The 57,992-nt window shown below is 40.6% G+C and overlaps 3 protein-coding genes across 3 annotated transcripts; 2 read left to right on the top strand and 1 right to left on the bottom strand.

Moving 5' to 3' along the window:
* LOC109234579 (probable indole-3-acetic acid-amido synthetase GH3.1) lies at positions 19,175–21,695 on the top strand. The gene is made up of 3 exons (XM_019400627.1): positions 19,175–19,606; positions 19,857–19,958; positions 20,079–21,695. Exons 1-3 carry the CDS (start codon positions 19,287–19,289, stop codon positions 21,442–21,444), a joined length of 1,788 nt encoding a protein of 595 aa, XP_019256172.1. The 5' UTR covers positions 19,175–19,286; the 3' UTR covers positions 21,445–21,695.
* On the top strand, positions 28,651–33,275 carry LOC109234578. Its single transcript, XM_019400626.1, has 6 exons — positions 28,651–28,923; positions 29,780–29,985; positions 30,753–31,026; positions 31,587–31,694; positions 32,409–32,653; positions 32,794–33,275. Exons 1-6 carry the CDS (start codon positions 28,732–28,734, stop codon positions 32,888–32,890), a joined length of 1,122 nt encoding a protein of 373 aa, XP_019256171.1. The 5' UTR covers positions 28,651–28,731; the 3' UTR covers positions 32,891–33,275.
* LOC109235078 (peamaclein-like) lies at positions 34,481–35,607 on the bottom strand. Its single transcript, XM_019401075.1, has 2 exons — positions 35,414–35,607; positions 34,481–34,862 (listed from the first exon to the last, which is right to left on the bottom strand). The coding sequence occupies exons 1-2, from the start codon at positions 35,496–35,498 to the stop codon at positions 34,678–34,680; spliced, it is 270 nt and encodes an 89-aa protein (XP_019256620.1). The 5' UTR covers positions 35,499–35,607; the 3' UTR covers positions 34,481–34,677.

Raw genomic sequence — 57,992 nt, 5'->3', positions numbered from 1 at the left:
TATATATATATCTTCTTCCTATACAGTCAGACCTATCTATAACAACATCTTTATATAATAGCCATTCGCTATAAAAGCCGAGTTATTTTCGAATTCGAATATTATATTGTGTTATAATATATGTCCTCTATAACAACACTTCACTATAGCAGCCAAAAAATTTCGAAACAAACGAGGCTGTTATAGAGAGGTTTAACACTTCATTATAAGTTATGCATTAGAAACAAAAACATGTTGATAAAGTTAAAACAAAACATGTATCTAACTATTGGAGGGTAGGCCACCATACGAGATTCAACGGTCTTTTGCCGAAGATTTAGCACTCTTTGGCGTACACTACACCGTTTCTACATGATTTAGAAAGTTCAAAGAGCGTTGGCATAAATTAAGTTAAAAAACATGCTAATTAAAACCACCAATGACAATTAGTGACAAAGCATACACCTAACCAAGTGGTTAGGATATCCTAATTAGGGGACAGAGAAAGAGCTAGTGACACAATTTGCTAAACAACTCAAAATATTATAGTCACTTGGTCTAGCTAGACAAAGCTCATAACACGATAGGGACGTTTTAGTGGGAACAAAGTGCATGTAAATCAACTTCAAGTTTGGTTAGGGACTAAACCAAAGTTTCTTTTACCAATTATACTTGAACATTCACAATGCTAAAGTGCCCTTGACATGTTCCATTATTGCTTTTGGAAAATTGGTACACATGACTACATGAGTCATGGTCTTCACAACCATTTTTCCATAAATACCTAACCAAGAAAACAAGCCTAAAAGGTCTAAAAATAGTTTCCTATTTTACTTTTTCATCCTTTTTGAGTTTTTGACTGCTGAAAATTAAACTAAGGCTTTTCAAGGTATTGGTACAAATGTCTTTTTAAAAGACTAGTTTTTAGTGTACGTGCGTTGCACGTGTCTATCGTGTTAATCAATAAAAATATATACAAAAAGATTATTCTGCATGTACCCCATACATTTCTATAATCTAGGTAAACTAATCTTCGTAGGCCGTCAGCCAAACACTCCTAATTTAATCCCTTTTTTTAGTCTTATGTTTCTCATCTCGAAAATTTTCATTTAACTCTAACTTATGCATCACATGAGAAAGTAGGAACACTCTAAAAGAACTCATTCCACCTAATCTCTTTCTAAATAATTATATTTATGGATTACATAATTATATATATAGATCAAAGTAGAATATAACATTTCAAAATCATGTAAATAGAAAAGTTAAAAAAAAAAAAGGAAAAAAGGATTCTACGTTTTTGTTTGACAAAGATGCCGAAAAATACCATAACAAAAGTAGAAGAGTTTCCTTTTGATGTATTGTCCTTTTTTATTTATGTATAGGAAAAATTAGAATTTAAAATAATTTGATTCCTTCTTGAAATATATATTTTTTAATTAACTTAAGATTTTAGGAATTGAAGACATTTTAGTTCCTTCTCTAAAACGTACTTTTCTCATTTATTTATGGTAGAAATTTTAGAAATGTATTTTTCACTTTTATAAATCAAGGTGCTAAATAGAAAAGTAATTAAATGAGTATTTCTAAATATTAGGAAAGTAAATTAAATGATTAATACTATATATATATATGAAGATAATTAAATGACTATTTTGTCCAGTGCGAACTCTATTTTAAAGGGGTAAAAAAGACGAACGACATTTCGCTAAGGGCCTTCGTACTTTTAATATAATATAGATAGATATAGATAATATGGATGTACTTCAAATGAAGAAGTATTCTTACGTGCATGTCGGGGAACGTTATTATTTTCTATATTTACTTTCTTTTCTAAGACGAGAAAGACCCCCAAATTCTACAACTCTCTCTTTTATTTACCAAAGAAAAAATACAGTTTACTTTGAAAAATAAGATGGAGCTAAGTCTAACGAACCCATTTCCCAAATTTTATTCACTTTCAATGCCTTCGGACGTTATTATTTTCCATTTACTTTCTTTTCTAAGACGAGAAAGACCACCAAATTCTACAACTACCCCTTTATTTTCCATAGGGAAAAATATCGTTTACTTTGAAAAATAAGATGGAGTTATAGTCTAACGAACCCATTAACTAAATTTTATTCACTTTAGATGTCTTCTGTTGAGACAAGAGGGGACATGGCACGTTGGTAAATTTAAAGTATAAAAGCTCCTATTAATAAAACTTAAATGACGAACTAAGATAATATAACCAAGGACTTCCTTGCGAGACTGGTAGAGGGATTAAAAATTATGGGTGATGTATTCATGGGTGATGTTTTTTTTTTTTGTTATCTTTACTTTTATCCTATTGATTTAAGGAAGTGTTTTTCGTGATGTGCAAAAACTAGTACTAATTTTGCTTATCTTCAATAGCAAGTGTCAGCTACTGTCCTCACATACACTAATAAATAGTTGTCTAGACATTTCTTTAACTTATCTTTGTTCCAACAAAAAAAAATAAAAAATAGAGCTAGCACTTCCTCTAAAGAAAAATATAGCTCCATTGATATAATAGATGCTTGTCAATACAAAACTAGGGTTAGGTACATGCCTAGGCTCTTCCTTTTATCGTTAAGCTAATCAATCGAAACAATAACCTAATGTGTAATTTCTATAGTCTGCATCACTATCATAATGACAACGTAACACTCTGTTTTTGTTTTCTTTGTGTAATCACATGAAACTGAAGTCTATAGCGACTTTAATTAAACGTCGTTCGTCAAGGTATGTGGTGGGATAAATGAGATTTTTTCGAACTAAACTAGAGATCTTGAGTTCGAATCCTGGGAGCATGGGCGAAGCCACCTTTAGCACAGGGTGATCAACTGACCACCCTTTCGCCGGAAAATTACACTGTGTATGTAAGTAAAATATTGATTTTGGATATATAAAACCTATATTGAACACCTTTTGTTGGATTTTTTTTTTTTACTTCTCTCAAGTTTATCACCCTTGGAAACATTTCTGGGTTCACCACTGCTTGGGAGTCGAGAAATTCTTGATAAGGAGCGCCCCTTAGATGGCAAAACTGTATTGGTCAGTGGGGTTAGTGAATTTGGGGAACCAGATGGTTATACCAAAGACTAGGTCGATTGGCATTATATTGTAGTAATAATATATTTTTAGTTGTAAGCCGGCTGCATTATTTGTGGCGGTTATTTTATTAATCTTGTTTTTGTTATATTATAGTAACTAGTTAATCAAGGAGCGTTAGCTAGTCAACAGTCAACACATTGGGGAGAATATTTAATTTTTTAATATAAGCAATAGCTAATTACTACAGGTCACAGGAATCTGTGCAGTTGCCATTTATTAATTGTTAGTAATACTAGTAATGAGGCAGTTTACACGCGGGATTAAAATATTAAAAACTATAGGCTTAGCTTCTACTATTTGTTATACACCAACAGGACCAAGTACTCTAATTAAGCATTATGTCTACCTTTCCGGGGATTGAGGCGAAGTACGAAATGTCCTAACGACTGGCTCTAGAATTAGCTTATGGATTAATTATAAAATATTAAGATAATCAGAATCTAAGTAAGTTGGCTAAGCGTGGCGTTGTACGAAATGTCCTTAGTGTTTAACCAACTTCATGTTATTTGAGTTGGTAGCTGATAAATAGTACAAGAAAACATTAATATAGAACATGCACACAGAGTTCGTTTTAGATCCTAATTTACAGATTTCTGCTACTTATACTTTGGAAAGAAAAACATTATTTCAGAATAATTGGCCAGCCTGAATATTTGGCCGGCGTGTTTTATTTATGCGTAAGTACTTATTTATAGTAGAATATTGTACAAAGATGAAATATGATATTCCCTTAGTCCCATTTTATGTGAGGGTATTTACTGGATACGAGTTTAAGAAAAAAAATACTTTTAAAATTAATGGTCTAAGATAAGCTACAGACATTTGATCGGCTATAAAATATAAATCATCTCACTAAAAGTAAAATGAGAGTTCAAACTGTAATTATTTCACATATAAAAATACCTGTATTATTTTTTAATTTGATAGATAAAAAGAAATGTATGTCTTATAGGACGAAGTAATACATAAATATGCCTTTGAACTTCTGTCCCCCCTCAATCAAAAGGTGGAGATGGTACTACATGAAATTCGACTTGGAAGGACAAAATTAATTATGAGAACATAGAGCTATCGTTAAAGACATCGACAAGCTGATCATAGGAGCTAGCACAGGCGTCGCCTTCATATTATTACCAGTAAATACCTTGTTGCATAAAGTGGTACACAATATCAATTTTTTGGTTTTTGCACGAAAGCAGGGATAATAACAAGTTAATAGTAAGAATACAAGTTAAGGTTTTAAGTATTGACCATGTAAAAAATATCTATATAGTAAAGTCATTTATAAAGTAATTACAAATAATATTTATAATAAGTATTAATAATAATTATTTTTAGAATATTGGAGAAGTAAAAGTGAACTGAGAAATTACTACTAACTTTATGAAAATGATAGCTTACTCTTACATAATATCACCATGAAAGTCAGCGTAACAAACAAGGTCAAAGAAATACAAAAGTTTGGGAGGGAAAAACGGAGCCAATAACTCCTTTTGTTAGTAAAAGTCTACGCCCAACTTGGCGCTAAATTTGAGAGACTGCGGGCTTGTTCTTAATTAGATAATCTAATTAATTAATTATACTTATCTGCAATACGATGGTTTACAAATTATTATTGTGATATGAAAATACAGGGAATATATGTCCACAAGAATATTTTGAGAATTTTCACGAGACTTACTATTTGCGAAAAGAAAACTATAAAGCTAGCTTTGCTCTAATAACACATGCTTAACTTAGGAGGATAAGGCAGAATAAATTCTCTTTTTTTTTTTTTTTTGAGATGGATGCCTCAGTTCGGAATTAAAATTCAAATACGTTGTATTTAACAAGTTTCAAGCTGAAGTCTAAAATCTAATAACCGCAATCAATTTATATCAGTTGTTTGGCTCAAAAGTTAACAATATACTTTGTAAGCTAGAAAATAATCAAAAGTAAGAAAAGGGTAAATCGTAATCAAATATAATAAACCTAGAGATGCAAAGATGATATTATTGTGGTAGATCTAGTATTGCAAAGTGATAATATGAACTCAGTAAGATATGTTCGTTTGAGGTAGAGATAGAGAGAGAAAGCCAGAAAATGAGAGAGTTGTATTAGATCCGAATCCCCCCCTTTACAATGTGAAGGTCTCCTTTATATAGTAAGAGACCTTCCTCGAAAGAATCAAAAATTTACAAAGACAGGTAACGTCTCCCTAGTGAAGACACTGAGTCCTAAACGATGTCGCTTTTGTCCCCACGTCCGAGTCGTACCCGCTACGTTAGTCGTCGTACACTCACTGGGCGCACCCACTGGCGTAGAGATGCTGAGGGTCAAATTTGACCCTATACAGTTATTCCCTCCGCTCGTTGGAGACGCATTCGGTGGGCGTCTTCGATGGGCGGAAATGCGAACCTCGGCTTAGGAGAATTTGACCTCGACCAGGGGCGGCAATATGAATGAGGTGAAATATATGATGTTGTTGAGACACTGACGAGTGGCTTCCTTTTTGGAATGACGTCATCGCCTGTATGCATCATTATTATATTTGCCCCCGAGGCGGTTCAGAGGATGATGTGACATTTTGGTTTTCCGCGCACGTTTTGAATCATGACTCTTCGATTTCTGCGCAACTTATCCATATAAGTAGGAGAGAGGTTCGATTCGGTTCAACTTTCAAGCCTTCGGAAAGCATTTTCTGATTTTACTCCTTTGTCTTTCTTTCCTGTAACCGTTATTTCGTGAGGGACTTTCCCACTTCTGTTGAAACCACACTTCCTATCGTCAGTGCTTCATTTCTTACGTAGTATAATCATGACAAAACGGGGACAGAGTAGTAAAAAGGCCAAAGATAATGCCCCGTCTAGGGTTTCGCCATCTTCCGGTGGTGAAGGGGAAAAGGCGGAGAAGGCCCTTGTTCCTCTCAGCGTAGACAACGTCCTTCCGAAGGAGATGCATGTTCGCAGGGAATTTCCAACTAAAAGCCCAGACCTTCCCTGGGAGCACAGCGTTTTATTACAATCCCATTTAGATGATCTTCGAGAGACGCACCATATTCCGGACCACGTGGAAATGGTCCCGGCCGGGACGGACTATACCAATGTGCACCGGCCTGGATATTGCACATTCTATGAGTACCCGTTCTTGATCGGTTACAATCTTCCAATCTACCCTCTGACGGAGGAGCTTTGCCGTTTTTACAATGTGTGTCCGGCTCAGCTCACTCCTTACACCTTGAAGGTGTGCCGTATTATGACCACTTATGTGGCCAGGGCTGAGTGCAGCGTCTCGGTCCCCCCACCTCTACAAGTTATTCACACCTGGTTACCTGAGGGGTACATGCTATGGCAAGTTAAAAAGATTGCTGGCACAAGGGGCTTGGTTTGTTAAAGCCGATGATTAAGCCCAAACCGCACCGCTTTTGGCGTAAATATTTTTCTCACATCAAGTGACGGAGCACCTGGTGTCGAATCCCGCAGAGGTTCCCGGAAAGATAGGAATCCAGAACGTAAGGTATTTTCTACCTCGTAGTAATTCAAGACTGCTTGCGCTTTTGACCATACAGGACGCAATGTGATTTCTTTGCTTTTCTCCCTTTTTTATTCGCAGCGAGGGCTTCCTCCACCCAGTTTCATTATGACACTCAAACATGGGAGTGGAAAAGAATAATACCTTATGCGGAGGATATATCGTACAGGCTGTCATTTCTTCAACTCAGTAACGGGCCCTCCAGGGTAATGTCTTTGCTACGATTTGGAGAGTACCCTACGTATCTGCTTACCTGACTTATTCGCGTTGGTCAGCTCCGGCGACAGCGCCTCCTAAGAAGCAAAGGAAAAAGAACGTCGTCCACTCAGACTTGGGGCGGGACTGATTCTGAAGACGGATACGATAGGGCGAAACTGTGGTTCGCCCAGATGATGGCGTTGGCGGAGCGTCCTCAACGCTGCCCATGGCGGCGTCCACACGAGGGGAGCGACTCCTTCAATGCCATCTCCCAACGCTGTGGAGAGACTTCTAAGAGCAGAAGGACCCGCGGAAGCAGGCAAAAGCACGTTACGAGGCATTATTTGATAAACCGGCAAGGGGATACCACAGAAGACGAGGGGGAGAGCGAGCCCCATCGGCGAGTCAAGGCCAAGATTTTTTACTGGCAGAATGCCATCCTAGTGTTCTCGCGGAGGTCGGCGTGAGCAGAAGGGGGGGAGGCCTCAGTCGGGCCGAAGACAAGCCCAACAACGCATTCGAAGAGTCGGCTGCGTCGGACTTCCGTTGGAGAAGCGGGCCGATGATACGCGAGAGGAGTGGGAACCCTTAAGCGCAGCCACAGGAGCGGAAGTGCAGATCCGTTAAATGCGCAAGGAGTCCTGGCCCGGTGTGGGGATGACGGTAGGTTAGATCAACCGCCATTCTTGATCCAGGAGGGTATAACCTGTTGGCAACACCAGCGAGCAGAGCCGCAACGGATATGACCCTGCTATGTGCGGCTGCTGAGACGTCTGAACATGTTAAAAGGGGTTAAGCGACGGAGAACTATCGCGGAGGGTTGCCGGCGCGGCCTTTGGCAGTATTTTTTCGATTTTCTTCATTGTACCACTAACAGTAAATTTATGATGCATACTGACTTGCCCCTTTTCACTCTTTTCCTCTTTTTAGACTCTCATACTTTGGAGGTACGAAGGGGGCGGCGAGCGAAAGGAGGAGCCACCCTTTAAAACAAGATGGTAAAAGAAACTATCAGGCGGTGCACCCACGGTCAAGTATCAAGGCGCTTGGCGGACTCTCAAGCAGGACCCGAAATTTCGGGTTTTCCTGAAAGTTGGACGCAGTCGGAGGCTGCCAGCCTGAACGGAGGTGTGGCCTGAAGGTTGGAGCACGATCGTACGAGCAAGAGGCTGATGACCGCCCTGGGCTCGTGAACAATATGAGCTGGAGACATCTTCTGATCTCCACAGTCTCAAGGAAGGAATGGAGTTGGGAGGTCTGGCCGTATCGGGGTAGGGCGGAATCCTGCTGGATGTTGCAGGAATCAAGGTTGCGACTATGACCACCGAACGTGTCCAAGCGCGGCTGAGATTTGAACGTCCTCAAGTCGGACTGCTGCAGACCCAAGGCCTGATGAGGCGATGCGCATCGTGAGGCATAATGACAGTGATGGGTGTACGCCGAGGCCAGGATTGGCTCGTATTCGAGGAGTTTCTTTGAGCTGCGGGTCGAGCTACTGAGGCGGAGGTTCAAGAGGCAACGGCGCATAGCCCGTGTCGCCCCGTGAAAACTTGGTGGGTATAGTTCTGATTCCCAGCATCGGGCGGGCTATAACATTCCGAAGCCACGTCCATAGTCTACGATGCCGGCTCTTGGATCTCTGCGGCCTAGTCGCGGCCGACGTTGATCGCGGTGGAGGCGAGAATGCGGCGGTTCCGCGGCGGGTTGAGCGACTAAGGTACTGATGGCAGCGGTGAAACAGAATGGGCAGAAGCCCCCTTAGGGACTTGTATTCATTTTTGTTATTGCTGTATTTGGAGACGTAAAGATCGGGTCTCCTTTTTGGTACAATGTATCTTTGGATGTACAAATGGAAGTTATACTTTTGCTGTTATTCCTTTCTTTATTGTAACGCTTTTATTTTCGGCCCTTAATATTGTTGATTGGCCTTGAGCCGTTGTGCGCAGACTTCGAACTATCGTTCGAGATTAGCTCGCTGTCATAGTCGAGCTGGGTCGACTTAATCGGCCGCTCGATGGCCTTAGCCATTATACCGTTGATCAGGCCTTAGCATGTGCGTAACTTCGACTGTCATCCGAGTAACTTGCGTTCGTAGCGTCGACGCTTGGTCGACTTATCGCCATCGATGGCGTTAGCATTAATATAATCGACTGGGCCTTGAGCCATGTAGGCCAACTTCCGACTGTTCGTTCGAGTCGTTTCTCACCGTAAGTCGATATCTAGGTCGACCGTATGCTGGCGATGGCCTAGCCATAATATATATTGGTGTCCTTAGCCATGTTGGCGATTTCGACTGTGCGTCGAGTCGTTTACGTCCCGTAGTCGAGATCTAGGTCGACCGTCTGGTGGCGATGGCCTTAGCCGTAAATATAAATCGATGGCCTTAGCCATGTAGGCGACTTCGCTGTCGTCCGAGTTCGTTTACGTCAACCGTAGTCGAATCTAGTCGACTGTTAGCGCGATGGCCCTTAGCCATAATATAGATTGGTGGCCTTTAGCCATACGTGGGCGACGTTCGACCTGTCGTCGAGCATCGTTTCTCAACCGTACGTTTCGAATCTTAGGTCGACGTCTTGGGCAATGGACTTAGCCATAATATAAATTGGGTGGCCTTAGCCATTGGGCGACTTCCGACTTGTCGTTCGAGTTCATTTCACTCACCGTAGCTCGAATTTTTCTAGGCTTCGCGTAATGGCGAGGCGATGGGCCCTTAGCACATTTCAGCACATTGGGACGATGGTGACGCGTAGCTTTCCTGACATTGGAGATGTGCCATGACGCCTTTTCATACATGGAGATAGGCACGGTGAGCACTTCATAACATTGGAGATGGCCGTCAGATATATACATTAGGAAGAATGGTCGTAGCTGTTCCTAGATTGGTTAGATGGCCGTATGGGCCTTTCCTCGTTGGCAGATGGCCGAAAGCCTTTCATACATTGGAAGATGGTCGTCAAGTCTGTATCCTGACATTGGAGAGTATGGCCGTCGCAGCCTTTCTACATTGGGAGATGCCGTAGCGCTTTTCGCTACGATTGGATGACTCGGGCCGTAGCCTTTCCCTACATTGGGAGATGGCCGTAAGCCTTTAATAGCATTGGAGATGACCGTGCCTTTCCTACATATGGAGATGGCCGTTAGCCTTGGTCATTGGACATCTGGGAGAATCAAGCTAGTCCAGGTCCTTGTTATCATGTCCCGGGCCTGGAGGTCGTAAGGAGACCGGTTGGATATGATAGAACCTATTGTTTCACGGCAATATCGTCACAAGTGTCCCGCTCCGCCTCGCCGTAACGTTAAAAACCCTCCCGAGAGAAACGCGAATTGGGAGGGACAGCGACTCGGGTAAGGGAGGAAAAAGAGTACGACCGTCACGCGGGAAGACGCCTTTTCCAGAAGTGGAAATCTATCATTGGAGGTGAGGTACCTCCACATGTTCGACGAAGTTGTTTTGGATGCGTTTGTTCGCTTACCATTGTTTCCAACTGGAATGCCGGCCTTTCGCTGGGCGTAGCTGCTGTGATTTTGTATGGGGTCTTGCTTCCCCAGTTGGTTAGCCCAGATTTCCACCGTGTTACACCTGTGGGCCTTTTTGATGATGCGCAACCGCGGTAAGAAGTGTCCTCGTGGTAGCTATCTATAGGCACGAAAGCATAATTGGTGCCCAGCATTCAACGAGACTCGTGGACTCTTATTGTTGCGCTCTATCCAATACGTGCCTTGTACAAGGTCGACTTCTGTTCGACCTTGGAGCAGGTACCAAATGATCCCTTTGAGGCCTACCATTCGGTGNTCTCTTTGTAGTATCTTTCGACTTGTTGCTTTTGGGGCCACCATTCTGATACTGGGCCATTTCTCTCCTTTCCTCGGCTTCGTCGAGGTCTTTGAGCCTGTTTTGTTGCCGCGTTTTTCTGTTCCACATGGTGTGTAAATCTTAGGCTTGGTTCGGCGAAACTCGACGGGTATGACCGCGTCGGTTCCGTAGACCAGCGAGATACGGGTGTTTCCCCCTGCTGGATTTGAGGTGTGGATCTGTGTGCCACCAACACTTCGGATAGCAGCTCGGGCCATGCCCCTTTGGCTCCTTGAGTTTTCTTCTTTTTGCTATGTTTAATATTGTTTGCTTTGGGGGATTCTGCTTGACCCTGTTAGGCGGCAGGGTGATTGGCGGTGCGAGAGCTACCCTCTTGAGGCGCCATTTCTTGAAGAATTCGGTCGTTTTTGACCGATGAAATGTCGTCCGTTGTCATCAACTGATTTCTTTGGGAGATGCCGAAGCGGCATATAATATTTTTCCATATGAAGGCGATCACTTCTTGTTCGCGTATTTGGGCGTACGGCTCCTGCTTCCACACACTTGGAAAAATAGTTCAGTTACACTAATTAGTAAATCGTACCTGTTGCTCGTCCCGCTGTAGGGGACCGACTATGTCCATTCCCCATTTGCATGAAGGGCCATGGGGAAGTGACCGAGTGGAGTGGTTTTCCTGGTTGGTGTATCATGGGGGCATACTTTTGCATTGTTGCGCATCGGCGAACATATTTCGCTGCGTCTTTCTTCATAGTTGGCGCCAATAATATCCGGCCCGTATATATGCAGCGCACGAGGCGCGGCGTTGCCCGTATGGGCACCGCAATGACCTTCATGTATCTCTTTGAGCACTGGCCGCATTTGTTGCTGCCTAGACACTTGGCCAGGGGTCCGCCAAACGTCCTTTTGTGAGAGCTCGTGGTTATCAGGCAATACCGGGGGCCTGTAAGCGGAGCTTCTTGGGCTTCTTTTTTGTCGAGGGGGAGTGTCCCATCCTGCAGATTAGGATACAAACTGGTTGCGCCAGTCCCAGTCAAAATTTAAAGAGAGTACCTCAGTGTGATCAATGGCTGAATGGAGGAGGGGGACCACGGTTCTTTGTTGAAGTTTTTTAGTGGGCTGCGGCCATTTTGGCTAGGCCGTCTGGCTCAACTTCCGTGCTCTTGAAGACTTGTCGAAGCGGTACTCGTCGAACTCGGTCATTAACATGTGGATTTCTGACTGTATTTTTTGCAACCTCTGCTCCTTGGATTTTGGTTTAAGCCCGGTGACTGGTTCACACCGAGTTGAGAGTCGCAATGGAGAAGCGAGTCGTCGAGCTCCATACTTGATTGGCTAGTTTTAAACTTGCAATAACAGCCTCGTACTCGGCTTCGTTGTTGAGTCATTCGGGGCATCGTAATGGACTGGCGAATTGTCGTTCCCATGGGGGACCTCAAGAACGAGTCCCAGTCCCGACCCCGAGACGTTAGCGGTGCCATCAGTGAAAAGAGTGCATAAGGTCGGCGTTGGAGGGGGCACGAACGTGCTTCTAGTTCCGCCTCTTGGCAGTACCTCTGCTCTGAAGTCGGCCTTATGAAAATCAGCAAGTACTTGCGACTTGATGGCGTTTCTTGGGATGATATGAGATACGTGTCACTGAGCTTCATGGCCCATCTGGCGAGTTGCCTGATAACTCAGGCTTGTTGTAGGATACTTCGCAAGAGGAAGGTCGTTACTACTTTTATTGAGGGTGGCATTGGAAATTAGGGTTCGGAGCTTCCGTGAAGCTACGACCATGCCAAGCTAAGTTTTCAAGGTGCGGATTACCGTGTTTCGGCGTCCGCTAAGGGTTTGCTAATATAGTTAAATAGAATTGTGTACCTCGTTTTTCACGAATAGGACTGCGCTTGACGGCGACCTCGGATACGCCAATATACAGTAGGGGCTCGCCTGGGATTTGCTGGGATGCCAGCAGTGGCGGCAAATAGGTACGCTTTCAATTTTCTTAAGGCCTCGACGCATTCTTCAATTCCACTGTAACCCATTGTCCTTTCTCAGCACATTTTGAAAAAACTTATGCATCTGTCGGAGGAACCGTGAGATTGGAACTAGACAAGGCGGGATTGCCCCTCGTAGCTTTTGCACCTGGCTTTTTGCTGTTCAGTATCTGCGGGTATCTGCGTCTAGCCTTTGATGCTGATTTGGATTGACTTTCGATACCTCGTTTGTGATACGAGGAAACCTAAGATTTTCTTGATTGCCACGGCCGAAGGCGGCATTTCTCGGGGTTCAGTTTCATCCCGTACCTTTCTCAATATACTCGAAGGTTCTTTCAGCATGGTCGATGTGGTCCCCTTTTCTTGTCGACTGTTTACCAGGCATGTGTCGATTATAGGGACACTTTTTTCCCCAAATAGGTCTTACGGAGCTGCTCTTTGAACATTATTCGTGACCAGTCTCTGGTACGTAGCCCTGCATTTTTGAGCCGAAGGCATTACTGTGTAGCAGGTAAGTCCCTTGAGTGGTGATTGAAAAGTTGTCTTCTCTTGGGTCCTCCTCGGCCATCATGATTTGTTGTAGCCGGAGTAGGCGTGTAGGGAGCCTCAGTTAGTTCATGTCATGCTGTGCGTTCGATATTTTTATAAATTAGTGGTCGATGTGGGGTGTAGTGGGATATGAATCCATTAGGGCATTGCTTTGTTTCAGAATCAGTGAAATCCAACAACATTCTTCTCCATTCCCGTTTTTCTACTTTTGGACCATGACGACAAATTGGGACCCATGGGGGGGGCTGCTAGGGTACGTTACTTTTGATTCTTACTCTGATGGAGCGTTGGCCAAGTAACGTTGTTCTACTTCCTCAAACTAACCGCTTCCATTGATAGCGGCGTTTGGAATTTTTCTCATCGTTATCTTCCGTCGCTTTGGGGCGGACTGGTTGTGTCATTCGACATTTCAGCTGTGCAGTGGATGGCGATTTTCTCGGAACGGAGTTTTCCCCGGCAAATATCTAGAATGTGAAAAGTGCGAGAATACTAGTGCTGCATGGTTAGTTAAGAAATTCACGCATACCTTACTTGGGGTTGGCATGTGACCGTGCCCGATATAGGCTTTCTTCATAAGATTGGTTTCGTCCAATTGGACTGAAGTCGAGATCTTCGCGTTGTTTAACAGGGCTCCACGACGTTCGGGGTCTTTGATGTGGTCCGGTTGCGGCTGATTGACCTTAAATCCCGACACGGTCTAATTGCTTATGCACTCCGCGCTCGCCCCGTTTAGCTGTTGGGTGTGGTCGGTGCGAGTTATGGGACTATTGTTGCCATTCTTGTGCGGTGCGTGGCTCGCCGTCGAATACATTGAATACTCGCCATGGGGTAGGGAAATTTGATCACTTAGGTAGAGGCTTGAAGGGACGGCTCGCATGCGTGTATCCACGGACTCCTATGATGACGTTGTTACGTCGGTTTCTTGGTTCATCGCGTGGAAAGTTGTTCCAGCGTGAACTCCTCCGCTAAGACGGGCGTGCTATTTTCTTCGGTACGTCCGTTCCACTGCATTGTTTAAAACCAGGTTGTGTAATTCAGCGCTGTGGTATTACCACAATTACTCCTTCTCGAAGTTCCCATTTTGTACGAGGACCCTTGGGTGGATAATAAACAGTGCGCCACCTTCCGTCCATTGATCATTACTCTTTTTAAGGATCTCGTATCAGCGATACGTAAAGTGATAACTTAAAGGCATCATAATGAGGGATAAGACAAACCGTCGGCATCCCCCAGAACTATATCGAGTGAGTTGATACCTTCGAAGTCGTCATACCGTTCTATGAGCCGATGTTCCGTTTTTGTCTGTGTGGTTTCCCGTCTAGGCGAAAGCCTCTGACGTGAATTGATCACTGGACTCGTCCGGCCTCCGACGATCAATGTTTATCGTTGCGCGCTGGGGAGGTGGCTTCTCAGCGGCCCGTGGGGGTTGTTCTCTGTCCGTCGTGCAAAGTTGATTTTCCTTTGTCACTAAGTACACTCTCCTCGGGTATCCCTGAGTTCTCAGCATCCTGACCACCTCTTGCCGTAGGCCTATGCAGTCTTTGGTTTTGTGTCCCCGTTCCTGATGGAACTCATATAGGGCGTTTGATTTCCTTGTGGAAGGGTCTGATTTCATCTTCTGCGGCCACTGCACCTTGGTGCCCAGCTTCTCTAGTGCATACACTATTTCTGAAGGAGATACACAAAAGTTATGGGCGGTTAATAAAGGGGCGTACCTCTTTCGTTTCGGAGTGGGGCGACGTGTCGCTGTAGCGCGTCTGTATGCCTTGGTGGCGGATGGGAGGATCTGGTGTATGGCTGATGTCGATCCCTGTTGGAGCGGGGGAGTTGTTCTCGTCGTCCTTCGTTCCGTCGATCTCTCCTCGTTTCTGAGTGTATCGCTGTTAGTCGTTGGGTCGGCCCATTAAGATCGTCCTCGTCCGCTCGTACCTCGGCGCAATAGGCGTTGTGGATTTCCTCCCATGTGGTAGGGGGATATTTCATGAGGCGGCTCAGCAGCTTCTTGGTTGCCTTCGAACCATCCCTGCTCAGCCCGTTCTGGAAAGCGGCGACTGCCATACCTTCCGATACGTTTGGTAGACTCATCCTTACCCTGTTAAACCTTGCCAGGAAGTCCCTGAGTCCCTCTCCTGTGGTTTGCCTGACGGCGAAGATGTCGTTGACCCTGGCCTCCGCTTTCTTCGCGCCTGCATGGGCTGTGACGAACTTATCCGCCATTTCCTCGAACGTTGATATTGCCTTAGCCGGTAGCTGAGAGTACCATGTTAGGGCCCCTCCTGTCAACGTCTCGCCAAACTTCTTCAGCAGTACCGATGGTACCTGTTCTTTCGATAGGTCGTTGCCCTTCACAGCGGTGACGTAGTGGATCAGATGATCCTCGGGATCTGTGGTTCCGCCATATACCCTCAAGTATGGTGGCATCTTGAAGGTTTTTGGGGTGGAGTGAGGGGCAGCTTCTTCAGCGTATGGTTGTTCAACGAACCTTCCCACGTCGTGCTTCGGTAGCAACTTGGGAGCACCGGGGATCTTGTCGACCCTCTCCTGATGTTCCTTCATCTGACTGCAGAGCGCCTTGTTTTCATTTTCCATTTCTTCCATCTTCTTTAGGATAGCTGTTAGCGTGCTATCGTTGGTCTGTGTCTCGATGAGTTTGTCATTAGCTAGTGCAACTTCCGGTTCACCCATGGCAGCAGTGATACCTACCGTTGGTGTACACCCGATGTTACTTTGCGGTGACCTCTCAACCAAGCCGCTTAGAGTGCTTGTTAGCCATCTTTCCAGTAGCTCCTTGACCGCTGAGGGTGCTTCTGTAGCCGCAGATGTGGAAGCTCCTTTTTCGTGCAAGATCGTCAGACCTTCGGATGGGGAAGGTGAGATCTCTGCACCCGGTGTGATGCTAGGGGTTGCATTCGGGATGCCATCGTCACTGGCCTCGTTGAGAGGGCCAAGGAGATTAGTAGTGACACCCAATATCGCTTTCGATCTTGTGTTATTTTCGGCCATTTTCTGTTTCTGTGTGGTGTAGAGAGTGGTAGTTGGTTGATCTCTAGGTGGATACTATGGTTTTGATTCTCGAAATTCCCACAGACGGCGCCAAATTGTTTGGCTCAAAAGTTAACAATATACTAGCTAGAAAACAATCAAAAGTAAGAAAAGGGTAAATCGTAATCAAATATAATAAACCTAGAGATGCAAAGATGATGTTATTGTGGTAGATCTAGTATTGCAAAGTGATAATATGAACTCAGTAAGATATGTTCGTTTGAGGTAGAGATAGAGAGAGAAAGCTAGAAAATGAGAGAGTTGTATTAGATCTGAATCCCCCCCTTTACAATGTGAAGGTCTCCTTTATATAGTAAGAGACCTTCCTCGAAAGAATCAAAAAGTTACAAAGACAGGTAACGTCTCCGTAGTGAAGACACTGAGTCCTAAACGATGTCGCTTTTGTCCCCACGTTCGAGTCGTACCCGCTACGTTAGTCGTCGTACACTCACTGGGCGCACCCACTGGCATAGAGATGCTGAGGGTCAAATTTGACCCTATACATCAGTAATACGTATATATTTGGAATATCATTTTGACAAATGAAATCAAGATGTCATATTCTAATAAAAGTTTTTTATGAACTTATCTCAAGATAACAAATACAATGTTATTAGTCAAAACAGCTCAGACCCACCAAAACCAAAAAGAGAATTGGAAAAGCGAACCACCTTTAAAATGAAGTTGACAGTTAGTATTCTCTAACCCTAATTATTACATAGTTGAATTGTACCAAGCTTTTAATAAGAAGGAATTAATTAACGCACTAAAACGCCATCAGAATTTAATATAAGCCACTGCTACCTCAATAGTTTAAAAAAGAAAATAAATGTAACAGTGGAATTGCTGTAATCGCCGCCTGAATGTTCCTAGGAGCTTCTTGTCTATGCAACAATATAATCCTGATCGATCAGATTCCAAAAGAAAGCTCAACATAAGTTCCAGGAACTGCAAACGAAATGAGCTAACCCACGTGATTCCTCCTTTATATTACTACTACTCCACCACTTTGCTTGGATCTATAGCTAGCCCACACTACTCCAAAGTCCCAAATCCATACATAATTATATATTTAAAAAAGAAAAAGAATTAACAGGTATGAATATTACTTCTTGTTAATTATGCTCATTAATGCATGAGCATATAGGGAGCTACTACACTCGTTACGTACTTTGTATTACTCCCCGTGCACTTTAATTGATCTTTTGGTTATTTTGACACATATTAAGAGCCCGTTTGGACATAGAATTTTTTTTCACTATTTTTTTCAAAAAAATTTCATAAAATTTCCAATTTTCACTTGAAGATGAATTTTAAAATTTTTCGAAAATTTGAATAACTCCAAAAAGTTATTTTTTAATAATTTCACTCAGATCATTCACAAAATTTCAAAAACAACCCAAAGTTATATTCATGTCCAAATACAACTCTAATTTTCAAATACAATTTTCACTTGATTTTTTTTTTTTTTTGCTTTTTTATTGTTGAAATTTTACAATTCTTGTGTCCAAACGCCCATTAAGTAATCCATCCTTTAGCATTAATTAACAATGAAATTGACCATATTAACTTTAATATGGTCATTGAAAATATAACAAATACTCCTAGGCTCTTTACTCCAAGGACAACATTGGTAAAAAGAAGTTAATTCCTTCTTGAATATCTGAAAAAATCAAATATTACTGACCAAAAAGAAAACCAAAAAATCAATTAAAGTGAGACGGAGGGAGTAACAAGTAGTAACCCAAAGCAACCATATAAATTATCTCTCCGCTTCATTTATGTACGTACGTTATTAGTTCAAGTACAATTCCTGTCTCAATTTATGTGATATTTTTTGTTTATCGAGAGTCAGTTTAACTAATCTTTAAAATTAAATTGGATTAGATCAATTCTATATTTTAAAATTAAAATTAAATATTCAAAAACTATACTAAAAGTACTATAATTTGTAATTCTTCACATTTCAATATAATGAAAAGAATATCTTTTAAAATATTGATCGAAGTTTATATAGTTTGAAATTCTTGAGAAGCTAGAAATGCCACGTAAATTGTGAAAGATGGAATAATATTTATCAATTAGCAAGGACATATGGTTGAGCATATAAAAAAATAAACTTACCAAGGAAAAAAAATAAAACCGATCGTTCATGATTAATGAAGCCACGAGAAAGGAATTAGACTTTTTCTTTGAGTTTTGATTAATTGAGATGCTTGTTTTTATGAGTTTTTAATTAAATAAAATGCTACTATTTACTCATTATTTGCTCAATAAGTTTCAATACAGAGTATTCTTTTTTTATTAGCTTATATATCCTCTTTCTAATTAATGGGCTAATTCAAACATGGTAATCTTTTGATCTATTATTTATGATTTTTCTGAAGAAACGTAAAGTATTTTTATTATATATCCTTATATATATAGTAATATGAATCATTTTGTTTGGATGATGCATGCATGTATTCAACAAGAGCAATACTTTTTGTTTCTCCTGCCTTGTATTATACTTGCATAATACATGCAGAAAAACACAGCATTTAAGTGTCTGTTTTCCTGTAAGATATTGATTTATATTTTATATAAATAAAATTATAACGAAAACTATATAGTGGGCTATCGTAATCGGGGTCCAACAATTTTACCAGAAATGAGCAGCGTGGTTGGGCAATTCACACCACAGTCCAAAACCAAACCCCCACCCCCCTATAGCTGTACCCCAGCTGAGGTGGCTATTGCTAGGGCCCACTTGCACCCCTAAATGAGGGGTTATGTAGACGTGCTTGGGCCCCACATTGTCCCCTCTTTCACCAAACACGTAGATATTACAAAATTGTCCACGGCCCCTCCGTCGACTTCCTTCCAACCTTCCAACCTTCTTTTTGTCTTTGCCGCCCTTTTGGGTCCCACTATGACATGGCACGTGACGTGTCAGCCCCACTCTTCCTCTCCTCCTATTTAAGCACCCTCTTACTCCATATTTCGCACCACCATTTCCCTTCCGCCTTCTAATTCCATACAAACTCAAGTAATTTACAAACTCTTTCTCTTTTCTCTCAACAGTCAATATTTTATAAGCTTTGATAAATTACCTAAATATGGCTGTTGATTCGGTACTATCATCACCATTGGGTCCTCCTGCATGTGAGAAAGACGCAAAGGCACTTCAATTCATCGAAGAGATGACTAGAAATGCTGATGCCGTCCAAGAAAGAGTCTTGAATGAGATTTTGACTCGAAACTCACAAACTGAGTACCTTAAGCGCTTTAAACTTGATGGCGTCAGTGACCGTGAAACCTTTAAAACCAAAATTCCGGTTGTAACTTACGAAGATCTTCAGCCCGAGATCCAACGGATTGCTAACGGCGACCGTTCTCCTATCCTATCAGCTCATCCCATCTCTGAATTCCTCACTAGGTAAGCCGTTAGCATAACATATTATTATATCTATTCAATTGTACGTGACACTATTATTATTTGAAGAGTAAAAAAAAATTCTTTAATATTTTTTTGAGTATTGTAATTTATTACTTATTGTGTAGTTTATACTTAATTGTATAAAATGGAACGGAGGAGTACCTAGTTTGCTAGCTCTTTTTAATTACTAGATGCAAGCCTTTAATTGTTATACCTAAGTTATTGATATATTTTTTTTTTATGTTAACAGCTCTGGAACGTCAGCTGGCGAAAGGAAACTTATGCCAACAATTAAAGAAGAGTTGGATCGTCGCCAGCTACTTTACAGTCTTCTTATGCCTGTTATGAACCTGTAAGTATACACAAATTAAATATGCAAAACCAACTATAGTTACGTTACCTATTTTGGTATTCGAATTATTTGGCGAATTAAAAAAAGCATCTTTCTTACGAAGCTTCATTAATGTGACAGGTACGTACCTGGGTTAGACAAAGGCAAAGGACTATACTTTTTATTTATCAAGTCCGAGACGAAAACGCCGGGTGGGCTATTAGCAAGACCAGTACTCACAAGCTATTACAAAAGTGAACATTTCAAAAGAAGACCTCATGATCCGTACAATGTTTACACCAGCCCAAATGAGGCCATCCTTTGTGCAGACTCCTTTCAGAGTATGTACACTCAAATGCTCTGCGGTCTCTACGAGCGCGAGCAAGTTCTTCGCCTTGGTGCGGTCTTTGCCTCGGGCCTCGTCCGAGCCATTCGGTTCTTGCAACTCCATTGGCCACAACTCGCTCATGACATTCGAACCGGGACTCTGAACCACGAAATTACCGACCCCTCAATTTGTGAACGCATGGGTCTGGTTATGAGACCAAATTCAAAGCTAGCCGATTTTATTGCCGATGAATGTTCTAAGGAAAATTGGGAAGGAATTATCACGAGAATTTGGCCCAAGACAAAGTACCTTGACGTAATTGTCACGGGTGCTATGGCTCAATATATTCCTACTCTGGATTATTACAGTGGTGGATTACCAAAGGCGTGTACTATGTACGCAGCTTCCGAGTGTTACTTTGGACTCAATTTAAATCCAATGTGTAAACCCTCGGAAGTTTCGTACACTATTATGCCAAACATGGGTTATTTTGAATTCTTACCACATGATCCTAACTCATCTCGTGACTCAATTCGTAATCTTGTTGACCTTGTTGACGTTAAAGTTGGAAAAGAGTATGAACTCGTCATCACGACCTATGCGGGATTATACCGTTACAGAGTCGGTGATATACTTCGTGTCACTGGGTTTCATAACTCAGCGCCACAGTTCCATTTCGTGAGGAGGAAAAATGTTCTATTGAGCATTGATTCGGACAAGACGGACGAGGCCGAATTACAGAGAGCAGTGGAAAATGCTTCAAAACTTCTTAAGGAATTCAACACTAGCGTGGTGGAGTACACAAGTTATGCAGATACGAAAACAATTCCCGGTCATTACGTGATTTATTGGGAGTTATTAATGAAGGATTTAAACAATTCTCCTAGTGATGAAGTATTGAACAAGTGTTGTTTGGCCATGGAAGAGTCACTAAACACAGTGTACAGACAAGGCCGAGTTGCTTGCAATTCAATTGGTCCATTGGAAATTAGAGTGGTGAAAAATGGCACATTTGAAGAATTAATGGATTATGCAATTTCAAGGGGTGCTTCAATTAACCAATATAAGGTGCCAAGATGTGTTAGTTTTGCACCTATTTTGGAACTTCTTGACTCAAGAGTAATGTCAAGACACTTTAGCCCATCGTTGCCTCAATGGACACCTGAACGGCGTCGTTGAGGAGAGAACTGTTTATTAATTACACATGCATGACTGACATGGGAGAGTCAATGAAGGATTCCCTAAACCTTTTTTTTTTTTTTTTTGTCTTTTGTTTTTAATTTTCTTGTCTTACTTTGTGACTAGAACGGTCCTGATTGTAACTAGACATGGACGTTTGGCAGAATTAGGTTTGTACGTTATGGCTCAATTAACTTGTGAAAATGATGTAATATCCCAAGCTTGTTAAATGAGCTGTTTCTTCCGTCCAAGTTTTAACTCATCTACGTCAGGAAGGATTGAAATACTCCGAATAATAATTTAGGCACAAGCAACAAATTTAACAAAGATTATATAGCAGCAATTTATTAAATTAGGGAGAGAACTTGGTAGGAGGCTTTTTCACAACTCATAAACTCTTCAATCTCTCTGCATCGTAACTACCTCTCCACAATAGAAAATATGTAATAGCACCCCTATTTATAATACTACAAAACCAAATTTGACTAGAATCTAGAAAACCTATTCCTACATGATTTTGGTTGTGAATCCTAATTAGACATAAATTAAATAAACTAGTAAATACCAAATCCTAGACGACGTAGGAATACTAATTAATCTTGGTTTAATTTCCAACACAACAGACTATTTTTTACTTACTTTAAACAAATACATGATTCAAAGTAAGAGGGTCTATAAATATATTCTTTTGGCGAATTCGGAGGCTATGTAATTTAAGAATTATAGAAAGAAATCATAAATCACAGTTTTTATCGTTAAAAACATTTCATACATATTCCAGATAATTTTTAAGTTATATACACTAGCATTTTAAATAATTTTTACAGTATTAGTGTACCTTAACCCGTTATAGCAAGCTATTTACATTCTTTTTAAGATTATTAGATCATGTTTCTTATAAATTTTTACATATAGTGTTATTGCACGTAACTTAATCGATGACTTAAATATATATTATGTTGTGTTGAAGCGTAGAAGTAAAACTCTTTCAAATAAATGCGGGCAAAAAAAAAAAAGGTGGTTTGTTTACCAAATATTGATAATGGCACACAAAAGAAAACGAGAGGGATTATTTAGCTCCATGTTTTAAAATATTATCTGTTCAAGATGAACATGACCCGTCCACGGAAAGTGGAAGGTCTTTATCACTATCTGCAGAAGTTCGTCATTTTTTAGTTGAATTATTGAACTCTATTTTACAAGTATCTGTTATACATATAATTCAAGTCTAGATCTGTCTAGCCTTAGATACTCTTGCCAGGCTTTTAGGAATCTAACGTTTTAATAAGTTGCAGTTTTGGCTTTTCAATATGCGAAGTTGAGTCTTTTTTTCTCTATTATTTTTGGTCTTTTGAGCTTAATTGCCTCTGAGTAATATGTTTAATGGAGTTGAGAAAAAGGAAACATTTCTTAAAATTCTGCTGTCTGCAGCCTGTTTGGCCCGAGACAGAAATTCATGGATGAAAAATTATTAGTTAGTTTATGGTCGGCAATTTAACATGGTTTGCCAACTTAGAGCAATAAATGAGAAAACATAAAAAATGGAACGATGAATAAACTTCAATTGATCTGTATAGTATAAACTATAACCTTACAAACTAGTCTGTTAAGTTTTTAAAGGTGGACATATTAATCCTTCATGCCTTGATTAGTGTAAGTGCCTATAGTTTCTCTTTCTCATAAAATTTTTAGTTCATCTTTATTTGCTGGATATAAATTAAAGACATTAGAATTAAGTAGAACGATCAGAAGTCATTAAATTTAAGAAATGACTTCTAATAAAAAAGAAGAAAACAAGATTATCCGATAATACAAAAGAACAACAACATACCCAATATTATCCCACACCGTGGGGTCTGTGGAAGGTAGTGTGTACGCAGACCTTACCCCTGTATAGGTCAAAATCTAATCAAAGGAATTCTGTTTAAGGAAAGACCACCATGATCTCAACCAAGCCGAAGTTACGTACAGGAAGATCCATATCAGCGAACGACTCAGCTACAGCCGAGGTTGAGGTCGAGCACACAGTTCGACCCGAACGGCTAGTTCGACACTTACATTTCAAGGGAATATTCTAAAAAATATTCCAAGAACTTAGGTACTCCGGTTAAGGACTGCTAGGTAAGGGAAGTGTTTTGTATAAATATCAGAAGAGAAAATAGGAAAAGGGGCTCTGACGGAAACAGAGAGATACACGTACATCTCTCTGAAAGAGGGTAGGGTTTTTCTCCCCAAATTAACTCTTCGCCAAAAGGAGGATAAATCTCAAGATCTTGGCATTGTATCTGTATTTCAACTTTCTCGAATCTATGGTTGCCTATCTAGTTCAAGAATGGTGATTGTTTTTCCTTTGTGTACTTGTCATTATCATTTGATATTATTGAAGCCATCTTCCTTTTCTTATATTATTGAATCATTCGAGACCGTAATCGAACTTTACGTCCAACCATACTTGTTTATTCTTGTCTTCCATCTCAGATTTAGAGTAAATTATCTCTAGCTAGAATTCATCCCATATCTATCTATTAAATTGATTCAACAAAAAGGACTTAAAATTTTTTGGTCAAACAACCCCTACCTTGTGAGGATAGAGTGGCTGTTTCCAATAGACCCTTTGCTCAGGATAGCATAAGCACCACATTAATGAAAATATAGACAAGAAGGGACAGTACCAAAAAGCCATATAAAAGCAAAATAAAAACAACAAGACAATAAGGTGATCAACAATGAAAGAAAACAACGGTTAGTCATAAAAACCTAGTGAGACAGCGTGCCAATACTACTGTTATGAACACTCTAGACTACCTACTCTACTACCCTAATCCTCGACCTCCATACCTTCTTATCAAGGGTTATGTCCTCGGTCAGCTGAAGTACAAAGAACATAACAAAAAATGTATAGGGAAAACACAAGAAGAACTGTGGCAAATTTGGTAAGAGTACGTAATTCAACGAGATAGATTTATATTCTTTTAATTAACGTATGACGAGTATTATTCTGCTATATTTTAGACTATTATATATTCGTAATGAACTGAAGAGCACGGCCCATCCATATGGAAAGTGACACGAAAACTTCATAATTTTCTGTTGCATTATTGAACTCTGGTGTATACCAGTAAACTATAATTTGAATATGCTTATCCTAATTAGATATTTTTGCCATACTTTTAGGTCTCTATAATTTTTTGAATATCGGTTTTCCTTTAAATATTAGAAAGTTCATCAGTCCTTTTCTCTATATTTTTAAGGCTTTTCTGGTTTTAATTGCCTATAATGATTGCTTTCTAAAGGACTCGAAAAAACAAAATGAGTTTCAAAATTCTTCTGTCTGTGGCCTGCTTATTGACCTGAGACAGGAATTCAATGGGAAATTTATGGAATTTATAAAAAGAAAATCGTTTAGTTTGGTCAACTGTCTAATATGGTTTGCCAACTCAGAGCAATTAATTTTGAAACATAAAATAAGGTTAGGGCCATGCTGATTATACATTTATTAATTGGAGCCATGCTATAAGAAATTCATTGTCAGAAATCTAAATTTCTTTAACCATTCAGCAGCCCAATGAAGCATAGCCAGATGGAACTTCCTTGTACAATTACCTTTGAGTCCTTAACTTGTGAGCATAGTTACACTTGTGTCCAAAAAACTTAGGATTCATATTTCAGTTATGAACTCGCTTGAGACTCACAACTGTGAAGTATTCAAATTATATAAACCAGGCATGTGAAGTTTTAAAATCGGACATATTAATCCGTGATGCCTAGAGGAATGTGGATTCAAAATTTCAATTTAGACCCTGTCACTACCCAAGTTCTCCCTCCGTAAACTGTCGTTACGGCACTAGTCTCTACGACTAGGTAAGCCTATCATTTGCGGAAAAGGAACGAAAACATAAAAGCTATCAACTAACAGGTAAATTTAAAAAATGAGATGCCGCTCGGCATATACAATAATCACTCTCGAAAAGTACATAAACTCTTTCACAACCCGGAATATCATAAATCACAAGCTAAAGAAAGAAACATTATTCCCATACTTCAGAGTCTAATAAAAGAAGAAAATACAAGAAGTGTTTGACTTGGGGTGGAATAGAAAGGGACTTCGAGGTCTGCAGACACGCCAGATATACCTTGAAGTCTCTACAGCTGGCTCGCCTCATTGGTAATATGGTTGATAAGCGGTACCTAGATCTGCACACGAAAAACATGTGTAGGAAAGGGCATGAGTACACCACAACAGTACCCAGTAAGTGCCAAGCCTAGCCTCGGTCGAGTAGTGACGAGATCAGGTCAGGGCCCTACTGATTTAAATATAATGAAATAAGCTAGAAAGAAATAGTACAATGAAATAAATACGGAAATCTAAGAGGAATAGAATTCAATAAAAGCCAATAGCTCAGAACACAGTAATAGCAACAGGGGATCCCCAGGATACCGTCTCGTAGTACCAAACGTAAATGTGCAGGGGGATCTCCCGGGATACCTTTCCGTAGTCCCAAAGTAAATATGCAGTGGTGGGGGGATCTCGCGGAATACCGTTCCGTAGTCCCAAAGTAAATATGCATTACAGGGGAATCTCTCGGAATACAGTTCCGTAGTCCTAAAGTAAATATGCAACTCTACAAATATAAATAATAGTCACAGCAAGAAAATCTATAGTTTGAATTAAGTTCAAATCAAGAAAACCAGGTAATTTCACTAGCACATGTTGCACAGAGTTCAAATAGGCAGTTAATACACGTAGGCATGCTTCTCTAATCTAAACAGGATAGTACATATGCTAATGTAATTCAAACAAGGAGAAAAACAGGTTATGACCTAGTGAAAATGGAGTTTACAACAAATAGCCAGTGTACGTACTCGTCACCTCATGTACACGGCGCTCATATATCAAACAGTACCAAATCTTAAGGGGAGTTCCCCCACACAATGTTAGGCAAGCCACTTACCTCGAACCAAGCTTAAATCACTCCGTAATAATGCTCTTTCCCACGATTATCCGGCTCCGGATGGCCAAATCTAGCCAAAACCAATTACATAACATAAATATAGCTACAAGAAACTAATCTAGCTAACGAAATCAAAGCTAAGGCAAGAAAATAGAAAAACGTCCAAAAAGCCTCTCCGGGCCCACGTCTCATAATCGGGTAAAAGTCACAAATTATGAACACCCATTCACTCATGAGTTCACTCGTACCAAAATTATCCAAATGTAATGTCAAAATCCCACTCAAAACTCAGGAATTCGATTGAGGAACTTTTCTCCCATTTCCCAACTTTCTCACTCAAATTCCTTAATTAAATGAAGAAAACAACAATAGATTAATGAAATATAACCAAGTTCGAGTTAGGATTCGTTACCCCAAAGCTCTCTTTGAAAATCCCTTGAAATTTCTCCTCAATCCGAGCTCTCTAGGTCCAAAAATGGAGAATGAAATCAAACCCTTGCATTTAGCTCTTTTCTGCCCAGTCAAACCGCATATACAGACCTCTCTTCGCACCTGCGGCACCGCACCTGCGGAAATTCCATTGCAGGTGCGGAAATCACTTAAGTTCTCAAGTCCCGCTTCTGCGAGCAATGGGCCGCACCTGTGCGACCGCTCTTGCGAAATCTCTTCCGCTCATGCGGTCCTTCACCGCATCTGCGGTTCCGTCCATGCATCTGCAGGCATCGCAGATGCGAAAATAACCTCGCACCTGCAATCTCAGCCTAGGCTGCCAAATTCCACTTCTGCACTCCAAGTCCCGCTTCTATGGGCTCGCACCTGCGGTGACCTCTCAGCAGGTGCGATTACAACATCCCCAGAAAATCTTCAGCAGTGGCCTAAGTCCAATTTTCACCCGCTGAGCATCCGAAACACACACGAGGTCCCCGGAGCCTCAATCAAACATACCAACTAATTCTAAAACACCATACGAACTTAGTCGAGCACTCAAATCACATCAAACAACGTTAACAACACAAGTCATCCTCTGATTCAAACTTAAAGAACTTGAAACTTCCAAATTCGACAACTGATGCCGAAACCAACCAAACGAAGTCCGATTGACCCCAAATTTTGCATACAAGTCATATTCAACACTACGGACCTACTCCAATTTCCAGAATCGGATTCCGACACCGATATAAAAAATTTCACTACCGGCCCAAAACTCCAAAAAATTCTAATTTCGCCATTTCAAGCCTAAATGAGCTACGGACCTCAAAAGCATAATCCAGACACGCCCCTAAGCCCAAAATCACCCAACGGAGCTAACAGAATCGATGGAACTCTATTCCGGAGCCGTCTTCACAGTGTTCCGACTACGATCCAAATCTTAAGACTTAAGCTTCCATTTAGGGACTAAGTGCCCCAAAATACTTCAAAAACCAAAACGAAACCTCCCGGCAATTCAAAATAGCAGAAATAGATACGGAAAAAGCAGTTAATAGGGGATCGTGACTCTAAATCTCAAAACGACCGTCCGGGTCGTTACAGACCCATGCAGATTTTAGTAATCGTCTATCGTTATTTTTATTGCATTAACCTACACCATCTAATCTAAGATAAATCGTATATTGATAGTGCTTTCTTAACCGGTTTTTTCACCGAATTATTCGATAAGAAAGAGATTGAGTTTACCTGATCTCTTATATGATTTTTGTCAATTTGTATATTGCTTGGATTCCAATAAGTGAAATTTGAGCTTCTACTCCTAGAAATATCGATATAATTTTAGTCCTTGAGATTTTTTTCTAAGCACATTCAACCTTCACTATTATTTAAAATGTGCACTTTTGATCCATCATCTTGTGAGTCCTTACAAATGTAACAAACTCTTAACCATTACATCATTTAATTATCATTTGTTTGCACTGATATTCTATATTTGAGGGTAAAAGTTTTCTAGCAATAGACTAAATAAAGGGATCAAAGACACATATTTTAATTAATTAAAGATTAAATATACCTAGTCATATATACTAGAGATCAAAATTAGAATTTATCAATAATTGAGGGATCAAATATTTTTATTATCCTACAAATAAATGCATACCAAAAATACTCACACAAGGATTATCGAATCCAGTAAGGAGTCAGGACCCTGTCTTAGTTAAAAGTGGGCTTAATCGAGTACTTCCAACCCAAAACACTGGGCTGGGCTCTGGCCCATTAGAGCGCGTCCTCCACACGTTTAGATCCTTATGATACATGTACAGTGTGCAAATAAGGTAGTCCCTTTTGCCGGGTCGGATCAGAAAGAGGGGAGAGAAGAAGAAGAAGGAGACAGTAGTGGTTGTCAATGGCAACCTTCTCCTTCTCCCTCTCCACTTCTCCTCTTCCTCTCAAGCGCCTCTCTTTTTCATCATTACCAACTTTTCGTTCCATCAAAATTCCTAATAAATCTTCTACCTTACGAACTGCTTCAATTTTTGCTTCTTCAGCATCTTCCTTTGAGGGTTTCAGTGCCAGCAATCAGAATTCTCGATCCAAGGTTAGCTGTGATACCTAATTTGCATATTCTAATCTGTTTTTGTTAATTTGGTTTAATATGTATGCTACAGTTTCATAGTAGTTTGGGGTACTGTTTTTCCGCTAAACGTAAATTAACTTGCCTTATCTGTTTCTATATATGGGAAGTAATTGCCAATTTATGTTAATTAGATTTTGATTTGTGCACATAAGGCACTGAGTGGAGAGCTTGGATAATTATACACACACACATTGATTTTTTTATTTTATTTTAAGTACATGTTTATATGTTAGAGTTGCATTTGTTGTCTTTAAATTCGGGACACACTGTGATCGGCTGGGAGATGAGTATTATGTAAAGAGACAAAATAATTTGGCTTTAGAGTTTTAATCATTCCAAAGATGTAGTATTGATGCTTACGAGAGCTGATCCTTGGATTGATTCGGGGATGCGTATGATCTTCTATGCTGTAACTTATTATGGGAATGAAATTGTTTGGTAATATTCGAGGTCACTAACTACAGAGGTTTGACATTGTTCTTAAAACATGGAAGGATACTTATATTATCATATTGGCATATATATTGCATATTGATTTGAGTTGCATTTATGTTCTTTTAGTCCATTACTTGATGTACTGCAAAATCTTTGAGGTTTTATTTATATCTATAGAAAAACAAGTATTCTTGTTATTGAGACTTGAGTTAAAAATATGATTTGTTCGCTGTCACTTTTGTATGTTGTGCAAGTGATGGTTATTCATTCACAAATAAACAACCTTGTGAATAGTCCCATAGGAAATATTAGCATAATGATGAACTTGATTAAAGATTTGCTCCTTTCTTACCCTTTTTTGCTTCTTTTTTTTTCTTTCCAGAAATCAGTCCTCTCAAATTTGATTCAAGAGATAGAGCCTTTGGACGTCAGCCTTATTCAAAAAGATGTACCGCCCACAACCATTGATGCAATGAAAAGAACTATATCAGGCATGTTGGGCTTGCTTCCATCTGACCAGTTTCAAGTTCTAATTGAAGCTTTGTGGGAACCAATCTCCAAGCTTTTGATCTCGTCAATGATGACTGGGTATGCTTTATCTTTTACATGAGCTCCTCATGCCCACAACCTCATCATGCTTATGCTTAGCAGGATTTAGTTTTAGAGATCAAAAGAAAGGTAGAGGGAAGACGTTTTTTGGTCCTTGAGTCTTAGATAGGCATAAAAGTAATGTACAGGAGCTATGTGCTTTTTGTACTCATTTACACCCCCTGGATGCCTATTGAATACCTTGATCTACGCCTTGGACAATTATCATATGCCACCAACTTTTATATATTGGAAAATGGTCTAGAAAATGATTTTACTTGGTAAAACATTTCTTCAGAAGATATTTTCCATGTAAAACATTCTCCTCCATACCTTTTTTTTTTTTTTTGATGAAGACATTCTCCTCCATACCTATCCCACTATAAATTGAAAAAGAAAGCCTGGCTGGACTAGAATACATATAGAATATTTCACTAGTTACTATCAAGAAAATCTCAAAAGATGAACAGAAAGAAATGAGCGAAGGGATGAAATATTTCTAAATATGGCTGGCATTTGCATCAAATTCTCATTGTTTTTCAGTGTTCACTCTCTGGTTGACTTTAATACAAAACCTGAAAGAATAATGGGAGTATGATGTTTTTAATTTCATTGAGACAGGGGAAGGGGAGTAGCGAGAGATCGAAGATATGAACTATTTTTACAAAATTCTGGCAAAAAGGAGCTTAAATTCTTCTGTTGCTCATTCTACTTGATGCTTGTATTTGAAGGTGTAGCATAAAGTGCACTCCATTGTAATATTGCAGGTATACACTACGAAATGCCGAGTACAGGCTTTGTCTTGAAAAGAACCTTGAAATATACGATAGAAATATTGATAGACAAAAGCATGTAGATTCCAAAGTTGGAGATGAGACCTTGCTGAATGAAAATGTTTCGAGCCGAAACTCGGAACATAACCGACCAACATCAGAAGAAAAGAGTGAACTTTCACCTGATATTCCAGACGTTGGTAAAATGACGCCTGAAGCTCAGCAATACATATTAGACCTACAGACTCGCCTAGCATCTTACAAAAAGGTAGATTTAGCACTGCAGTGTATACACCTTATATCAGCAGTACATATTAGACCTACAGTCCCCTTTAATTGTAGGATGTACCTTTTATTAAAAGACTTAGCAGTTCAAGACTTTTTTCTATATAACATATTGGACCTAGAGTCTCACCTGGCATTTTAAAGAAAAAGGGGAATTAGCATTTCGATACTCTTTCGTAATTTTTGTTTTTTACTTGTTGGGTGGTTTGGATTTCCTATCTTCAGAGTATTTGATTATTAGCTTGCATGAATATGGTCTGTGATACTGATAAAGTACAAGTGAGAAGAATAATTCATTTGTACTGCTGACTTGCCTACTACAGTTCTACAGCTTCCCCAATACCAATTCACCTTTGTGGAGGTTTTAATTTGGCATTAGCGGAGGGGGAAGGGTTACTAAATGTTGTAGCTAATAGGATGTTTTGAGACGAACTACGTGCCATGTCCACTCAACTGCCATATTTGCTTTCTAGTTACTTTTGTATTTCTTGCTTCGTGTTGTCTGAACATTAAATTGACCTGTCTGTTTTTTGTGTATGGAAGGAACTCCGTGAAGTTAAGAGGAAAAGTGCAGCTCTTCAGATGCAACAATTTGTGGGTGAGGAAAAGAATGAGTTGTTGGATTACTTAAGATCATTGCAGCCGGAGAAGGTAAACGGCTCTCTTTCTGTATAACATGTCAACTGTCCTTTTCCTTAAGTTTCAAAGTGAAGAGGGCCGTTTAGGTTGAACTTTCTCTTTCTCCAAAAGAGACCATAGAATTACGGACAAAGTAGAGAATATACGTTGGGTATTAAAGTGAAATAACACCTATTCAAATTTTCTTTCCTACTCAGAGAAAGAACAAAGACTTGCACACCTCTTTTATTCATACCAAGAATAGAAAAAGATGCTTCTCTCCTTTATTTTTTGATATCCAAGAAATCCCCGAGGAACAGTGGCTCATGGTTCGAAACTTGGTGCATAATGGGCCTGCCCCTCTACCTTTTCCACTTAAAGTCAGTTTTTTTTTTCTGCGTTAGGGTTCCAACCCGTCAGCTAACCCACACATCACACAATGCACTCTTATCACTGGACCTCTCTCCCTCCTTTTCTTTTGCATAGTTTCATTATTGGGGTAGGGAGGATTTTCTTTGCTATGGTGTTAATTGATTTTGCTACCAAGTCAACCTTGAAGCTTGTTATCCCGTTAGTAGTAGTTGTGCGTAAACTTGACTTACTCTATAATTTTTGCTGTCTTAATATGCTCTCTAGCTTTTCATTCCTTTCAGAATTGGAAGTTGGGAAACTTTTATCTTCCTATATTCCTATCTTATTGTCTTCCCATTGTCTTTGCTTTGCTTACTGCCACATCAATGCGAGCAGGTTGCTGAGCTATCAGAACCAACATCCTTGGAAGTAAAGGAGACCATCCATTCAGTAGTCCATGGACTACTCGCAACTCTATCCCCTAGAATGCATTCTAAGGCCTCTGATTTATCAGATAATACCTCTGCGGGAACTGTAAATGTTGGAGCTGAAGATTCCATCGATCTTGTCGAGAACACATCTATTCACTTCCAGCCTCAGATATCATTGACTCGAGATTATTTGGCTCGTCTGTTGTTTTGGTGAGAATACTTTCTTAATTATTAGTCTTTCACAATATTCTGGAAGCCCTGGATTTCTGCCTTTGAGCTTAATGCTGAATTTCCTATTTGGTATTTAAAGACAGTTACTTCGGTTTTTTTTCCTTTGATAATTTCATCAGGTGCATGCTGCTGGGGCACTACCTTAGAGGTCTAGAATATCGAGTGGAGCTTACTGAACTGTTGTCCTTGCCATTTGAGCAAAAGTTCGAGCAATAAGCAAGTTGATTAACACTTGTTTTTAGCCATAAAGGCCGAGAAAGGTATCAATAAGCAAGTTGATGGAGCGTTCTTCTCTTGTTTGACTCTGGCCGAATCCACGAGGCGTATTAGCTTGCTTGACATTTATAAATGCTTAGAGCAGTGTATAGGCTGAAATATGTTTCTGCAAAGGGTAGCGGTTGTGTAATTATTTGATGGAACACTCGACAGATTTATTGTTGTCCGACTTCGATTTACAATGCTTGTCTGGAGACTGCTGATAAGCATGTAAAATATGTATTTGATGCATAAAGTATTTTAGAGCTTTGAACTAGTGCTAAGATTTTCAGGATATACTGTACATACTCATTTTATATAATTTGGAAGCGTAAACACTTTTCAATTTTTTTTTCCTTTTCTCCTTTCCAAAGGAGCATGTCGGGTGTTGCCAAAATAGTAAGTGGTTTTATTGGTGTAGTGGGAAAAATTCGGGGACCATATGTGAAATTAACGCACTTAGATGTCTGGACATAGGGGTGGTCATGGTTCGGTTTGGATCGGTTTTCCCCTAAAAAGAAACCAAATTAAGTAAGTTGGTTTTTCAAATATTAGAACTAAACCTAACCAATTAAGTCGGTTTTTTTTCGATTCGGTTTATGTTGGATTTTGTCGGTTTTTCGGGTTTTTCGGTTATTTGTCGGTTTTTTCTTAAATATAAGACATACATTACCAAACACATATTCCGGTGACCACATTTTCAATAATTTAAGGACTCAATTAAAAATATATTATTTTTAACACGAAATGGATCCTTACACTTAACAAAAGAAAACTACCAATCAAACTAGAATGAAAAGGTAAAGAACTATACTAAAAGTGCAAACTATTAACATTTACCATAAAATTTTTGAAACTTTGTATAAAAATATGCATATATATATATATATATATATATATATATATATATATATATATATATATATATATATATATATATATATATAGGTGTAATAGTAAATTTGAAATAGCTACTCCTATAGTGGGTTTGATTCGGTTTTTTCCGGTTTTTTCTTATTAAAACCAAAACCAAATCAAATTTGATCGGTTTTTAAAATTCAATACCAAACCAAACCAAAAAGTATCGGTTCTTTTGATCGGTTTGGTTTGGTTTTCGGATTTTTATGAACACCCCTATCTGGACATGCCTTCGTGATTTAATTGGATTAAATGGTATAATGATGGTATCTATGATGTTTAAAAACCTAAATCCACTTCCTTCTTCATTTTGTCTAATAGCAATCATCTTTTCCATTAAACTATTTAATAGAATATCAAGAAGATGAACATGTTATAGCATATTTTAACTGCATAACTGAATCTTGTTTTGACATTTTTGCTTGAAGTCATTCGTCGGGATTTCTTGATAGTTCTTTTAATTCTCCATGTTCTCTTTTCGGTCCAATTAATCTGTGGCATTTAATGAAATGTGTGGTAAAGAAATCATTCTCTTAGCTTTAAGTAAGGTATTTAGAATTATCCATTTCGGTTAAATCCTTCATTTGTAAGCTAGGTGCATTTGTTTCAAAACATTGGATGCAAGAAAATTGATTAGTAAAAAGAAAGAAATGGCAGGATTTAATATCATAATTTCTCAATTCCCACACAAGATTGGGTAACAGGTCCTAGACTAGAGGAGCTCACTTATTCTGAAAGTTTAACAGACACAAAAGAGTCTGTAACTCAAACCAAACACTAGTAAAAATAGTTATAGGTAGACAAGCAGGAGAAGAAATCTGGTTTTATTCTTAAGGACATTTAGGCTTTCCCTTGGAGTTTTTCATGTCCCTATAACAAGGGCACTGATGCTTGTTGCCATAAGTCCCACTAGGAACACATTTGCACTTTGCACAGCACAACTCGCAGTATTTCACACATCGATCCTTCACTCCTGCCTTGGAACACCGAGCCTTGCATTTGTGCGCACAATACACTGCACCATGTAAATTGAGTTTAACTTCTATAAACTGACCATATAAAAGTATTTTTCACTATTAGGTAGGGGCGAAGTCACAGTGTTTGGTCGTGGGTTGTCAAACCCAGTAGCTTTTGTTCTAACCCTATATTTTTATTAAAAAATTCAATGATTATAATCCCGGACCCATAAGGTTTAAATCCTAGCTCCGCCTCTACTATTAGGTCACTTGAAAGATAATTACATGTAATTATCTATATAAGTAAGATTATATACATTCTTTACACAATATATATAATTTACATCCTTGCAAATTTCATGCAGTCAGTTAGATGTTTTGCTAGAGAAAAAGGTTTAGTGCAACGACGAATGTTGTCCTGTGACAAGAAGGTCATAGTTCAAATTGTGCAAACAACATCTTAAAGAAACACAAGATAAGGTTATGTAAAAGTAAACTGAACATTGTTTGGATTACGTGCATAGCGAGAACTTGGTGCATTGTATTTGAATGCAATTTTCTATTTAGCAGTTTTGCTAGAATGAATGGAACCGGTGTTAAGCTAATTTACCAGATTTGGCCGTTGCAGTTTCAAGAAAGGAGGATGTCAAAAGAAGAGCAAACACCAAGACAAAAGCTACGAAAACCCTCTTCATTTTGGCTTTCAACTCTCTTCACTTCTCGTACAGAATTTGGCAGAGAAGAAATGTTTCTCAGGAAACTGAGAACTTTAGTTTAAGCAATAGTAGAAAGACACAACATGGGTATTTGTAGCCCCGTTACAAGAGAGCAGTCTGGGACTGTTTTGTTTTTATCTCAATTTATTTTTCTGTTTTATATTCCTTAACAATGGCTCATATAAGTAAAATGGGAAACATGGGCCATCAATGGCGTAATCTAGCGCAAACGGTGTTAGTTTATTACTCCCCCGGTCCATAATAAGTGATTAATTTGCTTTTTTATTTTGGTCCAAAATAAGTGTCCATTTATATCAAGAAAAAATTAAATTTGTTTTTCCATTACCTTTATGTACATATCCCTAAAAAGTTATTTACTCCTCACATTTGAGAAGAGAAGTACTACTATGACTATAGTGCAACATTTAATGTAGGGTAATTTTGTCACACTAACTATTTTCAAGCAAATTGGTCACTTATTATGAACCGGAGGGAGTATTACAGCTCAACTTGTATTTGGTTTTGATTGGACTTGTGGAGATTGCGAGACTTTTCTTCGTGTACTAAGTTAATTTTTATTTACCATTATTTTAAAGCAATGTTGGCCTATTGTATGTGTGCATATTGTTTTTGATTTATTTATTTTTTGCATATGTACTAGTAAAAATTGTAGGCGAAACAGTCAGGATGACACCCCTCATAAAAGGGAGTCTCCGTGGCGGATTTTAATTAATAAAATCCGAACAGTTATTTTTTTTTTAAATCTTGAATTTGTATCTGCTTAGTTTAGATTTCTCAGAATTTAATCCACTATGTAAACACTAGAATGTGTTTATATGACACAGCTAAAAGTGCCGAGTACATGAAATTTTTAATAAACTACAACCATATAATAAACGGTTTGGTTCTTTGAAATTCAAACAAGAACAAACAAATTGAGCACAGGCGCCAATGAAGGAAAATGTGGTCACAGACAGCTGTGCTTTGGCCAATACACACTGATTTTCTGCAAGAAAACGTACGTCCATTGCCTCTTCAGTTATCTTCATATCTTTGTGTAGCAGCACCAAGATTTGGTGGCATTTTGTCTTTACAAGAATATGAGCTTGCATTTTTTTGTCTTCACGTCACAAAAGAGGAAAGGAAGTGTAAGATCCAATATTTTCGTTATTAGAAATTTTAGTGCTTAAGTGGTCTTAGTCTAGGAAGACTTCCAATCTACTGTGATTTTTTTCTTCTTTTTTTTTGGATTAACGTACAGACCAATCTTTATTTAAGTAAAGAACATATAGTGTTTGTATGTTTAACTAGAATTTACCTATTATTATTCACTTAATTAGTTTAACAAAAATGTTCAAAGACTTTTTGGTCAAACAGTGTTATCTTTGAGTCATTTAGCCTTTGTTTTAAGACGAATTCTTCTCTTCTTTTTCCCTTTTAGGTGTGTACGTTTAAGGATAAAGAGAATTCAGTTTTATTTATAATTTTCTAGAATTTCCTAAATGTAGGTCGCATTCTTCACAATTTATAAATCACAATGTAAATAAGTATAGTTGACAATATTATAAAATGAAAGAGCGTCATATTCGCATTTCGCGGGTTGAGTTATTCAGTGTGAAAGCTGCCACACAAAGATGCATCTTTTTTGGAAAATTTCACATAAGAATAACTAGGGCTGAGCATATATCGGGTAAAACAATAACCCAAACCGTTAATTGTTTATTGGGTTATCGGTATCAGGTTATTCGGTTAACGGTTCGATACCGGTTTAGAATTTTTTTACTATTGGGTTATCGGTTCGGGCCTCGATTTGCCAATTTTGTTAATGGGTTAACCGATAACCCAATAAGAATTAATAAAATTACGACTTTACCCTTAAGTATGTACAAATGCTAGGGCTTCAATTCATTCTCTCCTACTCTTTCTCAACCGCACTCTTCAGTTGCTTCATCTTCATTCTTCATAGACCTTACTAGTTACTCGTAGCGTAAGTCTTTAGTATACTATATGTGAATTCTTCTTGTCACGACCCGGATTCCCACCCTCGGGAGTCGTGATGGTGCCTACTAATACGAGCTAGGCAAGCCAATTAATTTCACAATTTACCCTTTTACCCATTTTATATTCATTAACAATTTCGAAATAATAACATTTAAACAGCGGAATTTAACATAAGCGGAAGAAAGAAGCAATAAGCTATCTGAACATGAATATCTAATACAACTGTTTGAGTCTCGACTACCCAGAACTGGTGTCACAGTTTCACAGACGGTCTAAGAATGCTACAAATAAAGGGTCTGAAAGAAATAAATACAACATTGTCTCTAGAAATGCATGAAAGAAACATGAATAATAGATAGAAGGAGACGCCAAGCCCTGCGGACGCCTGCAAGACTACCTCGGGTCGCCTGATGATCAAGAATCAACAATCTCACAGCGGTCCGAAGTCCACAACACTGGGGTCTGCACAAAAGAGTGCAGAGTGCAGTATCAGCACAACCGACCCCATGTGCTGATAAGTGCCTAGTCTAACCTCGGCGAAGTAGTGACGAGGCTAGGACCAGACTACCAAATAAAACTACGCAGTTCAAATATATATAGCGAAAAAGAAATACGGAAATAAACAAGTAAAGGTGGGAGGGGAAACATGCTTCGGGAAATAACTGGTAAAAACAGAATATCAATAGAATATAAAGGAATCAATAATCCAACCACTAACAAGAATAAAGAAAAAACAATGCAGATTTCACTTTCTATTCACATCTTGTTGCAGGCGTGCAACCCGATTCCATTTCTCATGTCTTGTGGCAGGCGTGCCACCCGCTCCCATTTCATATATCTCGTGGTAGGCGTACCACCCGCTCCCATTTCATGTATCTTGTGGTAGGCATACCGCCCGCTCCCATTTTATTATGTCTTGTGGTAGGCGTACCACCTGCTCCCATTTACGAGCCAACAATAATCACAAAGAATCCCGGCAAGGGAACAATAATATCAACAAACATCCCGGCAAGGGAACAATAATATCAACAAACATCCCGGCAAGGGAATAATGATATCTCAATAATATCCCGACAAGGGAACAATAATAATAATAACATGAGAGGCACAATAAACCACAATGGAGTCATAACAATGTATAACACAAGACTCACGGGCATGCTTGACACCGACGTATAGATACTCGTCACCATGCCTATACGTCGTACTCCACAATCAACACGTAGCAAATAGACACAACTCCTAATCCCTCAAGCTAAGGTTAGACCAAACACTTACCTCGATGCCACGAACACAATTCACGCTTCAATTATAGTTTTACCCCTCGATTCCACCACCAATTCGTTCGTATCTAGTCACAAGTTACTTAATTACATTAATAAACGCTGAATGAATCAACCCCAATGCATGAAAATGAGTTTTCCAAAGTTTTATCCAAAAGTCAAAAATCGCCCCCGGGCCCACATGGTCAAAACCCGAGGTTCGAACCAAAACCCGATCACCCATTCCCCCACGAACTCAAATATATAATTTATTTTGAAATCGGACCTCAAATCGAGGTCCAAATCCCCAATTTTTTGAAAAACCTAGGTTCTACCCAAAACACCCAATTTCCCCCATGAAAATCATTGTTTTGAAGTTGAAATCATGTTAAAAGATGTTAAGAATTGAAGAAAGTTAGTTAAAAATGACTTACAATTGATTTGGAGAAGAAGAAATCCTTGAAAAATCGCCTAAGTGTGTTTATGTTTGAGAGAATATGAAAAATGGGTTTTAAAATCGTCTAAGTATAAAAGTTGCAGGTCTCTGATATGGGAATTGCGAATAGGGGTTCGCAATTGCGAACCCCGACCTCTGCTGGCTTGGGAATTGCGAAGGCAGGCATCGCATTTGCGAGCCCTTTAGGAAAGCTGGACCTTCGCATTTGCGAAAACAAAGTCGCATTTGTGACTTTCGCATTTGCGACACAATGATCGCATTTGCGATCCCTGGCCAAATGGGAAACTTCGCATTTGCGAGAGGGAGCTGGCCTGGCTTCTTTCGCAATTGCGACAGGCCGCTCGCATTTGCGATATCGCATTTGCGAGCCAGGCTTCGCAAATGCGAAGCCTGCAGGCCTGCTATGTGTCGCACCTCCTTTTTTCACTTACTACACCCCCGGAAGGATATAATAAAGGGAGTTTTTCCAATTAAAGGACAATCGAAACGGGATTCGTTTATTAAGAGATTCAGAGTCGCCACTTGGGAGATTTATGGTGTCCCAAGTCACCGGTTTGAATCCCGAATCGAGGAAAAGGTTTGACTCTATTTAACAGTCGCGAACCAGAAATCCGAGTAAGGAATTCTGTTAACCCGGGAGAAGGTGTTAGGCACTCCCGAGTTCCGTGGTTCTAGCACGGTCGCTCAACTGCTATATTTGGCTAAGGTCTGATTTTAATACATGTCATCCTATAGTGCAATTTTAAAATTGTTTAACCGCTTTTAATTAGTTTTTTATGAAATTGAACGCCGTTTAAGAGCGCGTTTTTGGATCGCGTCACATGAAATGCACCCGGATCCTCAACACCTCTTATTCAACGTTTTGGGATTTGGATTTGGGTCACATAAATGTGCATCCGTATTTAAGAAGGTAAAATTATTAAAAGCGCGCCTAAAGTGGCTAGCGTCTTATTAACTTTGGGGAGGACCGTGAAATTTGCTAAACGGCCCATCCCGAAATCTAAAATATTTTTAATAAAGCATTTAATGAGGGCCCCGCAATTTATGCATTTTTATTTGGCGAGGCTCATCTCGTTTTTTATTTAAAAGGGCAAATCCTAAAGCAATTATGTTTCTTCTCTACTTATTTTTGTCTCTAATCGGGCCTAATTAATGCGCATTTATAAATTCGGGCCTCAAGTTCAAGTCCGAATTCAAACAAAAGGGAAGACCCTCTTAATTTGAACCCGCCACCTAATTTGAAACCCAAATTTATATTTTGTGTGAATTAATTTCCCATATTCCTAGGTAATTTTGAAGGGCTTTCGATTTATGGCAGTCTTGGGCTTAATAGATTTGGCCCAGGTCTGCTCGAACAGAGACCGTCCAAAGGGCTAGGCTAGGGTGCAAGCCCAAAATTTAGAACACAAAAACAGCTTGTACTTAGACTGCCCAGGGCCTATTGCATTTAGCTGGGCCGATGCTGGCCCATTTCCGTCATGGTTCAAAGAAGCGAATTGACGTTGGCTCATTGTCACTAGGCAGCACTTTCACATTTAAACAAGCCTATGCATTTAATATCCTGGTCATTTATTCCAGGTTTAGCACCTGTTAATTAACCTGTCAGCTTTTAAATCTGCACTTATTAATATGAGTAGATGAATGACATGTAGTTAATAACACATGGACACTTGTTGGCAATTAGCATTCAAATCACGTACAATATCCAATCCGTTTCTTAAGCTATTAATTAGTACGAAAGCTGGGAGAAATTTACTGTTTAGTCGAAGGCTAAGGATTGAATTGAACACCCGATAAGGCTATACTTATGGAAACTCCATTTTTCGCTAATTCAACATTTAAAATTATTTCAGGATGATCATGTAACTCGAATGATTTAACAGGCATGCGAACTAACTACCTACATATGAAGTGTGATCTTTTATGCTTTTGTGATTCAAGTGCTGCAATCTTAAGCTACACTAAACAATCCAATAATCCTAATTTATGCAGCTATCTATTACTATTCACAATCTCACATAGTCTATGATCAAAGCTAGTATTAGAGTCCAATTATACAGTCCGTGTATTACATTGTTCAGATAGTACAAAATCAAACAGTTAACATTCACTCGCATCTAATTAACTACAAACAACAGTAAGTATTCAACAACTGCAGATCTGATGAACACTTGTATGCCAACTTCAATTCAAGCTACATCACGTGAATTCGAAAGCATGTACCTGGCAATTGAAATGAAACAGGAAGATAGGAGGATCAGCGGCAAATCAAACAGTTAGCAGGGTCGACTAGCAAATTTACAGCTTCAGAACAACCATAGCAGTCACTTTAAATTTTTGAAATCCCAGCAATGAAGTACCAGCCAACAAACCCCCAAAATATCGACCAAATGACCCTATTTCTACTTGAAATCACTTCAGAACTCTTTAACAAACTTCAGCAATCAAATTTAAACTAACTCATGCTAAATCCAACCCTACAACTTGGAATTGAATCCGAAATCTTAATAGCACAGTATTTTTTTTTGAGTTTTCAGCTATTTTTCCTGTTTTTGGGTTTTTTGTTATTTGAAGATCTAGATCTAGAGAAATTTGAATTTGAAATTCAGATTGGAGCTAATGGAAACTATCAAATGTTTTTTGGGGAAATTGGAGGCTGAAAACTTGTGAATGAAGGCATTGGGGTTGCCTTTTATAGGCAAGAAATGGGGTAGAATGTTCTAGATGGCACTCACATTTTTTCCTTCTTTTAGTTTCAGATTTCACCCACTAGGCCTTCAATTTTTAGCTTGTTTCTCAAGTTACTGCCCTAAGTTTGCTGAAATCTTCACTAAAGTCCTATTCTAGAAGGCCCTAGGGTGTTCTTCTACTTATACAATACCTATACTACCCTTACTCAAGTTCTAGAATTACCAAGCTTTAACAAACTAACCATTTTGTGTGCCCAAGATACCCCTGGAGACCCCCTGAAATTACTAACATTCAATAAAATCTATCAGCTATAACCAAACAACTAATCCAAGCCTAATGACTAAATGAATTAACCCATGACATTTACTGATTAAACCCACACCGGACTGAATTAAACTAACCAAAAACTAACGAATCACATACTAACAAAAATAAGGATCAAACAATACCTAAACAGAATCAATTAACAAAACAAAACCAAACGCATGCTCAGGCAAGCAAATTTCAGAATACCATACATGAGGAAATCTAAACAGGACTTGGAAAACATGTAAGTTAATTATTATTATGAATTAAAGAGAAGATAATCAGATAACAGAAGAATGCCTATATTGGATTCAAAAAGACAACAAAATCCTAAATTGACTAATCGAGAAGAGATAAAAAGAAAACAATGGAAAGAAAAACCAAGAAAACATTACCTGAGGAGCCTAGACCGGACACTGGAAACTTGATTCGAGCCCCGGAATAACATAATCGTTCGTTCTTTTCCAAAACAAATGAAAACGTTATTTCAGGACTCAAATCCAATACTGGATGCAAGAAATTGGCCAAGCTCGAACCCAATCGAATTTTAGGGTTCTGCTCGTCCTAAGATTTGAAATTCGAACATATATAAGGAGATTCGAGGAAACCCGGTTGGAGATTAGGGATGAGGGAGTGGAGGCGAGTCTATGGTGTTCATGGGGTGGGGTTTGGACGCCGGCGCCGCCGGCCACGACGGAGGCGGCGGCTAGGGTTTCGATTATTCGAACAATTTGGGTGAGATTTGAAGGAGACGAGGCATGGATTTGGAAAGAGGAAGGGAAGGCGGTCACGTGGTGTTAATTTGAGGTCCATCGGAGACCTGCCGCCGGCGGAGGCGATTTCCGGCCGGCGATTTGCGGCGGAGGACGGTGGTGTTGAATGGTCTCTAATGGCTAGTGAGACGAAGGGGGGTAGGGGGGTTCCGAGGGGCGGGGGGCCTTCAGACAGTCTTATACCAAAGACTCCCGTGTTCCTGACCGTTCGATTAAAAAACCCTCGATGGTCCAGATCAATCCGGCATGAAACGATTTCGTTTGGTATATGGGGGGGCTGGACCGGGTTTGGAGCGTTTGGGCCTGGTCCAGGGGTGTATTCTTTTGGGCTAAGACCGAATTAATTATAAATGGTCCGGTTCCGGGTCTTTCAAGACAAGCCCTTTTTCTTTTTAATAGCCCTTTTTAATTTTCTCTTTATTCAATTTTGTTTTGTTTTCATTTTTGTATTTTATATATTTATTTGTATTTTATTTTCTGATTTTATAAAAACGCTAAAAATTAAAATAAAGTCCTAATATATTTCAAAGTTAAACTAGTTAACTCCTAAAATTGTTTAAAATCTATTTCATGACGAATTCTCAATTAAACAATTAAAAATGCAAAAGTGAATTATTTTTGTTATTTTCTTTATATTTGTTCTAAAAGCCAACTTAACCGCTAATTAATCCTAAAATATGAAATTAAATCCTAAATGCAAGTGCCAAGTGTATTTTTTATATTTTCCATATGAATTAAAATGCACAAATAAATGCAAACAATTAACAGAAAAACATGCAAAATTCACAAAATTGTAAAATAATGAAAGAAAAATCATTTTGTTTGAATCTTTGGGAGTAATTCACTTAGGGCAAAAATCACGTGCTCACAGCTTCCTCTCTTTGTCCGGAAATACGAAGAGTTTTCGTGCAAAGATAAGTGAGCAAATACGAGCAATTTTTTGCCCGCTTGAATACTCCGTGTGAAGCAATTTTGAAAACCGTCTGACCGCGCCCTGCTTCAAAGGTTGCCTACATATCCTTGGCTAAAATGGAATCAGGTCAGTGTAGTTCGGGAAGGTTTGGTATCTGGGACTACCAGGAGTTGTGGTTTTCACTGCTGTTGCTGCTGCTACTGCTCGCTGACCTCCTTATTACACCGTGTAAAAAATAAAAGAAACTAGACTAAGCTATGATCTATGAGTTACAAAAGATCCTATCTATGTCTTCAAACTTGCTCTTATGGTCCTTGTTGCATTGTTGTATTGTATTCTCCCTAGCGACATCCTTTTGTTGCTGCCTTGAATTGTGGTCTGAGATGTTTTGCCCTTTCTCCAGGTGGCTGCCTGACCGCTGAACTCGAATGTATTCCCTGCTCTCTAAGCGGGTTCCTGATTGCTGTGTTGGACATTATTCCTCTATTCTTCAGGCGGGCTCGTGATTGCTGAAACTTGAAATGCGTGCCTTTGTTCTCCAGGCGGGCTCCTGATTGCTGACGCTTTGAAAAGTATGCCTCCGTTCTCCAGGCGGGCTCCTGACTGCTGAAATTTGTATGCCTCTGTTCTCCAGGTGGGCTCCTGACTGCTGAAACTTGAAACATATGCCTCTGTTCTCCAGGCGGGGCTCCTGACTTCAACAAAATAAACAACAAAGAAAGTTTTTTGCCCCAGTTTGGTAACTGGGTACAGCATGTTATCAAATATTAAAAATTAAGAGCTAAAATTTGAATTGTACTTCCCTTGTTCTCCAGGTGGGCGCCTGACTACTGAAGCTTGCAAAGTATTCCCTTGTTCTCCAGGTGGGCTCCTGATTGCTGAACTTGAAAAGTATTCCCTTGTTCTCCAGGTGGGCTCCTGACTGCTGAACTTGAAAAGTATTCCGTTGTTCTCCAGGTGGGCTCCTGACTGTAACAAAATAGACAAAACAAAGAACAATTTCCTGCCCTAGTTTGGTGGTTGGGTACACGGGTAAGTGTTAAACTGAATTATTCTACCAACCATTATAAGAATTTGAAAGCTAAGTCCTATTATCCAGGGAGGTCCTGACAACTTCTGATAATTACGAACCTAAGTTATATCTTCTAAAGGTATTCCCCTACTACATTTGTTAACTAGTAGGTCTTAACTACTCCCCATTATCCAGGAGGGCCCTGACAACTTCTAATTAATTAAAAAAAAATAGTTTTAACTGAAGCAGACCTCTTTATAAACAAACCTTAAAGCTACGTACCATTATCCAGGAGGGTCCTGAAAACCAAAATTTTAAGTCTTATCTTATGAGTACCACTTCTACGGCTGAATTATACTATCCTACATCAATATCTTGTTATCTAAAGGAGATCTTAAAACCGTGCCATTATTCAGGAGGGTCCTGACAACTCCTAATTGAGTCCTATCTTAAAACAGGCAACTTTGAAACCAACTTATGTTCCTTGGGGTACATTTACGCTAAATTATGCTACTCATGATTGCTTTGAAATTTAAACTAAGTCCCATTTTCCTGGAGGGTCCTGAAAACTTACCGTCAAACATGTCTGGAGCCTGCCTTTCCTCGAGGTGGATTCCTCCGAAATGAACGAAATTTCTGCCCCTGTTTCAATCAAAGAAAAATCTTGTCAGTTTAAAAAATGGTGGCTAGTTGCTGGCATTCTTGCTAAGTACATCCCTGCTGCTGGGCCTCACTCTGTCCCGCTTTCCTGACCTTGCTTTGAATCACCTTGAATTCCTGACCAAATTTCAACCCTTTGACTTTGATGACCCAAGTGTTCTATCTCATATTGTTGTTTTTGTGTTTCCGACCTCTCTTTTGGTATTTCAGTTCTTCCCCACAATTATCCAACTAATCCAACAATGACGCTTCCAGTGGTCCTTCATGACTTCCTTTGCTTTTGGCTATCTTTGATATACTCTGGCCCTATCTGTGCAACTAGGAAGCTGGTAGTTAGCTTTGATATTCCATCCTTTGTTTCGAACGAAACTGACACTGAAACATCCTAGAGATAGACCTCAAAAGAATGAAATGCAATGACCTCAAGGGTTAAAGATAAAGAAAATCCGAGAACGGATGATTTGTTATGAAGAAAGAAGAGAATGAGACTTATCTGAGTGGAACAGCTGGTACCATTGAGCATGCCATGCATTTCGGATTAATCAGCCCAGTCTGTCTAACCAATCAGCTTTCGATTGCCACATTTGCTGTTTCGGACTTTCACAACCTGTTTTTACCCAAACCCAAACCTTGCTTGTCTTGCAGTGTCCCGAACACCTTTGACCACAAACATGTTTCTTTTGCCTGAAAACTTACCTTCGCCTTATGGTGCCCGTGAGGGTTTTCACCAATAAGACTCTCTCATTTTGATTTCTCTCAACTCACTTCGCCTTACGGTGCCCGTGAGGGTTTTCACCGATAAGACTCTCTCATTTTGATTTCTCGCAACTCACTTCGCCTTACGGTGCCCGTGAGGGTTTTCACCGATAAGACTCTCTCATTTTTTATTTTCCTTGCTCTGGAGTGCTGCCCCTGATGTGAATTACTTCGACTTACTCGTATTGGCACTTCCTGAAGATTGATCGAAAGGTCTTTCTTTGGACCGTAATGCAGGCTTTTGGATAGGGTTAGAAAGAAAGGGTATAAAAGGCTCTAAAACAATTCAATATGGGTTCGCAACTACAACTTTCGGAATCAACTTTCTTGCACAACCATAACTGCTGCCCCAGTTCCTTTTGTGAGGACTTTTGGGATTTTTTTTTGATGTGACTGAACCCCAAGGAGAGGCTGCCTACGTACCCTTTCGGGAACAAGTCAAACGTAGTTCAGGTCGTAGGAATTACTTTGCTGTTGCAATCTTTCCTTTTCTTCCACCTTCTTTTCTTCCTTTTCATTTTTCTTTCCTTTTCCTTTTCATTCTTCTTTTCATTTATTTTTGCTTTTCTTTATTTTCTTTTCTTCTTTTTCTTTTTCTTCTTTTCTCTTTTTTTTTCTTCTTTTTTTTTCCTTTTTTTTTCTTTTTCTTTTTCCGTTGGGCTGTGGTTTCTTATTTCTTCACTGTTTTGCCTTGTTCGAACTTCCGAGTTGTTATTGATTTCAAAAGAGGGGTGCGAAAGAAAGTAAATGAGGCTCAAGAGGGGTAACAAAGGATAAAGTGTTTGGATAGCAGAACAAAATGCCTTCGTCATTTCAATCTCAAAAATACGCCAAATACAATAATGTACAATTAAACCAAGAAATCATACATAGTATCGCTTGACTGCGTCAGAGTTGATAGCCATTTCTACACATTTTCCTTCCACATCTGTCAAATATAAAGCGCCATTGGACAACACTCTGGTTACAACAAATGGCCCCTGCCAGTTTGGGGCGAACTTTCCTTTTGCCTCAGCCCAATGAGGTAGGATACGTCTCAACACCAACTGTCCTACTTCAAACTTCCGCGGACGCACTTTCTTGTTATATGCTCTTACCATTCTCTGTTGGTACAACTGACCGTGACACACTGCTGCCAATCTCTTCTCATCAATCAAACTTAGTTGTTCCAAGCGGGCTTTAACCCATTCAACATCATCAATCTCCGCCTCGGCGATGATCCGTAGGGACGGGATTTCAACCTCTACGGGTATTACTGCTTCAGTTCCATACACCAGTGAATAGGGAGTCGCCCCTACTGAAGTGCGGACAGTAGTACGATAGCCTAACAAGGCAAAAGGTAGCTTTTCATGCCATTGCCTTGACCCTTCTACCATTTTCCGAAGTATTTTCTTGATGTTCTTGTTAGCTGCTTCGACTGCCCCATTTGCCTTAGGACGATATGGGGTGGAATTGCGGTGCGTGATCTAAAATTGCTGGCATGTCTCGGCCATCAAATGACTGTTGAGATTGGCACCATTGTCTGTGATGATTACCTTCGGGATCCCAAACCGACATATAATATTCGAATGCACGAAATCAACCACTGCCTTATTGGTCACAGATTTGAAGGTTCTTGCTTCAACCCACTTAGTGAAATAATCAATAGCTACCAGAATGAACCTGTGCCCATTTGACGCCGCTGGCTCGATCTGTCCAATGACATCCATTCCCCAAGCAACGAATGGCCATGGTGTTGACATTGTATGCAATTCAGATGGTGGGGAATGAATCAATTCTCCATGTACCTGACATTGATGACACTTGCGCACGAAACTGATGCAATCCCGTTCCATAGTAAGCCAATAATAACCTGCTCGGAGAATCTTCTTTGCCAATACATATCCACTCATATGAGGTCCGCAAACTCCCGCATGTACCTCAGCCATGATAACTGTAGCCTGTTTAGCATCCATGCATCTTAACAACCCGAGATCTGGAGTTCTCTTGTACAACACTCCTCCACTGAAGAAAAATCCGCTTGCCAAGCGTCGAATTGCTCTCTTTTGATCCCCTGTAGCTTGTGCCGGGTATACTCCCATCCGGAGATATTCTTTGATATCATGGAACCACGGCTCACCATCAAGCTCTTCTTCCACCATATTACAATAGGCATGCTGATCTCGGACCTGAATCTGTAACGGATCCACATAAGCCTTGTCCGGATGATGCAACATTGACGCCAAAGTGGCCAAAGCATCGGCAACCTCATTGTGGATCCTTGGAATATGCTTGAAGTCTATTGATTGAAACCGTTGAAAAAGTTCATGCAAACACTGCCGATACGGTATGAGCTTTAAATCTCGTGTCTCCCATTCACCGTGAATCTGGTGTACCAGAAGATCCGAGTCACCCATGACCAAGATTTCCTAGACACCCATGTCTATAGCCAATCTCAATCCCAAGATACATGCTTCGTATTCAGCCATGTTATTGGTGCAATAGAAACGAAGTTGAGCAGTGACAGGGTAGTGTTGCCCTGTCTCAGAAATCAATACTGCTCCTATCCCAACACCCTTAGCGTTGGCAGCTCCATCAAAGAACAATTTCCATCCAGGCTTCTCGACTTGTTCTAATTCTTCAACATGCATTATCTCCTCGTCCGGGAAGTATGTTTTCAAAGGCTCATATTCATCATCAACTGGATTCTCGGCCAAATGATCGGCCAGCGCTTGTGCTTTCATTGCAGTCCGGGTCACGTAGACAATATCGAACTCCGTAAGCAAGATTTGCCATTTCGCCAGCCTCCCTGTGGGCATGGGCTTCTGAAAAATGTACTTCAACGGATCCAACCGAGAGATGAGATAGGTGGTATATGCTGACAAGTAATGTTTCAACTTCTGCGCTACCCAGGTTAAGGCACAACACGTCCTCTCAAGTTGAGTGTACTTCACCTCATATGATGTGAACTTCTTGCTGAGGTAGTAAATCGCCTGCTCTTTCCTTCCTGTGATGTCATGCTGCCCCAGTACACAACCAAAAGAATTATCCAACACGGTCAGATAAAGGATCAAGGGCCTTCCCGGCTCCGGCGGGACCAACACAGGTGGACTAGCCAAATACTTCTTAATCTTGTCAAATGCTGCTTGACATTCATCCGTCCATCTGACCGCAGCATCTTTCTTTAGCAGCTTGAAGATGGGCTCGCAAGTAGTTGTAAGCTGGGCGATGAACCTGCTGATGTAATTCAACCTGCCAAGCAAACTCATCACATCTTTCTTGTTCCTTGGCGGTGGTAGCTCCTGAATGGCTTTGATCGTAGATGGGTCTAACTCGATACCGCGTCGACTCACCACGAATCCCAATAACTTCCCAGACGGAACTCCAAACGCACACTTTGCTGGATTAAGCTTGAGGTTGTACCTGTGGAGTCTCTAAAAGAATTTCCTCAAGTCCCTGACATGGTCACATTGTTTCCTCGACTTTATGATCACGTCGTCCACATAGACCTCAATTTCCCGATGTATCATGTCATGGAACATGGTGGTCATCGCCCTCATATACGTTGCCCCTGCGTTCTTCAACCCAAACGGCATGACTCTATAACAATACGTTCCCCAAGGCGTGATGAATGCCGTCTTTTCCGCATCCTCCTCATCCATCAAAATCTGGTGATAGCCCGCATAACAATCCACGAAGGAACCAATCTCATGTTTGGCAGAATTGTCAATCAATATGTGGATGTTTGGTAGTGGGAAGTTGTCCTTTGGACTTTCCTTATTGAGGTCACGATAATCTACACACACTCTGGTCTTTCCATCCTTCTTTGGCACAGGCACAACATTAGCTAACCAGGTGGGATACCACGAGCCCCGGATGACCTTTGCCTCAAACTGCTTGGTGACCTCTTCTTTGATTTTCACACTAATGTCTGTTTTAAATTTCCTTAGCTTCTGCTTGACAGGAGGGCATGCTGGATCAGTGGGCAATTTGTGAACCACCAAATCAGTGCTTAAACCTGGCATGTCGTCATATGACCATGCAAAAACATCCTTATACTCAAAAAGTGCTTTAATTATCTCTTCTCTGAGCTGCGGTTCCAAATGGACACTTATTTTCATTTTCCGCACATTCTCCTGATCCCCTAAATTGATTGCCTCTGTGTCATTCAGATTAGGTTTGGGTTTTTCTTCAAAGTGGCTTAATTCTTTACTGATTTCCTCAAAAGCTTCCTCATCATCATATTCTATTTCGTGATCACACTCAACTTCTTGTATTATTATGTCTGAGTTAGATTGGCTTTTAAGACTGGGCTGAAGACTCCTCATGCATGACACATCACTGAAACCAGCATAAAAGGGACTGTACAAGAAAGAAAAGAAAGACAAAAATGAAAACTATCAGGAATGAAAAGAGGGAAATTGCATTTCATTAATATTTAAGATAACAAGGTTTAACTCATCCAAACGGACGGAACATAGCATCCGAATTACAACCTTGGAAATAATCCAGATGAAACTGAAAAGAAAATCAAAACTAACTACCAAGACTCCCTCCGGGTAGGAAGAGGAGTTGCTTCCCAATTGTTAAGCTTGGCCTGGGGCCCCACGAACTGGACATCTGTCTTGCTTGGACCTTCTCCAGCTTCCAACACATTCACCTCATGAAACCACTTTTCAAACTTCTCAATCAGCTCCTTGTCGGGGTCAACCATACCACTGGGCATTGTCGTTGCTAAGCGCTTCTTAGTACCAGGCCTGACAAAGGAACGGGAGAGGCGGGGAAGGGGTTTTGGAAGGGTCCATGCTTTCTTTTTCATTTTCCTAGCTCGCCTTATGTCTGCAGCAGTGGGTTTGAAGCCTAAGCCAAAAGTATCCAGGTTTGCTAGAAGGAATACAGGTTGTATGATGCCTTGTAAAGAAGCACCCAAGCCTTTTCCAGGTACAAATCCATTCTTCAGCATTTCCGACGCAACCATGACGGATGCAGTAGCTACCTTTGGCACAGGAACACACTTCCCTTCCGGGATCTTCTCAACTGATACCGTATCGAAGACTTGATAAATCCATGGGCCTTGGTCATTTTCAGCTTCTATAAAAGGCACAATGGCGTCACCCAAAATACACGAATTATCTTCCCCATGCACCACAATTTCTTACCTGTCCCATTCGAATTTGACCATCTGATGCAGGGTAGATGGAACTGCCTTCGCTGCATGGATCCAGGGTCGGCCTAACAAGAGATTGTAAGAGACAACTACGTCGAGCACCTGGAACTCCATAGTGAATTCAACTGGGCCTATTTTCAGCTCCAACACTATATCCCCAACTGTGTCCCTTCCTCCCCCATCAAATCCTCGCACGCAAATGCTATTCTTATGAATTCTTTCACTGTCCACTTTTAACTTTTCCAGGGTGGAGAGAGGGCAAATGTTTGCACTGGACCCGTTATCAACAAGCACCCGGGTGACCACGGAATCTTCACATTTCACCGTGAGGTAGAGTGCTTTGTTATGTTCAGTGCCTTCCAAAGGCAGCTCATCATCAGAAAATGTAACCCTGTTGACTTCAAAGATCTTGTTTGCTATTTTCTCTAAATGGTTCACAGAAATCTTATCGGGAACGTGGGCCTCATTCAGAATTTTCATCAATGCTTGGCGGTGCTCATCTGAGTGAATCAATAATGATAGCAAAGAGATTTGCGCCCTGGGTCTTTCTCAACTGTTCTACAATGGAATAATCCTGGGCCTTCATTTTCTTCAAAAATTCTTCTGCCTCCTCTTCAGTTACAGCTTTCTTCACTGATGCTGGATTGTCTTTGGTAAGTCTAACCTTTCTCAACTCGCCAGGAGCAAAACATCTCCCCGAGCGAGTCAGACCATGTGTTTCACAAACTTCTTCCTTGACTTCCTTTCCCTGATACATCACTGTCATTCGGCCATAATTCCATGGGACGGCCTTTCCACTGAGTACCGATAACTGAGTCACTGGCTTGATGACAACCGGCTCTGTGCGAGCCCCTTTCACAGTCACAGCGGGCTTAACAGCTGCCCCAGACACTACCACTTTAACTGGTTCTTGTTTTTCTGCCACGCTGTTCAAAAGCTCTTTATTTATCACTACAGCTGGTTTGCTAACTGTTTCTCCTACCTTGATCGATGCTCTCTCCTTTGCTAGTTTCTCATTCGATTTATCCTCACTAGCGCTAATCATCATTACGGTCTGTGACGGCTTCTTATGCTCTCCCTTCTGGATTAGCTTGATCATATGGGTCTCGTGATGGGTTGGTAATGGATTTTGGGTGATGTTAGGCGTTTCTGGAGCTTGTACTTCAATCTGGCGGGTATCAATGAGCTCTTATATAGCCGTTTTCAAGTGCCAACATTTTTCTGTGTCATGTCCCGGCGCACCTGAGCAATACTCACAACTTACAGAGTGGTCCAGATTCCTTGGGGGAGGATTTGGCAATTTGGGTTCGATCGGGTTCAACATGCCCAACTGTCTTAGTCTGTGGTACAGGCTAGTGTAAGATTCACCCAAGGGAGTGAAAGTCTTCTTCTTTTGCAACCTGTCGTTCTTAAATGTGGGATTGGGTCGAAAACTGGTTCCAGCAGGATTTCTGTTGGTTCTTGGGGGTGGGCAGGTGTTTTGAGATGAGTAAGTATTTTGTGGAGTGGGTGCGCGCCATTGTGCATGAGTAGGAGGTTGGGGGTATGTTTGGGCATGGTGGACAGAGAAATGGGGAGCGGGAGGTGGGTAATAATGCTGCGGTGGGCCATATGGGGTGTGTGGGTAGGTTTGGGGGTAAGGGCGAGGTTGGTGATAATATGGTGACGGACCCCTGGACCAAGCTCTTGATTCCACTACTGCCACCTCTTCTTTCTTCTTCTTTCCCAATACGCCTCCGGTGCCGCTCTGAATAGCCTGAGTAGTTGCTTTGATTGCTGAATAGCTCATAATCTTGTTAGACTTGAGACCCTCTTCCACCATACTTCCCATTTTCACGACCTCATTGAAAGTTTTCCCCACTGCGGACACCAGATGACCATAATAGGTTGGCTCCAAAGCCTGAAGGAAATAATCAACCATCTCATTCTCTTTCATTGGAGGATCGACTCTTGCTGCCTGCTCTCTCCACCGGAAACCGTATTCTCTGAAACTTTCCCCGGGCTTCTTCTCAATTTTAGTTAACAACAGACGGTCTGGGACAATTTCGAGATTGTACTGAAAATGACATGCAAATGCTTGAGCCAAGTCGTCCCAGGTGTACCATCGGGCATGGTCCTGTCGTGTGTACCACTCCAACGCTGCTCCACTTAGACTTTGACTAAAGTAAGCTATTAATAGCTCATCTTTTCCTCCAGCTCCTCTCATCTTGCTGCAGAATCCCCTTAAGTGGGCCACTGGATCACCATGGCCATCATATAAGTCAAATTTGGGTAACTTGAATCCCGCTGGCAACTGGACGTCAGGAAACAGGCACAGATCCTTATAAGCTACACTCACTTGTCCTCCAAGCCCCTGCATATTTCGGAATGATTGTTCTAGGCTCTTGACCTTCCGGATCATTTCATCTTGCTCAGGGTTTTTGGGAGGCTTTTCTTCTTCTGCTGAGAGATCAAGGCGGGGAGTGTAAGGGTATGGTTCTGGGGGTTTGAAAGTGGCTTCGGGCGGGTAGTACTGGTTATCATGAGTTTGGAACAAAGGTTCGCTAGAAGACCTGTGTAGTGTGGCAGGTGGGGGAGCCACGAACACATGAGCGATTGGTGGTGGAGGACATGGGATTTGTTTGGGTGGTGGAGGTGGTGGTGTTTGAGAGGTGGTTCCGTAGTACTGCTGGTAAGTAGGGAAGGCAGGAGATGAGTTCACTGTGGGAGGATCTTGAGGCTGAGCTAGTGGTGGGAGGTAAGTGGGATTAGCAGGATAGGCTGGTTGGATGTCCCTTCGACCAGGCCTGGTACATCTCGGCCATTTGTTGCTTCAGTTTATACATCTCCTCCTTCATTGCGTTAACGTCCACTACTTCCTCCTCCCTAGATGGGTCGACAATGCTTGCGTCTAAATCCTGATTGACCATGTTTGTCTTGTCCTTAGAGCGGGTGTTGTAAGGATGGATTGCCAGAATGCCAGTCAACTTAACCACTTGCCTGTACTCATCAGCAACAACTTTTTTAGCGGTTAGGGCATTAACAGATGGATAACCGCACATTGAGGAGTGAATGCACCTAAGCAGTTAACCATTTCTATTATGCCTTTGCTCAGTCACATGCGTCATCCCGGCTTGCCAATTGTAAACTTTCTCTTCTCCTTTCTTTTCCTTTTCTCCTTGGTTTTCCTTGTTCCTAACTACTTTTCCCTCAAAATTATTTTTCCACTCTTATCTTTCCTTTTCTTGCCCTCTTTTTATCCTTGTTTTCTTTTCCTCTTTTGTTTTTCTTTCCGTTCTTGTTTTTTCCACCTTTTATTATTATTACGGTCGAATCCTATGGAGATTGCGAAAAATAAATGCAAGAAATAAAGAAACAATTTTTCGGGAATTTTCGAGTTTTCATTAATAACAACTGCAACTACAAAGCTACTAAACTATTTGTGTTTTTTTTCGGAAAAGAGAAGTGCAAAAAACCAGACTCAAAAGAAGAATTACAAACTCGATTATCTAGGAATACATCAAAGCTTCAAATCTTGGGGCCCGCGGGGCATCTCTCGGCATCGCCGCGGGCCTGCGTGCGAGACCCTTTTGCAACTGATCCAAATCATTCATGACCTGGCGGACGAATATCATCACGGAAGCAAAGAACGTGGTACGACCCATCCGCTCACCATCTTGGCACTTCATGACAATGTAGTTGGCAATGTTTCTGATTCGTTCCTTGATTTGGCCCTTTTCTTGAAGCAGCCGACTTATCTGTTGGGTACGAGCCTCTAGCACCTGAGAATCTTGGAGGTGAAGGTCTTATAACAATTTTATTTCCTTTTCCATCTCAGCGATTAACCCATAACACTGTTCCCTCTCGGCCCGAAATTCTTTGTCCTGCCGAGCGGCCTTTTCTTCAAGAGTATTCATTTTTCTTTTCATGTTAGCAATGGTTCCCTCATAGTTCTTCTTCATTTGTTGTACAAACTGGGCCCTTTCCTCGGTCTTCTTTGCCCATTGTGCCCGAAGTTTTGCCACGTTTCCCTCGGATTTTTCCAATTCCTCCTGTAGTCCAGAACTTGTTTTTTCAAACCTTTTATCAATCTCTCGTCGGATAGACTCCTTTCCCGATTCCTGGCATCTATTTTCATTTGCTGAATTTGGGCTTTGAGAGCTTCATTCTCCTGGGCCAGTTTCTTCTTATCACCTTCGTCGGCTGCGGCTTGCAAAGTGTTTTCGAACCGGAGTTCCTGAACCTGTTTTTCCAGTGCTCCTATTTGGGCCCTATACTCTTTTTCCTTAGCTAACCAATCCCACTGCACCTGAGCCTCGTTAGTGAATTGTTGCACATGTGGCCTTTTGGCGGGTCTCTCGGGAATCTGGAATCTCTTACCAAACCAGACCAAGTATTTGGGATCTACCTCACCGTTGGCTCGATCCTGTACTATAGTCTTGGGTTCAAGGTATCTGCACTCATTCCAAATCTTTCGGATTCTGCCTTCAGGGAATGCAGCTTTCGGGCCTAACTCGATGACTTGCTCACTCAGATCTTCATCGTTGTGCACCGTTTGGAATCTTCCAAATTGCCGCAGAACTCGGTAAGGAGCATAAGGCTGTATGCTTCGAATACCCATCGAAAGAATATAAGGGACCTCTGCTGAGGTGTATACAGCTTCAGTAGTAGGGAGCCATCCATAAGCCCGTTCAACTTTATCTGCGCTCAAGGATCTTAAGCATGACGACCAAGCCTTAGTACCCTCAGGGAATGCAATACCTGTCACTCGGGTCTCAAATTCTGCAATACAACTCAATCCAGTCAAACCGTAGTTCATATAGCCTGTGCGATGACAGAGGTGTTCCTGTATGCACAATTGTAAGAGTAAATTGCAACCTTGAAAGAATTTCTCCCCTTCCCGACATTTGGTCAAAGCTCGGTACATTTCTGCTACAATCAGGGGAACCACCGTGCTAGTAGGCTTTTTCATGGCAACATCTAGCATCCCTACCAGGCCAAGGTCTATGTGACCGTCTTTCCTCGGACAAACCACCACTCCCAGAAAGGCTACCATGAAAGCTAATCCCCGTCGGGCTTCCCATTTGTCTTTATTTCCAGCATGTGTCAATCCTGTGTTAGGTTCCTCGAAACCTTTAAGGGTACCATACCGGTGATATAAGAAATGCAGTGTACAACATCCCTCCGCCAAATGCGGGTCTTGAATATCCCGACTGATGTTCAATAAATCCAAGAACCTATGAAGAGTTACCGGTCGTGGGGCAAGTGGGTATCTGCCTCGGAGGTTCCCGTTGAGACCGGCGTATCCGGCAATCTCTTCCAATGTAGGTGTGAGTTCAAAATCGGAAAACCGGAATACATTACGGGTCGGATCCCAGAATGGTATCAATGCCTCAATAATATCTTTCCTTGGTTGGATGTTTAGCAAATCAACGAGACCACCCAAACTTTTGATCACGGTATCTCGGCTTCCTTTTCCCAAATCGCGCCACCACATGTGAAGTTTTAAAGGGATCTCGCTCAGGACTGAGAAGGCTTCGATGTTACTTGAATCCATCCTGCACATTTATTAGGGAATTTTAATGACTTATTTCGAAAAAGGCTATTTGTGCAAAAAGTCTTTATTTAGAAGACAGGACTTGGATTTGCAAATACGGCCTTTCAGCACTTCTAGGAAGAAGATTTTAAGGCTGTGCCCGCAAACCATTTAAAATGACTCAGGGTGGCTGTTCTTGCAAAAACGGCCTTCCGGCGCCCTTTTAGGGACATTCGACTTATTTTGGCAAGAATGGCGTCACCAGACTTATTTTGACAAAAATTTAAAATTTTGACATTATTTGGCTATTTTTGCAAAGGGGAGGTTGGACCCGATGAGGGTTGCCTACGCATCTCACATCCGGTGAGAATCAAACCAGCGTAGTTCGGGCAAATAAACCTAACTATTTTTGAAAATAAGACTCTCTGTTTTTGTTGGCAAATACACTACTTCTGAAAGCAAAATGCATTTTTTTTGTTTTCTTGTTCAACGGCAAATAAACAAGCTAATTTGAAAGTAAAATTCTTTTGGTTTTTCTTTTCCATTGGTAAGCAAAACAAATTAAAGAAATCTACTTTCTTCTTTTTTTTTCAAAAATCCGACAGCATTTCGGCACTACTTGGACATTGGTTTTTTCAAAACTAGCAGTTACCCTCACTTGGTCCCAACACTGCTTATTTTCATAGTTCACTCATATAGACAAGCCGGTCAACATGCAAAGCCGAGCAAATAAATGCGCAAGTAGCACATAAGATGCATCAGGATGGACAACTTATTTCTGGTCACCTGTCCTAGACGGACCCAACCCCTGTGTTGAGTCCCTTAAGTCAAATGCACATGATGCAGACAAGCGTCCTACTAGGGATCCGGCATGAGGTTTTGTTCTTCTAGGTTTAAACCCTAGGTTTATTGGTCTAGACCTGGCTTACCCGAGCGGACAACTCGGGCCGAGGGGGAGGCAGCGTACCGGGGATACAGAAG

This window comes from Nicotiana attenuata, chromosome 11 (assembly GCF_001879085.1).
Source record: "Nicotiana attenuata strain UT chromosome 11, NIATTr2, whole genome shotgun sequence".
Lineage (NCBI taxonomy): Eukaryota > Viridiplantae > Streptophyta > Magnoliopsida > Solanales > Solanaceae > Nicotiana > Nicotiana attenuata.
Note: the sequence above shows the minus strand (reverse complement) of the source record. Positions and strands in the feature narration are given on the sequence as shown.

Bases quoted from the DNA above. Each gene is read 5' to 3' on its own strand.
- LOC109234579 (XM_019400627.1), top strand. From the start codon at position 19,287: ATGGCTGTTGATTCGGTACTATCATCACCATTGGGTCCTCCTGCATGT. The intron at 19,607-19,856 runs GTAAGCCGTTAG...TTATGTTAACAG, and splicing joins ATCTCTGAATTCCTCACTAG to CTCTGGAACGTCAGCTGGCG. The intron at 19,959-20,078 runs GTAAGTATACAC...TTAATGTGACAG, and splicing joins CTTATGCCTGTTATGAACCT to GTACGTACCTGGGTTAGACA.
- LOC109234578 (XM_019400626.1), top strand. From the start codon at position 28,732: ATGGCAACCTTCTCCTTCTCCCTCTCCACTTCTCCTCTTCCTCTCAAG. The intron at 28,924-29,779 runs GTTAGCTGTGAT...TTTTCTTTCCAG, and splicing joins ATCAGAATTCTCGATCCAAG to AAATCAGTCCTCTCAAATTT. The intron at 31,027-31,586 runs GTAGATTTAGCA...TGTGTATGGAAG, and splicing joins GCCTAGCATCTTACAAAAAG to GAACTCCGTGAAGTTAAGAG.
- LOC109235078 (XM_019401075.1), bottom strand. From the start codon at position 35,498: ATGAAGAGGGTTTTCGTAGCTTTTGTCTTGGTGTTTGCTCTTCTTTTG. The intron at 34,863-35,413 runs GTAAATTAGCTT...TACATGGTGCAG, and splicing joins AACTGCAACGGCCAAATCTG to TGTATTGTGCGCACAAATGC.